General features: G+C 48.5%; 1 protein-coding gene across 1 annotated transcript; it reads left to right on the top strand.

Annotated features, from left to right (window-relative positions):
- The first annotated feature begins 10,187 nt into the window (after window positions 1-10,187).
- On the top strand, window positions 10,188-53,249 carry LOC142578349 (uncharacterized). The gene is made up of 8 exons (XM_075687746.1): window positions 10,188-11,233; window positions 13,863-14,108; window positions 14,541-14,824; window positions 19,595-19,704; window positions 22,446-22,784; window positions 48,471-48,743; window positions 49,725-49,910; window positions 50,596-53,249. Exons 1-8 carry the CDS (start codon window positions 10,188-10,190, stop codon window positions 52,450-52,452), a joined length of 4,341 nt encoding a protein of 1,446 aa, XP_075543861.1. The 3' UTR covers window positions 52,453-53,249.
- Window positions 53,250-68,723: the final 15,474 nt, after the last annotated feature.

Genomic DNA, 68,723 nt, shown 5'->3' with positions numbered 1-68,723 from the left:
GTTCTAAAGAAGCTGCGCCGTAGATACAAGACATCAGGGCAGAATACGCATTGTTGGTGTGCACCTAGCACTTCTTTGCTACGAGACCGTTCATTACATTCGATACTCTCAAGTGAGTGCGCCTGCTCAAAGACATATATTTGCCTCGGAAACAAGGTTGAAGAGGCATAATGGGAGAACAAGGTTTCTTAAATGTGTGTGTGTGTGGTATCTGGATTAGTCGTAGCTAGTATGTACACAATTTCTTTACGACAGTCTCACGGTAAGCACATGCTGTGTACAAGGCTCACGCGTTGAGATGACACAGAGATGACGTTGAGGAGACATCTCTGGTTCACTGAGCACGTACTTCGCGTTAATCTTGTGCGGATATGCGTGCAGCCAAGTCCCTGTACGAGTCGTGCCACTACCACCAGGAGTGCAGCTACAGGAGCGCCAACATGCGCTGCGTCGACTTCCTTTGCTATTGCCCGCAGCCCTTCGAGCTGCGAGGGAACGGCGAATGCCTCGAGTGTGAGTGAGCCGCAAAGCGTGCCGACATTGGTGTTGGAAGCCGGGAAAAGCAGGCTCTCCACTTCGATTTTCTCGCACTTTTGCTCAGGTTGTGAATGAAAGAATTAGGCGCACAAGCGGGCGATGGCAAAAATGCGTGTAACGCACATAAGTATGTCCACTTAAGTCCCAAGATGAAAATTTTTTGGTCGATTTCGTTCAAACTTCTTTATTTGGCCCTTAAGCATAGAAGAAAACGGGTCAAAAATTATATCGCATGCAGCATGAAGAAAGCTTGAAAAATTTGACTGTGCCGAAACGGGCTGTGTGGCATTCAGCAGGTGTGGAAGTCCACAAAACAGTTTCTGTTCTGGAGGCAAAACAAAACACCAAACTTGAGGCATTTCACTCGAGATTTACATCCACACCCTGGATTTCTGCATCTCCTATGTGATCGAAGCTTTCGGTGTTCAGGGAAGTGTCCTGTCATGTCATGCCTCACATCGTCGGAAGGCAATGGAATCATCTAGCTCCTCTGTCGGCCAGTCAGCCTTTCTTCTTTTTCGTTATCTTCTTCGCTTCCTTCCTCTCGTTTTCTCTTGGACACAGCGGTTGCCGGTTCAAATAAAGATGTTGCAATGTTCATTTTGAATTCAAGCAGGTCGAGTCTTTGCGTTTCGAGACACTCCCTCCTATATTCGATCCACCCATTACAACAGGCCATATCCAAAAAGTGTGCGAACATGCGGACAGCCCAATTTCTTGCGCACGAAGAAATGCGGCAGTAAAACACAAAGCGGCTGATTAAATCTACACCGTCCATGAACTTGTTGTACTTGGCAGCCACGTCTGGCTGATTCAGCTTCATCTTCTTCTTTTCGTCGTTCGACCACCTGTCACAAGAGCCTTCTGGCTAAATGCCGAAGGCAGTCGACAGCAGCAAGACCGACTTATTGTCTTTCGATTTGGCGATGCATATTTTATCGTCACTGCGCACTTTAAAGTGCGCCTCACCACGCTACAGCGATTGGTCATTGGGAAATGTCGCCGCAGCTCCACTTCTTCTGTTAGCCATGATTGGTCCTGTCAAGAAGACATTCTGTTCAATGAGATATCCTGCTATCTTCATACCTGTAAATTATAGTCTGTGAACAGAAAAGTCTGCTCCTTTCTTCCCAGTGTTCCTAGGAGTTTCTTCACTATACTTCCACCAAGGCCAAACTACCGCATATCATCTTCTGATACTGTGCCTTTACCTAATAGACAGTGAAGTCAAGCACCAAGCCATCTGGTGAAGTCACGATGAAGTTTTACAGCCCGACAAGGTTGGGTTTCGAGGGCACATACTGCCGCACAGGACAGTGCCCTGAAAACAGAATAATTTGCTCGTCTATGCACACTTCCCGAGAACGAGGCAGCCGCAAGCATGCACGTCTGAAAGATTCTATGATTGGCCTAACTAAAAGAGCCTGTTCTGCTCCTTTTTTTTTCTTGAGTTACGGCCAACTTGTCGACGAAGTGCAAGTAGTTCCGGAGTTAAAAGAACCTATTTCTTGACAATGCGTCTGCAATCAAGTCCACGCGCAGCATGCGAGACCAGCACATCCGTACTCTTGGGAACTTCAGTACGCCCATAGCAATATGGATCCGAACGAAAATCCTCAGTTCTCTTGAATTTGTTTCGACAGATTTACCTCTTTCTTGCACAGGATACAGATTGGTCTGATATGCACACTCCTCCCAGAAATCCTGCTGAATGTATTTCAGAAAATAGTTCAAAGGTGTGATCCGCTCGTTGACATGCCCCGTAACCAGTGGCGTAGCCAGAAATTTCGTTCAGGGGGTGCTCACGTTGGAGCTCGGCCTGCTCCTTACAGAATTTGTCGAGAGATCAAATAAATGAATAATAACTGCGTTTCCGTTACCAAAGATGCTGCATAGGAATCCTTGGACGCTACGCACTGTCAAAGCAAGTCAGTCAGCCAGTCAAGAACTTTATTGAGCTCCTGAGGAGTTTTGTGCCGTTGGAGATCCCGCGCGGGGAGGTCCTCGGGCCGAAACCGTAGGCGACTTAACCTCGGGCCGGAACCTCGGGCCGAAACCGTAGTTGTAGTGACTTAGTAGGCCTCGTGACGGATGCAAGTCCGTTTGTAGCATTCGAAACGCGGCAGCCTGCGCGCATAAAATATGTATTTCTTCATTAAAGATTATATTCGTATGTCCCAAAAATTTTGCCATGAACTGATATCAATGCTTCCACGTTTTTTATCTATTTAATAAGTAAAGAAAATATTACATGGACTTTAGAATATATCAGTTCGAAATCAGCAAAGCAGTGCATGCCGCTCATATGATAAATGTAAAAACCGTGAAATGAACGAGTTGAGGACAAATATGTTAATGAAACTTTGTTATTGAAGAGCCTTGTTTACATTTTTGTACATATGCAACGGCCAGGGAAAATCTCACTGACGCTGTCCTTCGTTTCAATGTATTGCGCAGGAGCAGCTGTCACCAGTTGTGCATTGTAATTGCACCGAAATTAGAATCGCAACAGGAGATCAAATATACAAAACAGGAGTTCTGCAAAATATACATTGGAAATGCGAAGATACAATGGAATACACAAATGCGAAGATAAAGCTTGATAAAGGGCAATAAAGTGTCACTGAAAAAAAAATTCAGTGGGTGTATCCACAAAACCTCGCAACAAGATATTTAAATATACTTATAAGTCTCCAATAAATCTACGTATCTGTATAGTGTATAGTAGAAGTCTCAGCTAACTTTAGCCAGAGTTTAAAAATATGCTGATGTAGCCTAAGCCGACGCGACCAAATGCATGTTGCTTGCTTTTGTATGTAGTGTGTCACGCTATTTTTTGCATTGCCTAATTGGATTTTTAGTCAAGATTAATTAACCAACTTCTGAAATAACGAAGCTATGAAAAAATTCCAGTTAAAAAGTTGCAGAGTTGTTTGCGAAACGTACGAATAAACAGTTTCTGTCTTTCTATCCATCAAGTATTAGTGAATTTCGGCTTACTGATGATGCCCGCAAAATACAAAAAACCACGTTACATGCCCGCTTGCACGTCGAGATTGCACTGCTCCCAAACGTTCCGCGCACAAACAGCCATAGGCGCGCTGCCGCTTAAAAGGCGACAGAGCAGCGACGTAGGCGTTGGCAGTGCCATTTACGCCAACGATGTGCTCCCCTCGCGACAGTTCGTTATAGCGATAAGCAAACGCAGAGGTTATCGCTTGTGCTTCCGGAAGCAACAAGTCTGTCACTTCGCACAGCTGTAAGGAAATTGAACATCCCTAAATCAAAAACTCAGTTTTCAGAAGGATCAAACTGGTAGAATAAGAGTAGCTTAAATGGCCAGATGCCGTCTTTCACTGAATTTAAATTTATTTTTCATGTGCTTTCCAAGCAAGTGTTCGAAGAGGTCACCTTCTGCAGCGATACAACACTGGGACCTTCTGAGAAGGCTTGCTGTCGCTGCCTTGAGCACCGTCGGTGAAATGTTGTGGCAGACTTCAATTTTCTTCTCCTGCAAGGCTTCTGGAGTCGTCATTGCCGTCGTGTATACGTGATCCTTAATATAGCCCCACGAGAAAAAGTAAAGAGGGTTGAGGCCGGGTGACTTTGCCGGCCACAGGACAGGCCCGTTTCTCCCTATCCATTGCCCTCGGAAGCTAACACTTGTGCTTGACTGCAGATGTGGGCTGGAGCCCCGTCGCGCTGATACCACATTGCGCCAAGCCGGGCTAGTGGCATGTTGCAGCAGAAGTCTTCAACCGGCCCTTTGAGGAACTCACTCACATACCTATTGCCGGTCAGAGTGTTGTTAAAAAACACTAGGCCAATGACTGTGCTGTCACGTGTTCCGCTCCAAACGTTAAAAGACCACTGATATTGGTGGCGGGATATTTAGCAAGTGGGGATATTACTCCCTCCAATAGTGTGCGTTGTGGATATTTACTTGGCAATTTCGGGAAAACTTCGCCTCGTCATTTCAGAGTACCTTGGTGAGAAAGTCAGAATCCTGCTCCTCCTGAACCAAAATCCAATTCGCAAAGTCGAGTCTCTTTTGGAGATCCCTTGACTCCAGGCATTGATGCAAGTGACGATGAGAGGGGTGCAGTCGAGCTGTTTGAAAAATGCTCCAGGTAGTTGAGTTGGACGGCCCCACGCTGCGCGTGCTGCCGTGTGGCTGAGCCGCCATGAAAGACAAAACGCTGGAGTGAACCTGATTACTTATGACTACCCGCCGCGGTTACTCAGTGGCTATGGTGTTAGGCTGCTGAGCACGAAGTCGCGGGATCGAATCCCGGCCACGGCGGCCGCATTTCGATGGGGGCGAAATGCGAAAACACCCGTGTACATAGATTACGGTGCACGTTAAAGAAACCAAGGTGGCCAAAATTTCCGGAGTCCTCCACTACGGCGTGCCTCATAAGCAGAAAATGGTTTTGGCACGTAAAACACCATAATTCAATTCAATTATTTATGACTGAAGCTCTCTGACTTTTTCTTGCGAAGCTTCTAGTTTGGTTCAGCAACCCGCAGGTGTTGAATATTGTCATCCGTCTCGGTCGCGTACCTGCGTTCCAGCTTTGAAATATTCTTGCAGCCTGCCGTCTCTGTCCGCTTGCATCTCCTAGGAGAAGGATCATGTCTGCTTTTTCCTCGTTGGAATAAGGCATCACGCAATTGCTCGCGCTCTAACAGCCGACGCACGATAGTTTGTTTATCGCTGTCTGGAACTTCCACTTACCACCACAACCACGTCCGTCAGTCGCTTTACGCAGCGCAAGCGATAACGGTTGCTAGCTTAAATCGAACAGCCAACGCTTCCGTCGCTGCCCTGTCAATTTTTAAGCGGCAGCGCACTTATGGCTGTTTGTGCGCAGAATGCTTGCGAGTAGTGCAATGACGATGCGCTAGCGGGCATGTCACGTTGTGTTTTTTTTTTTATTTCGCGTGCACCCGCAGCAAGCTGAAAAACACTAATACCTAATAGACGGAAAGACAGAAATTGTTTATTCGAACGTTTTGCAAACCGCTCTGCAACTTTCTAATTGGAATTTTTTTTCCTACCTTCGTTGCTTCAGAAATAGGTTAATTAAGCTTGACTAATTATGTAACTGAACAACATACAAAATTGCATGACACTGCATACAAAAGGGACCGACATGCATCTGGTCGCGTCGTCTGAAAGTGCATCGTCATATTTTTAAACTCTGACTAAAGTTCGCTCAAACACCCAGTATAGTGGGTCAAACAATTTAAATAAACATGTTGCACAATCATAAATTCACAGATCACAAAATCCCCTCGCTCTGATGCATCGCGTGCGACGGAAGGCGGCGCACTTCCTCCCGCTTTTCTCCTTTGCGCACCAAAGACTGACCCACTATCGTCGGCTATGGCAGTCCGCGGTTAGTGAGAACAAGAAAATTGAAGAGGCTCAATGTGTCCTCGTGAATAAAAGTCAAAGTAGAAAAAAGAAATAAGAACGTAGTTACCTTTGCTGGCTTTATATAGTGTCTCGACGTGGATGCTTTGGCGCAGGTGACAAAAATGTCGATAATCTTTTCTGTGACCTGACGGCACAAATGAACCATCACAACGCTTCGTCTCATCGGACCTCGCTTCGCTGCGTGCTTTGTCAACTTGTCTAAGTGTGTTGATTTGGCTTGTCTCGTTGTATGGTTCGATGTACGACTTCAGAAAAGTCACTGCACCTTTGGCATCAAATGTTTATGACAACATTAAACCATACAAAGATCCGGAATTGAAAATCATAAGTAGGACTTTGGAAATGTCAATGCGCCTTTCGCATCAAAAGTTTATGTGATCTTTATACCCGTAAAACTTCGGAATTGAAATCCATGCTCTCCCTAGATTCCGCGGCATCCGTGAGATGCCGCGACGAGCCCGCTCACCAACAAAACGCCCTTGAAGCTTTGTGCTCGGATGGGCCTCTTTGTGTTATGTGACTCCAGGTGCATTGGCGTTGCCACGAAATCCAAACCGAGTTCACCACACCTTCGCACCGAAATGTCTTTTTGAGCGTGAAAAATACATTCTAGACAAAATCCAGAGTGATTTCCGGCGCCGGGGGTTGTTTTCGTCGGCGGTGCTTGACAGCACGAGAAAATTTCGGGGGGGGGAGGGGATGAAGCCCTATAAGAACCCCCCCCCCCTGGCTACGCCCCTGCCCGTAACTTCTTCAACAGAGATGCCAGCAAACCTGATAAGACGAAACCTGCAAGCGTGTGTAATGCATGTTTGGTGCAAGCAACGAACCTTTTCTTCACCGGGCCGACGGCGGAGGACAAACAGTGTAATTGAGAAAATTTGCTCGGGCCGCAGCCCGAGCTCGAGGACCTCGGCAAAACCAACGTGACCCTGTTCTCATCTTCGTTCGGAGGCCGAGAAGTTCATGCTTTGGCCGCTTGCCCTTGGAGTTCTTATTCTCATTGATTTCTCAATGAACGATTTTCTCTAACTTCACTTGCTCGTCATCCTCCGTCTGCTCGTTGAAATGACGACCACGAAAAAATTAACTACATCCACAGTCACCGGAAATAGAACAAAATTAGTAAGTGCTTCCTAAATGTGTTACGCTGACAAAAATTGTTAAAACATGCGAACCCTCTGCTCCTCCACTTTATTGGACCCCTTGTTCTAGGCGTCGTGTAATTTGCGGCATCTTGGCGCTGAGTCGTACTCCCTAAAGGGCTGCAGAAAATAGCGGCTCTCTCTCGTCGTTGTTGTCATCACTCTCAGCTTCTGTGTCGCTGCAGTTGTCGGCATCACTGCGAATAAACTCGGGGTCCTCAGAATCTCAAACATTGGCATCGCTCTCTTGCAGGATGGCTTGTATTTCTTCGTCAGTCAGGTACTTCCCTGGAAGCGATAGTGTGACCTTTATAACCCACAGTCCCCGATCGGGGACACGGAAATTGAGCTGCAATTGACCACAACTTATAACACCGATTTCGCATTAGAACTGATCTCAACTTGATATCAGACCTTTGAGTAGTGTTGTCACACATACTGAGTAACAAGAAACCGTGAGATCTTCGAGATAAAAATTAACTACTCGCCATAAGGACGAAAAAGTTTACCTTTGACTGGAGCCGCCATTTTCAAACCGACCGTGCGTCGCTGATGCTGGACATGATGCTGGACATGAGCCATCTCGTTGAGCTCAAGAAAAATAAGACTCGCTACGCGGGAAATTGAAATTGAAAGTAAAAAATATTTGTTTCAGAATTAGCTGCGCTTGCTCGAACAAGTGGCCCCAAAGGCGGTCGCGGGGACTGAAGAGTACTGCTGGAAAGAAGCGTTACAGCCGTAGTCCTCGTCAGCTTGTGCGCTGTAGTCTTTATTTCGTGGATATGCAACCAGTCTGTGGAAACAAAGGGGCCTTCGCTGCGGAATGACAGCTAAACGGATATTACCCAGAACGTCAATCATCTGTCCGATTGCCGTTCGAGTACTTCACACCAGCTTTGATTGTCGTTGAAATCAGTGGAGGAGCTACGAAGAGCTCTGCAGTCATTTGATGACCCCACACTCGTAGATTCTGCTGTTCGTTTTTGTTTTGTATTCTAAATGAAACTGCCAAGTCCAGTATTTGTGTTTTTGTTTGTATTTCATTTGTTTGTTTTCTTCTTTTTTTTTCAGCCAGACCCTCATCAGGCAAAATCTTCGTTTCGGTTGCACCAGCTACCATTTTACTCGTCATCACGTTGGGAATCGCAGTTGCCTTCATCTCTAGGAGGTATTCCATCTTGATCTATTTTGTCTAGTTGAAACAAACGCGCGATGCAATATTTTAGTAATACAATCAAGGACCGTTATTATACGAAAAATACCGTAGAGTTTGAAACAAAAATTACTATAGAGAACCCTGGAGGCGCGTAGTTCTACAGGAACCGAGAGAGTCCAGGTTGAGCAATCATCCAAATTATGGGCACCATATACGCATGGATTTGTCTAAACCTCCTGATTCTGGCTTCAAACGGCATTGCGACTTAGCAAATTAACCATTTTCAAAAATTATTGCGTTACAAATGTGTAATAATTTGCGTGTGTATAGGCACTTCTTGCATCGCTGTGTTAATAAAACTGCGGCGTATTGGATATTTACAAAAATAAAGCTTAAACACTAATCTTACGATTGTATGTAACCAGAAACACGAGTATAACACATGTACATGCACTATTACGCATTCCCGTTGTAGTTGAACAGTTCCCATGCCACAGTTTCACTCTAGTAATTTTCGCAGTAAACTCTACACAGAGTTCCGTTATCGATGTACGTTGTACACGAGACGTGTACGAACTCTTCAAATTACGCATGGATTGTAACTCGCAGTGTAAGAAACTGTATTGTGATACAAATATGTTTACGTCCTTGAAAGCATACACGTACTCGGCAAAAAAATTAACTCCTTGCCTTTAATGGAAAGCTGCTCACATAAACACAAGTCAGCGGCATTCCGGTGCTAATAATCTGAGCAATGCAAGCAATGAAAGATCATTGGTGCCAACATTTCTGTTTGTAATTAAGCCTCGATGTTGGTTAAAAACTGAAACCCAACCTCTCAGTCGGACTCTTTTAGTTGAATAATCGTATTTGTGCATTTAGGAAAGAGGAAAAACCCAAACGGCACGTTTTCATACGTGAACTTCCAAGACGAATGCACTGACCTAGTACGAAGAACAGTTACCTTTAATGTCACGTGGGCAGCAGCCTGCTTGAGTGGACACACGTACATCAAGGGTATCAAATTCGTCCAGACCCGAAATTAAGTCCAGCTGCAGCGAGAGTGTCCACTCGACCACTTGTCCACGCCGCTGGGCTAACTTGCAGCACGCTTGGGTGACATTTGATTTTCGATCGACACGCTTACGGGCGCCGCCATGGTTGTAACCGTGGTCGTGACATTGCCGATCAGTATGTGGTTCCCTTCCTTCCTGTTGAGCTAGCCATTCTACGACGCCGGTACGGACTTGCGTGGGTCCTTGCTTTTGTTACCTCAACAGATTAACCGTAACGAAAAAAAATGTCGCGATTTGAGCATTAACCGAGCACCTAGAAGCGTTATTTGTAGCAATCTCGCTGCCGTACATATAATGTTTCCTTCAACAGTTTCAACGCGCTGCTATGCGCAAAGATTTGCGTGTATCATGAGGGCCCATTCTACGTGGCCATCTTACGATAGCGAGAAAACACAGCACCTGAAAAAGGCTATAATCGCAGCATACAGTAATTTCCGTATCTTCTATAATGGAATGACGTTTTCCTTCTCCTATTCTTTTGCCACCTTGTAAAGGCAATGAAACAGAAGAACTGCTCGTACCACCGTCTGCCTATTTAAGTCCAGTGCTAGGCCGAGGTTTCTCCCAGCGATCTCCAGTTACCCTCGTGTTGCGACAGTTGACTCATCGAGATCAGCTAACCTCGCCCACCAGGTCACCTATATTCTGCGTATGACGCTTCTTTTCTACGCAGGCTGTTTCTCGGTGGCAAACAGGATGAAGCGGAACGCGATGCCGAGATGCCGTGGAACCAGAACCTTGATCGCCATGGAATTCGGCCGAAGAGTGCGAATATGTCTCGGCTACGATCGTTCGTGCCGTCGCCTTCCGTAAGGGGGCGACGGCGGGCCATGTGGGAGAGCGGCGAGTGGAGCCGCTTGGAGGAGCCTCCCCTCCCCCGTATCATCCGCATACCACCTGACCGCTGGCAGCAGAGCTCTTCGAGCCCCCGTAAAGGGGGCTCTCCGGCGCCTTCGACGAGCGCCAACACCAGTGCGGCAACGCGGGCGTCTGGCAGTGACAAGACGTCATCCGGGGCTCCCTTCGAGAAGTCACCCCTGGTTCAGGGGCCGCCATTGCAGGAGCCGCCGCCGCTTTCCGCGGCATGGCTCGCGCAGAAGCTGCTCACTTCGAACTTGCACAACGCCCAGGCCGATGACGACGATGGCATCGTCGTACGCGTCCAGCGAGAAGACAAGAAAGCGTCGCCGATGGCAACGTCGCTGTCGCAGCCTCCGCAGAGACGTAACCACCGCTCAGACGGCACCATCGTAGGCGTCCTCCGGGAAGATCAGAAAGTGTCGCCGACGGCTACGTCGCAGTCGAAGCCCCCGCAGGGACGTGACGAGCGTTCACTCCTCCCAGCCTCCGACATCAGTTCCAAGACTCGCGCGACACTTCCAAAAGGCGAGGGTCCCGACGAAGGCGACGGCAGCAGTTCTTCACTGCCCATCGAGTGGGACACGACATTGGCGACCCGTCGTGAAAATTCTCTTCGGTGCAATTTGCCTGCGACGTCGGCCACTGACCGAGAGACCAGACACAGCGATGAACCCGGAGATGACGTCCCCTTCGATATTACCCCATCGTTGCTGCCTTTTGACCCGTCCAGGGACGTCGAGAAGGCCTCTTCGCCGCCGCGGTACTCCCTGCCGCCTGCGTCCGTACCCATGCCGAATAACGCCGACGCCGCCACCCTTGCCGAGCGGAGCTGTGTCAGGTTGGGCTCGCTGAAGGCAGAGACGCGGTGGCTTTCGCAAAGCGCGGCGCCCCCCTTCTCACGAGGGCGCTGGGCGTTGACCAGGCCACAGCTGCGGCAGAAGTCGGCACCTCCGTTAGGGGCATCGAACGCGTCTCCCGTGGCGCTGGGCGACCACGATATCACTGGGCAAAAGAGGTACGTCATGTATATGTGCGCGAATGTTCTTACACCAGCTACCGCCGACAGACGTGGTCGAAATTCGTAATAAAAAGGTATAGCGCGAGGAGACTCAAGTAAAAGAGCACAGGATGGCACGCACGGTGTAACTTGTCCTCTTAATGAGGGCGCATTCTACAGGACGGGCAGCAGTGCTCCGCAGATTGGAGATGCATATCTCCAACCACGTGCATAGCGCACTCATCCGGGCTCACCCGTGTTTTATTCTCCGCGCGCCCCCGGCTGAAGAGTAGCACTGTCGTTTCGGACAGTGCTTAAGGGTGTTGTCGCCGGTGATCTGCAAAGCGCTTGTCCTGGATAAGTTCCTGGTTCAAGAGCTTTGTCGCTGATGCTCGGCAAAACAGAGGTACATACATGAATTGCATGTCCAAACCGAAGAGTAAGTGACGAGGAGGTCACCGAAGGATGCCGCCGAGCGACATCCTTGATTTCGAAGCGGCAAGGTTGTGCCGCGATGACGAAGCCCGAGCGTTCGGATGCGCCGAGAGTTGCAAAGCGTAGGCACGTAGAAAACGAGGCGGCTCAAGAACGCGCCGAGTGTTAGTGTGTACAGCACGGTGAATGAAATATGGCGTACACATCGCATGATGACTGTGTGTGTACTGGGGCATGGCTCACGTGGCACTTCAGCGGACAATTTGCGCTACAATAGGTACTCTCTCAATGTGGAACTTAGAAATGAACCATAATCAATAGACAGGAGCTAAACACTGATCCGGACAAACAAAATCGAAATACCACGCAAAGGAGTGAATGCTGTGGACACATCATTATTTAGGAACACCATCTATGCTTTCCCGTCTCCCCTAATCTATAGTACCGGGGTACAGTGCGAAGGTTAAACGAGGACACAGACAAGACACGGATGGCCGCTGTTAGAGCCCCCCTTCTTAAATGAGATTGCTGTTTATTCGCTCTAGCCATTTCATTTCATTTACAAATACAACACTTCAGTTACAACCTCCAACGCACGAGCTAAGTGCTGCGCCGAGAACTATATGTACATAGTTGTGGCGGCGAAAAAAGCACGCTGGCTCCTTTGGTATAACATAAAAGAATAAACACGACGTACGTGAAAGCAAGTTCATTTAAACAGAATTTAAACAGTGTTTATATATATATATATATATATATATATATATATATATATATATATATATATATATATATATCTAGCTCTGTGTGTGTGTGTGTGTGTGTGTGTCTGAGTTGCCAGATTTCGGCAAGTGAGAAAGTGAATAACACATTGAAAATTATATTCACTGGACTGGTTTTACGTGTCAAAACCATGGTATGATTATTTGGCACGTCGTAGTGGGGGACTCTAATTTGGACCACCTGGGGATCTTTAACGTGCATCCGATGCACGGTACCGCAGGTGTTTTTGCATTTTAACCCCCATGGAAATGCGACTGCCCCGGCGGGGATTTGATGCCGTGCCCTGCGGCTTAGCAGTGCAACACAAAAGTCACTACGCCACCGCGGTGGCTATTGCGTATACAAAAGTGTTTAGAACTGAACGCAACCTGATAACAATCCCAGACTGGTAGCGCCTAACGCCTCCGTCACATTGCGATTGGCATAGTCATTTAAGGTCCTTCAATGTACTCAAGGGTTCCACCCTGGTAAACCATAATGGTGGACAATCCTGCATTTAAATTACGTCTATAAAACGTCTAATGTGCTCTCGAAAATACATGCGAGCTGGCGTTCTATCGGTATCGCAATAGAAGCCAGCCATACGGGGGCGCCATGTACAATAGAGATCAATGAGCATTATAAGGTCAAAGAGTGTTCCAGCTTCATTCTCTATTGCTAAATATCTGATGCGCCTGTGAATCTTAAGAAAATTATTTCTTTATTGTGCGCTTTATTACCTCTGAAAAATAAGCGTCTTCCCAGCATTGAAGAAAAACGAGATTTATTGGTTCTGCGTGAACGCCACTGCGTTCAAAAACCTTGTGTAATTTCAACAAGAACGTCTTCACACCTTGAGGAACCGGCACTCTTTTGACCCGTTTTAGTACGTTCTGACACTAGCCTCCATTATATTAGGCTCTGTACATTGGGAGAGGAAGTAAATTCTTTAATACGCCGTTATGCCGTTTTCTTATTTTGGCCGCAATTAAGTATTCAGAGAAAAATCACTCTCAAGAAGCGTACACTTCACACCACATTTTTAAATAACCTTCGTCTGTCCGTCTGCCCGTCCATCTGTCCCTCCGTCCGTCTATCAGTCCGTCCTTCTGTCTATCTGTCCGTCCGTCTGTCTGCATATCTGTCCGCCTATCTGTCCTTCCGTCCGTCTGTCTGTCTTTACTACGGAAACCTCAGGTGAAGGGGAGACTGAGCTGTAATCTTGCAGTCTAACCTACCAACTAGCCTAACTTCGTATGACTCTGCATTCTTCGTTCAGTCACGATACTGCATCTTGCCACGGGATTCTTTTTGTTAGAGATCGAATCAGTATTCTGAGTGAAATTGTACCTGGCTGAACGATATTGCAAACGTGATTGATTAATGTACGAAGTCACCTGCAGCTTCAGAGCCACCTTTCTAGCCGACGCTTTCGCTTCACCCGGTGCAGGAAGGTGCAGGGACAGATCCTCACACCCGATGTCAGCAACCGGCAAGGCCTGGGCACGCCCTCCACGGACATCAGCGAGGACACTCTCTTGGACACCGCGTCCGTTGCGCTCTCTTTCCTTTCGCCGGCATCTTCGCCCAGCAGCGATGTGACGCTGCCCAGGCCGGACATCGACAGCGCCATGATCAGGGCGGCGGACGCGGTAGAGACGGACGATGATGGCGTTGCCTCCAAAGATCTGGTCGGGCACCCTTACCGATTGGTTCTTTTTTGAAGGGAAGATTGTAGCAGAAGGCATTTTTCTTTGCTTTCTTATCGACGATATATATTATCTTAAGAAAAGAACATTATAAACAACTCTTTCTGTTCTAGGATTAGATAAGGCTGTTACTAATTTGTTGTCCTCGGATGCATGGACCGTCGGACATAGCTATGGGAAGGCTTGCGCTGCCATGCAGGATTTCTGTAGGGTCATTGCGATTTAAGCTCCTCGACATTTATAATTTTCTTCCCACTGGTTTTTTTCATGTCACATACATTTATTTACTCTCATCCCATATTTTGATTCTAACTTACCTTATCTTCAATTTGATTTAATTTTTTACATATCGTATTTTATTTCGAAAGACCCGGTTAGGGTCCAATTCCTCTTAGTGGGCATGTGCCACTAATTCCAAGGTTCTACATCTGCAAGGCGGGAGACGCTCGACTGGTGGAGGCGTTCGTGGCCTCGGCGCTGGAAGATTCATCCTTGAGCGACGGGGCGCCGCCCCCTCTGCCACTGAGTGGTGCGGAACGGGCGGCTCACGAGGAAGCGCGCGTCGCCATGATGGTCGAGGCACGGCGTGTTCGCGCCACCCCATCAAGACCTGGATCGTCAGCGCGCCGGTGGAAAGTTAACCCTTCGTCGCAGACTTCCCTGAAGCGCCTGTTCCCGTTTGCTGCTCGGAGAGGTCGTAATGGTTTGTAGCCAATTCAATCTCCTGCTCGAGTAACGGCGTCTATAGCAGCTCGAGCTTTGTGTGTTAGTCGTTGCGGCGTGACCACATGTATTAAAGCGAACAGCTTTCTTCGGGGCTTTCAGCCGTTTTCGTGGTCGGTGACAGGGCTTTCCCTCTTATTGCAACGGGTACGTGCTCTTGCGCGGCCGAGTTGCGAGTCGTGTTCTTGACCGAACTACAGTATAGCTCTTTGAGAGGTACTTACATACCTCCTCTCGCACGAGAGCTTTGGCGCGTGTTAGGTTCTATTGCCTTTTACTCTGCCGCCTGGTCTGGCGTCAAGGTTGAGGAATGCGTTCATCGCCGAAGTCCGCTACGCGTCTCTTGTCGAGATGCGCTTTTTCGTCTTTCTGGCTTACCACAGCTTCTCTTAGACTGACTATCGCAGTGCGAGGGTGTCGCATTGTTTAAAAGCGAATGGCCGAATGTGTGTAATCTTTTCGACGCGGTCGAAAAGATTTCCACAGCGTACTACCCACAAACAAACGGACTGACGAAGCGGCTCTATCGCACGTTGACAGAAATGCTGTCTATGTGCGTTTCTGACGACCACTGATTGGGACAGCACGTTACCCTCCGTTACCTCGGCCTATAATTCGCACACTCACGAGACCGCTGGCTTTTCACCCTTAGCTTCTGTTCGACCGCCACCCTTCTTTGCCCTTTGACACACTGCTTCCTTCCTCGACGAACATTCCCATTAAATATGCGCAAGACTCTTAGCCCGGGCTGACACGGCCTGCAAAATTTCCGGCTCCCGGCTCACTAAGTATCAGGCCGCGCGGAAGATTCAGTACGACAACCAACATCGGGATGTCCGATTTTCTCATGGCTCCGCTGTCCTTCTATGGAGACCATGTCGCCGCGTCGGCTTGTCTGAAAAGCTGCTGCCGCGCTACACAGGGCCCTACACGATATTGCGTCAGGTTGGCGATGTGAACTACGAGATCGCTCCGCTGGACTCGCGTGTCCCCACGGACGTTGTGCATGTGTCCCGGCTGGAGCCTTACTTTGTCGCGAGTTCACTTGCCTTATAGTTAGCGCCGAGACGGCGTCTTTGCGGGCGGGGGTTATGTTACGGCGCAGTAAAGAGTGGCACCCGTCAGAAAAACACGATTTGGCGTGTAGAGGTACAATCGGTCTCGACAGCCATCTTGTTTACGCATCGTTGATTTTCTTGTAGATATCGTAAACACATCTTTATATGCTACTTCTGCAACGCAACAATAGGAACTGATTAGCACACTCTATATAAGTTATCCAGTTATTGAAAAAATAATAATCCACGGCTTGTCTACACTGCCTCTACGCGTTCCTAGCAAGGTCCAGCGCTCGTTCACCCAAAGTGATCCTTGTTCTTAACCGTATTGTTTCGAGCACAACGCACGGAGTTTCAACTCGCATCTGCGCGTTTCTCTTTAATTTCTTTTCATTGCAAGAGCAATTATATGGACGTGTAAGTCAAATTTTTGCCGTTGTTGCAGTCGCCGTGAGGCTCTGCTTATGTTTTGGTATATGCGTGCGACATGCTTATACGAGGGCGAATCAGAAAATATTTGCCCCTATTTCTTTAACCAAATTACGGCTGTAAATGCGAAGTCATCATCATCATCAGCCTGGTTACGCCCACTGCAGGGCAAAGGCCTCTCCCATACTTCTCCAACTACCCCGGTCCTGTACTAATTGTGGCCATGTTGTCCCTGCAAACTTCTTTATCCCATCCGCCCACCTAACTTTCTGCCGCCCTCTGCTACGCTTCCCTTCCCTTGGAATCCATTCCGTAACCCTTAATGACCATCGGTTATCTTCCTTCCTCGAAATGCGAAGTAAACATATCCATTCCCAGCGCTGGACCTTCCTTGGACCGGCCCGGCCTTACATGCCGGTAGCTCCGCGGCACGGCGCTGCTGTCAGTTGTTGAAGCAGGCGGTTGTGCTTCGCACGTCCACGGCGTACGAGCAACGAAGCGTGATTCGTTTTCCATGGAGCAAAGAACAAACGCCCATAGAAATCCACAGGGAAATGCAGCCCACGCATGATTAAAGGAGTCTCGCTGTGAGAAGCATGAGGTGGTGGTGTTGAGAGTACGCATAAGGCCGTGAAGTCTTGCATGACAATGAGCGTTCGGGGAGGCCACGTGCGTCGCTGACAGACCACAAGGGTACCTCAAATTTACTTCTGCGATGGGAGAAATATATGAACCGGTCTGGGGACTATGTGGAAAAAAAGTAGTGTAAAGTACGTAGAATAATACGCATGTATGTAATTCCCGATATGTACCTTATAATGGCTAATAAAAAATAAGGGCAAATATTTTCTGATTCAACCTCGTACACACAGTTAATTACGAATCTACGTACTTTTTTATGTACATTACACTATTCTACAGCGAGTCTGTACACCTCTACTGTCCAAGGAAACTTTCATGTCGTTGTGGTAAGAAAAAAATTTCCCATACGTGGGCCGATCCCGAAGTTGGTGCAATACCGGCCCGACACGCGGCGGACGTGAAGCAGGCGTTAAGCACTCCCCATACGTGGGCAGATCCCGAAGATAGTGCAATATCGGCCCGACCCGCGGCGGAGGTGAAGCAGGGGGTTAAGCACTCCCCATACGTCGGCCGATACCGAAGATTGCGCAATGCCGGGCCGACCCGCAGCGCAGGTGACGCAGGCGTTAAGCACTCACAATACGTGGGCCGATCCCGATGATAGTGAAATGCCGGGCCGACCTGCCGCGGAGGTGCAGTTCGCCATTAAGGGCCAGCCCCACATACACAGCTTCGCTAGTCATCCTTCAGAGAGTGCAAGGGCACTGAGTTATTTTTTTTTTTTTTCGTATAGTCCCGACACCAGTTCAGATATCAGCCCCATCGCAGCGGTGAACTTGAAATGCCCCTGTGATAAAATTCAGCCGACTGACTGTGGAACCACCGTCGGGCTGCTATCTTGGCTTCATCGTTGCAAATAAATCGCTGTCCGGCCAGGAACTTCTTCAGCGGAACGAAAACACTTTCCGCATACGTGAGCTGCATTTCCCTGTAGATTTCGAAGGGCGTTCGTCCCTTGCTCCATAGAAAACGTATACACTTCGTTGCTTGTACGCCATGGACATGTGAAGCACAACCGCCATATTCAACAACTGACGGCAGTACCATGCCGTTAAGCTACTGACAGGTAAAGCCGGTCCGGTTCAAGTAGATACGTAGACTTCATATTTACATCCGTAATTTGGCTAATTGGCGCAATTACTTTCGAATTCGCCCTTGTAGATCCCGTATATCCAGGTTGCATAGCTACACTATTCAATCACGAAAGTTGCTTAGAGAAAATCTTGCATGGCTGACTAAATTATTCCTCATAATATTGAGAATGGCATGCTGCAAGCAAACATCACAAGACATATGATTCACAGTGTATGCCCTTTATCCTAAATCGTTTCAGACTGATACATATTAAAGGTGCAAAATAGTATCAGTGCCCAAACCTGAAAGTTATGTGCTTGGACTGGCTCGTCGTTTTACGTGCAGCGCAGTGGCGCTTTTGCGATGTCATTACAGGCCCTATACGGCGTGGTAAAGCTTTTAAGTGTGCCAGAAATGTTCGCGCATTCGCGTATGTCAACTCCGTATCAGTGGGACTTGTGGTTAGTTACAACAACGTCCGAGAAGTTCAAGTGCAACATGAACCTTGCTATTGAAGCCAGTGCTTCGCCCTTCGCGTGAAACTGCCCTTTTATCGCGATAGCAATTATATGGACACTCCAGGCGCATTTCTGCCGTCTGCGTCGCCGTCGCCGTGAGGTGCCGTATAAAGTGCATGGGCGTTAAAATCGTCGCTGCGCGTCGTATGCTGTATCTGCGAGTGAAAGATTGCGAGGGTGAGCCGGCGAGCGCGGCTGAATCTGGCGTGTGCGAGAGAGGAAGGCCGGCAGGCAGCGCTTCCTCTCCTGTAACGTGCGAAGCACGGGGTTGAGGCGAGGGATGGAGGGAGAGGGGGGGCGTTATTCTCCGGCGGCTGCTGCTTACGGCGCGTTTAACGGCACAGCCATGCGGGCGCCGTATCTCGAAAGCGATCTGCGACATGGACAAAGCGCGCGCCCGCTCGGGCCACATCATCTAAGCGATCTAAGCGAGTGCGCGTAGTGACGGTAGCTTCGTATCCGCTGTGATTTCGACGTTCAGTTCGCAAGCGAGAGATACACGAAGGTCAATTCGATCACTGCTGCTGCGGGGATTCCTCACTCCAGCATTCTGACAGCGAGTTTCCGCGCTCGTCGAGCGAGATGTGTTCACGTCTACCGTGCTTGTTAATTCAATTGAAATGCGTTGGCGGGCTAGTTGGTTTGAATCCATGATAGAATGTTTAAGCGCGACTGAGCAAGGACGCAGAAAGGAAGAGGCATCCAGAGACAGCGCTGTCTCTGTGTATCTGTTTCTTTATTCGTCCTCGTTCAGTCCCGCTTACATATGATGCTATTGTTAATTTAGTTGGTAAGTGAATGTTTACAAGTTCGTACAGCCGATATAACAATATCTTTACTTCGTATAGCTATCTGCTAATTTGCTGTCGCAATCGGTGTTTTGCCTTTCGGGTGAAACTACGACTTTTTTTTATTAACGCTGCCGATGGGACTGCTTTTTACGTTTGTGGTGCAGAGCACATACTGCCGTCATACACCGCTTCCCCGGAAGTAGAAAATGAGCAGTTCTGCGCGCTTCTTCTTATACAGGCTCTCGGAGTACGACACCGAACGGTCATACCAAGGAAGTGCAAGTGGACCAGAGCTCGTCGTCCTCCACGGACATCGACAACCTGGCCGAGATGCTCACCAGCCTCAAGGTGAACCAGCCTTGGGACACCCGTATTACACCTTTTGTTGCTGTCCAGCAGTATGGACATAGTGTATGACTGCCGCAGGTTCCCGTTACGCGGCAAGACGTGCACCCCTTCTGTAACTTCAGCAGACCACCAGCCGATTATCCGCCCTGCCCATTACGTGGCCTGCCCAAATCCGTTTTTTCCTCCTAATGTCAGAATATCAGCTACTGCCGTTTGCTCTATCATCGTTTTCTTCGTGTCTTGTAAGGTTACGCCTAACATTTTTCGTTCTATCGCTTCACTGCACGATCCTTAAATTTCTCTCAAGTTTCTTTTTAACCCTTTCTGCCCCATATGTTAGCCCGAGAACACTATAAAGATTGCACATTTTTGTTTCACAGACAGCCACAAGCTGCCAATCAAGATTTGGTAATGCCTGTGATATGCGCTCCAACGCATTTTTATTCTTCTGTCGAGGGAAGGGAAGCGCACTCTAGGATGGCAGAGAACTAAGTCGTGTGATGAGAGAGAGAGAGAGAGAAAGAATCAGTGTGAAGAAGCTCTTATAACTTCCCCTAAAGTGACTGGCTCCCTTAGTGCAGAACGTCGTTGGTGATCGCTGCTTCCCGTGCCTGGTTCACCAGGATGCACTGACCTTGCATGTCTTGGGCTGCGAGCGAAGCCTCCCACGGATCATCGCGGTCCTCTTAGACTTCTCCCTCGTTTTCCGTGGTGTCCGCTTGGTTGTTAGATACTGGGTGGCGCAGACACTAGCCCGCCATGTGGCGGAGTGTGCAACCTGTGAAATACAATGCTTTGCACTTAAGTTTTAGTCTGGAGGCGCCGAAGGGCGACCGTCTCTTCCCTGCTGAGTTTGGGATGAAGTGATGGATATTCGCTTCTTTCTAGTTGGTAATGTTATAGGGTATCTAAAATGTTTCCTGGGGCTGTCCTCAGGCCTCGTCACCTTACGAGTCCCCGCTTGCAGGAAGGCCTGGCTTGTTTGATATCGGGCTGCGGTATGCGCCCGTTCTCGCCAAGAGTTCAGGACCCGGGGTCCAGACGACGAAATGTCTCTGAACGTTGCTTCTGTTTTGAGATATTTTGCATGGTTTTAAACGCGATCGTGGACATGCGACATTTCTGGGAGCTGCGGCATGCTGAGTTGGAGACGCTTAGTATGATGGTGGTGTTGGTGTGCGTTGATATGGCTAGCGCGACAGCCACTTCGTCGGCTATAACGGGGTTTTGTATTAGAATAGTAGCAGAGGCTTTTCTTCTTGCTAGTTTGTGGAGCTTACTGCGTAGGCGGCGAGATTTCGGTACTTGGAGGTATCCGTATATCGTGTGTTTGGCTCTGCAGAGTATTTGTTGTGAAGCGCTCTTGTGCTTGCCTGTCTTCTTCATTCGTGTTGTGTGGGGTGCATGTTCTGCGGTAATAGGGCTATTGTGATGGAGTCTCTGATATGCGTCGAGATGCCGACCTTCCGGTCAGACGTTGCCATGAGGTCTACTCTGTAGCCAAGACCTCGTAGGATGGTTGTGTCACTCAAGATTCATTTCAGCCATTCAATTTCACTGGTTTTATACGCTTCAGCGAGCTCCTCCTAAGTGTTGTGGAGGTCAAATTTGAGGAGTAGTGTTGTGGACGCTGCGGCGGGAATCCTTAGAGTTGTTTTAATGTATTTGCGTAAGATAATCTTAAGCTTTTTTACTTGAGCACTCTTTGGGGCCAGCTAGGTAGTTCCGTAGACTATACGAGTGGTGAGGAGTGCTTGTAGAATTGTAGCGTGCCTTTTTTCTTGAGACCGTGCCGTTCATTGGCAATGCTTTTGATGAGATGCGTCACTTGGTTGAGCCATCTCTGCAGCTAGGGAGCTGCCGCAGTCCCTGATCCGTCCTTGTGTATGACGAGACCGAGGATACGTATGGAGTGCTCTTTCGTGAATTCATTTGCGTTTACTGTAATGTTTGGGTCAGGTATCTCGTAGGCGGGTGGTCCGCCTCGGGTACCCGCTTTGAGTAGGAGGAGTTCGGATTTCTCTGGGGCACAGTGTAGGCCGCATGTGCAGAGATATCGTTCGATGCGGTAAACTGCTGTTTTCAAAACGTCCTGCTGCTTGCCGATGCTTGAGGCTCTTGTCGATAGTGTGATGTCGTCGGCGTAAAAGGCAGGATTTAGTCCCTCCATTTTATTGAACTCTTTAGGCAGCTGCCTCATCGCTATGTCAAAGAGGAGACGCGGAATTACTGAGCCTTGGGGTGTGCCTTTGTCCGATAGTTGCAATATCGGATTTCTAGAGTTCGGAAAATTTGCAGGCATGAGATGGAATCAGCTGGCGCAAACGAGCAAACGGGAACTGCTGCGAGAGGCCGTCGTCCTGCAGTGGACATTATTAAGATTATGATGATGATGGTCTTTCAAGATACACAAAGAAGTATGCAGTTTTTTTGTGCCGAAGGTACAGCAGGCAGCTTCACTAGCAATAGAAAAGCAAGCAGCTGTGATGGGCAGTTGCTGTTGCCAGCGAGAGAGAGTGAGCGAGTAAGCACAAACCTTTTATAAGCAATACTACTAAACCTTTCTACGTGCCACCCCCTTGGGTGAAACAAAATGAAGTGAAATGAAATTTAAATGTGCTATACCAATCAGAAATGGTGTGAGCCAACGTTGACAAAGCGAAAAACGAGGTCAGCTGGCTTTTCTTTATTATTATCACGCAGTCTGACAGACATGCTGGCGTGTTGACGTGATGATGCAGGTCGCCCAGCCGTACAGCAGCCACCACCGGGCCGAGCGTACGCTACTACGCGAGTACTCTGTTGGCATGGTGAACAGGAGTGCACCGGCTGCGGCACCCTCGCGTCCTACACGAGCGGATTCTGCAAATCGACTGCGCTCCACACGACCGGCTTCGCACGCAGCAGCAGTGATCGACGCTCCAGCGCGTCTGGAAGACGCGTGTGAAGCCGAGCAAACAGGGCCTAATGTCGAAACGGGACCGACGCCTGCCGTACCTGCACGGTTTTCCGTGCCCGAGCCCGCTAAAGTGGTGGTTGCGGTGCCGGAGTTACCGCCGCTCACGGACTCCGGTAGAAAGGTGAGGCAATGTCCGACACTTATAGACCAGCAAGATGCTGGGGAAAGGGGGGGAGGTGGAGAGGAGGACCGAACATCAACTGCGGCAAGGAGAATGGGCGTGATAGTATTTGGCAGGCACGTTCAAGTCATGAACGGCAACTTCCTAAGGTGACCCCATCTGCAGGACCCGTTTGAAATTTTGGTTGTATATTGTAAAACTTGTGCCGTGCAGGCAACATTTTGAATTAAGCAATTTCAAAGGACATTTAGTGGTAGCCGAGATAGAATCGAAAGGAACGTTTCGACGCCATAGTGCGAGGCAGCGAGCTGTCCTTAATGGTAGCGGAGGCTCTGTCTCCCATTGCTTTGACCAGCACCCGCAAGCGATATGTTCCTCTCCCATATGGTAGCCGAAGGCCTACATCACGTTTACGCCGTGACTTTAGCCTCTTTCTTTTTTGTTCATTCCCTACTTGCGAAGCGGTAGGATGTGGTATTATGCGCTATGCGTTTCACAGCAGTCCGCGAGTGTGCGCTGCTGCTGGCTATTTGCGCGCTGCAGAGGCTGACACCTTTGACGGAGAAGCGCCACGCCTGTGACGTCATTTCCACTGGAGGAGCGAGTGGCTTCCGCGAGAACCAAGAAACACGCATGGGATATTGTTTTAAATATTGGCTCCTGTCTGTGAGTACATCAGTGTACTACGTTGCAGATGCCAGCCTCACTGTGCGACCTAACGCACCGCACTTTTTTGCTCACGCCGCATAAACCGGGTGAGGGGGCCAATTAAAAGCTGTAACGGGACGCGAAGGTCGGGCTAAAAAATCAACAGAAGTTAATGACCGCGCAAAAAGAGATGGAACGGAGAACTGTTATGCAAAGACAAGGTGCAACAAGACGGTAGTACGGAACAGAGACCAATGTATGCCACCGATATTTTATTTTAATTAAGAGGAAGAAAGTTGATTTCAGAGGAAGCTTTGACTCGGGGCCTCCTATCTAAATACATGGGGCAGGAGAACTAGTTTTCCTGTGCAAACACTGCACCAAACTTTATGAAGATCATTACATTTAAGCGATAAAGGTAGAATCTAGCGACTGGTGCAAGGGGATCTTAGATTTTGACCGCCGATCCTTGTATAAAAATTGTTGAAAATCGAAATTTTTTTTAGAAAACGGCACTACCGAGTTTATACATTGTAACTGAACAATGAAAAGTTATACAAGAATGTTGTAAATTGCATCTAATAGTGTACTAGACGAGTGCAAAATCGATCTATGATACATGGCTCCTAAATTGGCCACTAATATGCGATTAGGACTTTTGAAAAACCTTTGTAAACGCTGTAACAAATTCTCGTATGATATAAATAGTGTATAAAATTTGTTCGCTTTTGATGTTCTAACGGATATAGTTTACAGAACGGCGATATCTGTTCTTAGTGCAGACTTACGGATTTGTAAACTGCGTTGGTCTATTTTTTCACACACCGACGTTTGGCAATTTCCCCAACAACGTTCAACCCCTAAATCAAAATTTCGCTTCAATAGACACTAAAATCTAACTTCATCTCTCATATTCAACAGTTTTGATTAAAATGGGTCCAAGCGTTACAACGAAAAGGCATTTCTGCGTTTTTACGTTATTTGAATAGGTGGCGTCGGAGTTGGGCCCTAGCTAAAGCTTCCTCTTAACCAAGTCGCGTGATTTGTGGAACCGGTAACCGATCGTCTGGTAAAGTAAGCAATGGGAAGTAAGCGCAGTTGAAAATGAATGAAATAGAGTCGGAGGGGTGATAAGGTGAGGAAACGCGCAGGCATAGGCAGGCATCAGCAGTCGCAGTATGCGGGTAACTGACGATTGCTGAAGCGGATAAAGGCTCGTAATGTTTATTCAAAATGACGCAGCGACTGGCAGCCTAATCTGTATGGCTGCAGCTGAAAGCTTCTAAAGCCCAGTGGCATTGATTCCGGTGGGAGTTCTTGCGCGTCCAGCTGCTTCACTTCGACTCTCTTTTGAGGTCGACATATCTTGCAGACAGAAATTGTCTTTTTGCGCGAGAGTATAAGTGGCTCACCACTGGAATCATGAAGCTGAGCTTGAAGTCACGAAGGAGGCGAAAGCCGGAGGAGGGAGGCGCCTGGAGGTGAAGAGAATCGCGCACCGAGGAAAGTACGAAGGGGTACACTGAGCGCGCGGCGAAGAAACCCCACCTAGAGGAAACTCTAATGGGGCGATGAGCGAAGCGGGTAAGGAGAACAGAGGCGAAGCGTCGGGGAGGAAGACGGTAGGCGGATGGCGCAATGGTTTGCCCTCTCAATCTGACACGTGCCAGAAAGGAAAGCGAGGAACAAGCGCGCCATCTTCCCACGTGACGGGGGGGGGGGGGGAGGGCAATCCTACTGCGGCGGCAGCTGCGTATGGTGTGGCCGTGCGAGCCGTATCTTGAAAGCCATCTCCGACGCGGACAGTCTATAGGCGTCTAAGCGCACCGATGGCTGATAGCTTCGTGTGCGCATATGCATGCGCTTACGCGTAACTCGCGTTCGCAAAGTGAAGCATCACTAACTTTTTTTATTTAGCTGCATACGTGAAAATGGGGAATGACACATGTACCTTCTTTGCGGAAATACGTAAATTGAACGAAATGGGACTAACTGATGTTTTATTTTATGTGTTGCTTTAGTCAAAGCGCACACCTCGAAGAACGAGAAGAACGTAGAGTTAGCACACTTTATTGGCAAAATGCTGCGGCTAACACGTACAACATTCAGCGGCTGCATATCACGAATAGATGTCCTGCCAAAGACTATGCGGGCTGCTCGCACTGCTGCAAAGCAGCGACAGCCGAAGCGATGATCACAACATAAGAAACGCAAGAAACCGCAGGGACGGGGCGCGGAGATGGCCTGGAGAGGGAGAGCGGCAGTGAAGGGGCGACTATGGTTTCGAAACGGGTCGGTTGGTGTCACTGCCGAACCCAGCACTGCAACCTGTTCGCTGCGACACCGTTTAATGCTGAAATTAATACTTGGACCGTTCCACATTACCTTAGTTCTGCGCATGCGCTCACGCAACACATCGCAAATGCCTAGCAGTAGCTGCACCTTTATACGTTGGCTTGAGTATAATAAGAGTAGTAATATTAATAAGAATCATTAAATAAATATGAATTTTCGCCCAAAGGCGAAGCATCCATTGCTATAGCAAATTAACAGACAGCCATATGAAGTGAGGACGGTACTTTTATCGGCCGTATCAACTTGTACACATTTGCTTGCTAACTAAATTAATAAGCATGGTGTCAGCAAGCACAGCAAATATGAGCACGTAAAACTCGATGACTGCGGACGCTCCCTGTCAAAGCGTTGGCGTGTGGAAACGCGCAGCAGCAAGGAGCGAAGTGACATTTGTGCTGTATATCGCTTCAACGCAAAGCGAGCGCCGAGGACATGCAGTACGCCCAAAGCTACGAGCCGCCGACGAGCTGATACAGCCTTAATAAGGAGCAGTGGTAGGTACTACTCGCCAGCCCTGACCCAGGAGAGTAACTAGCCCTCATCCAACCGGTTCGGCGGGCAGCAAAAGCCAACGGAGTCCTGGACTGAGGGCCCCGACCTAGGGTGCCTCGATGCCAGCGCCGCCGTTCAGGGTGGTGCCATTCTTTGACCACTCCCACGCCGCCTCTTTCTCGCTGCGACGCCATATTGAATCACGGCGGCCGGTCAGAGTGGTCGCAGTTGATCGGTGCTAACCGCTGAGCTTGCGTTGTTCGAGGCACTCGCTGGTGGTTCAACTTGTTTAACAGTGTTCGACTGTATGACTGACAAGCTTGTCAAGTCCACTGAGCCATCATGACGGGCTGTTGTGTGCCAATGTGCTCCGGGTCAACACGTAAAGGCCTGCGTTGTTTTTGCTTCCCCCTGGACTCGCAGCGAAGAAAGAAATGGGAAGCTCAAGTAAAGCGGGATCGGTGGAACGCAACTGACAGCTCATATATCTGCGAGGTGAGTTGCAGAACAGTTAAGTCTTATTGGTCCGTATTTTGCAATTAAAGCAAACTCGTGTGCGCCGCTGTTGCATAGGCAGCGTATAGGTACGCGCATACGTACGGGCGCGAGCGTGTTTTTCGTTTTGAACTTAGCTATTCTACGCGAGTAGTGCCCTGATTATAGAGTCGGACGAGGGTGATTTTGATTCGCGGAATATTTAACACTAGCAAAAAATCGTAACGTCGCACACCTGTTTTATATTTTCACAGAAAACACTGGCGTCTCCTTTGCAAAGTTCGCGTCGCTATTGTTTAGACAGCAGAGTTACTTTTACGTTAAGCTAAAATAGACGAACCAAAAGTTGAGTGCTCGTTATTTGCTACTGAAGCCACACACTGCTTCATCTGGAGAGTGCGGCTGTTGTGCTGGTGCCACTCGAAGCCCTGCGGTTTTCTTTGAGATCTCAATAGATAATTGCGGCTTATTGGTATATAATTGCATCGGTGCTATTCGAAAACGACGTAGCCGATGTTATGACCGCGGGCATATTTGCACTACGCTGTTCGTAAGCAGACCTTATCGCTGCATGTTCGTTCCCGATCGTGGTTGCTATTCCGTGACGGAGCTAAATACCTAAGCAGGATGTACTCATGTAAACGTGCAGCTAACGCACATTATGGGTCAAATTTTTCCTGAGCTTTCTGGCTCGGCGTCCGTCGTAGCCTGCGCGTTGTTTGGAAACCTGCGAGGTTCGGTAATACAGCAACATTTTTTATGAACATTTTCTGTCAAGCACCTTAAATAACTGGTTATTTTTTACAAGTATTTTTGTATCAGCCCTAACAAACGTGAATAATCGCATTTGGTGTTTTATTTATTTTTTTAGCTCCACTTTGAAGAGGACCAGTTTGAGAAAAATCGGCAGGATGGACGCCGCCTGTTAAAGTCTACAGCTCTGCCCACCCTGTTCGACTTTAGACCTGAGTAATAATTGTAGTGGGAGCGCATTATTTCCGCGATTTGCAGTTATTTCAATAAGCATTGAGACATGTCTTTTTTATTTTTATTATTCAGCTCAACCTAAACGAAGGAAACTCCCTATGAGACGAACTGCCGAATGTGGACCTGCTGGCGAGGAAGGCACCAAGTCCTCCTCAACACTTGCTACAGACGCTGACTAAGAAGACTCCGCAGAACTGAGTCGAGATAGTACCTCTTCTTTCGAAGAAAATGCAGTCGAGCATGAGAGCAATGAAGATATTTCTTCGCTCTCTGTATATGAGCTACGAAAGGCCCTGCAAGATGCGAAAAAGAAAAACACTGATTTGCAAGAAAACTTGTCGACATCAAAAAAGAAGTTAAAGACTGCTGCCAGGAAAACAAAGCGGTTAGAAAAAGACCTCTCAACGCTGACCAAAAATCTGGATTTCTTGAACGAGGACCAGAAGGCTGCCTTGAAGAGAAAGAGCCGGAAAGGCAGTGCATGGAGTGCAGAAACCATAAAGAAAGCGCTGCAACTCAAATTTGCTTGTGGCTCTGCAGGCTACGACTTACTTTTAGAACAGGGCAATTCTCTTCCCTCACGAAGAACACTGCAGACGACTGCAGCACCTATCATTTAAGCCCGGCGTTTTGATTGATCTAGTAAATATGATGAAAGTGAAAGTGGCCGCAATGTCAAACATTGAAAAAGACTGCGTCATATTTCTCGATGAAATGGAGATGCGCAAGGGTGTCGAGCTAGACCGCAGTGGTGACGGCTTCCTTGGCAAGGTGACGCTCCCTGAAACCGACCGAGCAGCAAACCATGTACTCGTCTTTATGGTTGGGGGCCTAAACACCCGCTGAAAGCAGGTGATTGCTTATCACTACACAGGTGCTTTTGTCAATGGAGAGAAGCTGAGAGACTTTGTCGTCCATTTAATCAACCTTTGTGCAGACATTTCTTTGCGTGTGCTGTGCGTGACATGCGACATGGGGAGCTCCAACCGTGCTATGTGGCGGAGCTTAAACCTGTCAAGCTCCCGCTACTCTGACACTAGATGCACTGTTCCCCACCCTGGTGACAATTCTATGTCATTGTTTTTTATGCCGGATCCTTCACATGTACTAAAGAATATTAGAGGGCACCTCGTGCGAAAAGATCCCATGAACCTTAGTGAAGAAATAGTGGCAAAGTACAATTTACGCAGCAGTGACGTGTCGATTGAGTACATAGAAGCAGACCTAAAGATGGACTCAGAACAACTGAAGGTGGCACCTAACCTGAGTACCGTGCACATTTCCAACGGCCACTTCACAAAGATGAAGGTAAGGGTAGCTGTTCAGTTATTCCGGGAAGCACCTGCAGCTATAAGGTACTGTTTGAATCCCACCGATGGCAACGGTTGTTGTGGTCGCACCGATGGTACGACCTGTTGGGAACTCGGCGCTGACGCCCGTTGTTGCACCTGGGTCGCAAGCCCCAAGGGTAGCGTTGGCCTGGCGGCCTGGCGTACAACTGGAAGCATCCGAAGGTCCCGGCAAAGCATGAGTCGACTGGTAACAACAAAACAACTTGTTTATTTTAACATCGCAAAGAGTTGGCGGTCAGGTTGACCGAAGCAGAGAGACGGGAGAGCACTTTACTCAACAGAAGAAATCGGAGCCCTCCTTTTGGCGTCCGGGGGCAGCTGTTTTTATACTCTCGCAGTTGAGGGCAAGAAGGAACCCCTCAATAGACGAGCACGTGATTGTACAATGGGATAAGGTGACGCATACTGTCGTAGCGCTGCCGGTCGGGCACAAAGACTGGGAGGAGAAGGTGACTCCTACTGTCGTATCGCCTCCGGTCGGGCACAATGGCTGGGAGGAGAAGGTAACTCCTACTGTCGTATCGCCTCCGGTCGGGCACAATGGCTGGGAGGAGAAGGTGACCCCTGCTGTCGTATCGCCGCCGGTCGGGCACAATGGCACATACACTCACACACGCACATGAAGACACGTGGCATCGGAACATGCCTGGACGCGCTTGGCGGGGAGCGTAGCGGCGACGCCGAATGGGCCAAAATGTCTGCCGCTTTGTTGCAGTCGCGCCGGCTAAACCGCGCGTCGTAGGCGAAACGGAACAGACCGCCCCGCCGGGGGAAGGAGATCCCGATGGACAGGGGACTGCATCCGCTGTCCGGAGGGATGTCGCTCGATGATGCTCATAACCGAAGTCGGGCGTCCCTCGACGTTTCTTGAGCGCAGCGCACAGAGAAGGCCTCGTTCTCTCGTTCAGGTTCGCACAGGACACTGCAAAGTGACTTCGGGAGAGTTCACATTCTTGTTCTCGTTCCCGGCAAGCGTTAGAACTACGCTGAAACTCAACCGCTCAGTCAGCAAGCACGGCACAACCCTCACTAAGCCCTGCCAGGCTCTTTCCCCTTTTATACCACTGCCTAGTTCCTTACAGTAGTCTAGCATCACTCAGAACGCGTCCACAAATTGGAAAATTGCACTAGAAAGCATATCATCACTTTGAAACACTAAACAAAAGCAATATGTTAAAAAATCCTGCCTCAGGAAGAAAAACATCAGTAACAAACAATTTTGAGGCTGATTCCTACGTTAGGGGCTTTGACTTAAGCCATCGGCGTTACCGTTGAGACTCCCCTTTTTGTAACGCACCTCAAAGGAATATTGTTGCAAAGCGAGGCTCCAGCGCAGGAGGCGGCCATTTTTGGGAGAGATGGTCTGCAGCCATTGGAGAGGGCAGTGATCCGTCTCAATGATAAACCTCGAGCCGGCTAGATAGCATGACAATTTCTGAACGGCCCACACGAGACATGCACACTCTTTCTCGGTGGCGCTATACGCCTGCTCACGACTGGTCAGCTTACGACTAGCATACAGGACGGGGTGTTCTACTTCTCCATTTTCCCGTTGGCACAGTACAACGCCCATGCCTCGCTCACTAGCATCGCAATGAACAACGAACCCTTTTGTATAGTCTGGCGATCGTAGCACAGGCTGGCTTGTTAGGGCACTCTTTAGGGCGCTAAAAGCTCTTTCCTTTGTCTCGTCCCAGACGACTGTTTGAGGCTCTGTTTTTCTTAGAGCATCCGTCAGGGGAGCCGCGATATCAGAGTACCTAGGGATGTACCTCTGATAGTAGCCGGCGACACCTAAGAACGACCGAATATCGGTCTTCGTGCGCGGTTGCGGGAAGTCTCGCACAGCGGCCACCTTTATTTCAGAGGGGCGGCAACGACCCTGACCAATAACGTGACCGAGGTAGACAACCTCGGCCTGTGCTAACTGGCACTTAGGAGCCTTTACTGTCAAGCCCGCTTCGCGCAGGCGGGTTAGCACTGCCCGCAAGTGTGCCATATGCTCAGACCAGGATGCGGAGAATATCGCTACGTCGTCTAGATACGGTAAAGCGAATTCTTGCTGTCCCCGCAACACTTTATCCATGAGGCTTGAAAAACAGTATGGCGCGTTCTTCAAACCAAAACTCAATACTTTAGGACGGAATGTTCCCATTGGTGAAATGAACGCCGCATACCTACTAGCCTCTTCTGTAAGTGGAACCTGCCAATAACCCCTGACAAGATCTAGGGTGGAAATAAACTGAGCGCTACTAACTTTCTCAAGGCGCTCCTCGATGTTAGGGATCGGATAAATTTGATCCTTAGTGATGGAATTAAGCCTGCGGTAGTCGACGCAAGGACGAGGTTCCTTGCCCGGTACCTCAACTAAAATCAAAGGGGAGGTATAATCACTCTCACCTGCCTCAATAACACCGAGCTGTAGCATTTTCTTTACCTCAGCCTCCATAATATCGCTCTGGCGGGGTGACACCCGATACGCCTTGGATCGTACTGGCTCTGGGGAGGTAAGTTCTATATCATGAGTAAGTACAGAAGTCCTACCAGGCCTCTCAGAGAACAGACCTTGAAACTCTTGTAAGAGCTGGTGTAGTTGGGTTTTCTGCTCAGGCGACAGCGGTGCTTTACTGATAAGGTCACTAATGACTTGACCGGTGTCTTCCCTGTTCGTCACTGAGCCTAGTCCCGGAAGCTCGACCGGAAGCTCTTCAGGAACGTTTACCATCATGCACACCACTGCTTCCCGTTGTTTATAGGGTTTGAGCAGATTACAGTGGTAAACTTGCTGTGCTTTCCGCTTTCCTGGCAGACTCACCACGTAGTTAACGTCCGACAGTTTCTGAACAATTCGTGCTGGGCCCTCCCACTGCACGTCTAGTTTGTTGTTTAGCGATGTGCGCAATATCATGACCTCATCGCCCACCTCAAAACGACGGGCCCTGGCGGTCCGATCATAATAAACCTTGGCCCTCTGCTGGGCCTTTTCCATTGCTTCACCTGACAACTCCTGTGCCCTTCTTAAGCGTTCGAGGAGCTTAAGCACGTACTCCACCACGACTGGGTCGTCGCCCCTGCCTTCCCACGATTCTCGAAGCATGCGAAGCGGAGACCGAAGCGAGCGACCGTACACCAGCTCAGCTGGCGAAAACCTCGTAGCCGCATGCGGCGCGGTCCTTAATGCAAACATCACCCCAGGCAGACACAGCTCCCAGTCAGTTTGATGTTCAAAACACAAGGCTCTCAACACGCGCTTCATGACGGAGTGGAGCTTCTCAACGGAATTCGACTGTGGGTGGTACACTGAGCTGTGTAGCAGCTTTACCCCACACCTTTCGAGAAAAGTTGTCGTCAAAGCGCTAGTAAACACTGTGCCCTGATCTGATTGGATTTCCGCAGGAAAACCATCTCGCGCAAATATGGACAGTAGTGCATTGACTATCTCCACTGAGCTGAGTTCTTTAAGCGGCACTGCTTCAGGGAACTTTGTCGCTGGGCAGATCACAGTCAAAATGTGTCTGTACCCCGTGGCTGTTACCGGCAGAGGTCCCACTGTATCAATAACGAGCCGTCTAAAAGGCTCCGTAATGATAGGTACCAATCTCAACGGCGCCCTTGATTTGTCCCCTGGTTTGCCCACCCGCTGACAAGTGTCACATGTCCTCACGAAATGGTCTGCGTCCCGAAAACACCCTGGCCAATAGTACTCTTGCAAGAGACGGTCCTTAGTTTTCTTAACTCCTAGGTGTCCGGACCACGAACCCCCATGCGACAAGCGCAACAGATCCTGACGATAGCATTGAGGAACGATCAGCTGATCGAACTCCACTCCTCTGCGGTCTAGATACTTCCGGTACAGGACTCCACCTCTTTCCACAAAACGCGCATTTTTCCTGGCGATACCTTCCTTGACATTGCAGCGTATGTTTTCTAGGCTACCATCCTTCTTTTGCTCGGCTATCAAAGCCGACCGGCTGACTTTTAGCAACCTATTAAGTCCGTCTGACGTAGGCGCGATGAGCAAATCTGCAGATACCTCTTCTAACTTTCCAGCATCGGCAATTTCCTCTCCGGTATCTGGTGCCTTTAACGTTACAGACTCAATTTTATTCAGTTCAGGCGTGCTCTGAATATCAGCTTGCTGCGCCTCTGACCCTTTTTCATTGTTTGATAACGTCGGCCCCGCAACTACCGCCTTTGCAGCGAGCTCCCGAACCTTCGATCTGGTTAAGGCCTGAACACTAGCTTCACCAAACAAAAGCCCCTTCTCGCGCAGGAGGTGATCGGACCTGTTCGAAAATAGGTACGGGTACTGGGGGGGCAGCATAGATGACACTGCCGCCTCCGTCTCAAGCGCTCCGAAAGGTCCTTCAATAAGCACTTTTGCTACCGGCAGACACACGCTATGAGCTTCCACGGCTTGCTTGATCCATGCGCACTCTCCCGTGAACATATGGGGTTCTACGTAAGACGGGTGAACTACATCCATCGTAGCTGCGGAATCGCGAAGCACTCGGCACTCTTTCCCGTTCACGAGGAGGTCTCGCATGTAAGGCTCGAGAAGCTTCATGTTCTCGTCAGTGCTGCATATTGACAAAAACACAACTTTTGGTTTTGTTTCCGGACACTGCGCCGAAAAGTGACCCGGCTTCTGGCACGTATAACAAACGCGCGCTTGCCTCATCTCGAACCGCTTTCTGCGTTTGGCTGCCGCCGTCTCCTTACGTTCTGTCGGACTGCTTTCACTCGCATCCGCACTACGTGTGTTCCCCTTTAATCTCATGGGTGTGAACTTCGGCCTCTCAAACTTCGAGCCAAATTCACCCTTTTGACCGTCCTTAGCTCCGCGAGCCCGACGCGTCACAAACTCCTCGGCTAGCTCAGCGGCTTTAGCCACCGTACAAACGTCTGGCCTATCCAAGACCCAGTACCGCACGTTCTCAGGTAACCGACTATAAAACTGTTCTAGCCCGAAACACTGCAGAACTTTATCGTGGTCACCAAACGCTTTCTCTTCTTTGAGCCACTCCTGCATGTTTGACATAAGCCTGTACGCAAACTCTGTATATGACTCACTTTTGCCTTTCTCATTTTCCCGAAACTTCCGACGGAACGCCTCCGCTGACAGCCGGTACTTCTTTAGCAGACTCGATTTCACTTTGTCGAAATCCTCTGCCTCCTCTCTATCCAAGCGAGCGACTACGTCGGCCGCCTCGCCGGGTAACAAAGTGAGCAAGCGCTGTGGCCACGTTTCCCGAGAGAACCCCTGCTTCTCGCACGTTCGCTCAAAGTTAACCAGGAACAAACCAATGTCCTCTCCAAGCTTAAACGGCCGCATCAGGTCAGTCATTTTGAACAATACGCGTTCTCCTGCACCGTGTGCCTGACTTCCATTACGAGCGCGTTCCATCTCTACCTCAAGACGCTTCATTTCCAAAGCGTGTTGACGGTCGCGCTCTTGTTGCTCTCGCTCTTTCTGTTCTTTACGTTCACGCTCTTCTTTTTCTTTCTGTTCTTTAAGTTCGCGCTCTTCTTTTTCTTTTTGCTCTTTAAGTTCGCGCTCCTGTCTTTTTGCAGTCTCCCTCTCCTCAATGGTCTCAAGGCATTCCGACAGCTCGTCATCCTCAGCTTCTAACTCAAGAATAGCCTTTAGCAGTTCAGGTTTTCTGAGTTTGTCTGAGACATCCAGACCCAACTCTCTTGCAAGCTCCAGCAATTTCGGTTTGCGCAACGACTTCAAATCCATGGCTGCTCTGAATGCTGCTTTCTCTACTGCTTACTATTGTCTTGCCGCAAACTAACCCGGCAGCAACGACAACCACAATTACCAGCTCTGTTTCTGACACTAACAAAAGCCTGGCAAAGCTCAGAAGAAGAAAGTCCCGCACTCACCAAACCTCGCAGCCAAGAGTTCAGCGCAGTCGTTCCGCTGCAGGCAACCAGTCATCACACAGGGCTCGTTGCACTGCTCCCGGATCGTTGTTGAGCTGCTCAGCATACAGTCAACTGCATCTCTTCGCTGCTGGCCTCCGTTGTCGCGATCTCACCGCTGGCAGACAGTTGTTTGAATCCCACCGATGGCAACGGTTGTTGTGGTCGCACCGATGGTACGACCTGTTGGGAACTCGGCGCTGACGCCCGTTGTTGCACCTGGGTCGCAAGCCCCAAGGGTAGCGTTGGCCTGGCGGCCTGGCGTACAACTGGAAGCATCCGAAGGTCCCGGCAAAGCATGAGTCGACTGGTAACAACAAAACAACTTGTTTATTTTAACATCGCAAAGAGTTGGCGGTCAGGTTGACCGAAGTAGAGAGACGGGAGAGCACTTTACTCAACAGAAGAAATCGGAGCCCTCCTTTTGGCGTCCGGGGGCAGCTGTTTTTATACTCTCGCAGTTGAGGGCAAGAAGGAACCCCTCAATAGACGAGCACGTGATTGTACAATGGGATAAGGTGACGCATACTGTCGTAGCGCTGCCGGTCGGGCACAAAGACTGGGAGGAGAAGGTGACTCCTACTGTCGTATCGCCTCCGGTCGGGCACAATGGCTGGGAGGAGAAGGTAACTCCTACTGTCGTATCGCCTCCGGTCGGGCACAATGGCTGGGAGGAGAAGGTGACCCCTGCTGTCGTATCGCCGCCGGTCGGGCACAATGGCACATACACTCACACACGCACATGAAGACACGTGGCATCGGAACATGCCTGGACGCGCTTGGCGGGGAGCGTAGCGGCGACGCCGAATGGGCCAAAATGTCTGCCGCTTTGTTGCAGTCGCGCCGGCTAAACCGCGCGTCGTAGGCGAAACGTAACAGTACTTTGTAGAGGGTATGAAGCTGCCGCCCGAGGCTGAAACAACAGCCTGGTTTTGTGAATTTTCAAGTGGTACACAATCATGTCTGCACGGCACCCTGTTGTTGCTCTGAGCTTATCAAATGAAAGCAAATATGAAGAGGCTATTGCAACGCTGAAACTCGCTGTTGAAGTCATTGAGAGCTTAGGCATTGGCATCAAAAAGGTCTGGAAGCCATGCCAGGCAGGGGTGCTAATGTCCACTGCTGTAGTGCTTCAACTGCATGAATTTCTGCTAAACAAATGTGGCTATGCATTCTTCTTGACAGGACGATTGGCCCAAGATTGCCTGGAGAACTTGTTTTCGGTCATCAGGATGATTTCTCCCGTGCCCAGTGCATATGATGTCAAAAATGCGCTCAGAATTGTGTCAGTTAGCCAGTTCCTCAAAGTACCTAAGAACTCTGGTTATGAAGCTGACGACAGCAACTACTTAGTGGATTTCTTCTCTGCAGAGATTCAAGAAGTGCAGAAAGAATTTCAAGAACCCTCGTACGATGATGAATGCACAGAGGGCGAGCCATTGTCTCTTGTAGAAAATGACATCATTGCTCACTTGGCAGGGTATTTGGTGAAGTCTTTTATATCTACTAACAAACTATGCTCCACCTGTACTGAGACCCTGATTGCTGATGAGGCGTCCGATGAGCATGCTCTTCTACAGCTCAAGGAGTACAATCAAGGTTCTAGAAATTTGGCGTATGTAAGCCATACGGTGTTGCGCTTTGTTTCTTCCTGTGAATGTGTCTTTAAGAAATTTTCACAGGAAAATGATGTTTGTCATTTGGATCACCCAATCAATACATTGACGAGCCTTATTGAGCGATCAGTTTCTCTGCCACCTAGTGAATGCGCTGACCACCCAAGCGTTATGAGAAAACTGATGTGCCGTTTTGTTGTCATGCGACTGCGTATCTACCTCCGCTGGCTGAACGAGCCTGATGATTCAGACGACGGTTATGACAGCAAGACTGTGGCTGGCGTGAACTTGTCGTAGAGTATCTTGCTTTAAATCTTACACCACTCCGTAAATAGCTGCTTTTTTACCACTGACTTGCTGGCTTATTTTGTAGTTTGCATCTTTCTTCATGCTTTGTTTTCATGTTTGTTGCAAAGGTAACACCACAGTGCACGTAGCAACTTTTTGCCCCTATGTCTAGCTCGCTTATGTGGAGATTGGCATCTTTTTCCATGCTTTGTTTTTATGTTTTCCTTTTAAGGTTAAACCCCCTGTGCGTACCCCACTTATCTGTCCCTCTGTCTTGCTTACTTGTGTTGTAGTTTGCGTTTTTTCATGGTCGACTGCACTTGACATTAAATAAATAATTTGCACTGTTCTTTTTTTGTTTTGTTGCCTTTGCTGTCTGTAAGGGGTGAGGTTGACAAGCTAGGTTACATATTGTTCTGCAGCACTAGAAGCTCAACCTTTAGGGAGCAGTTATTTTCAACATCCTAGCCCATCACCACCCAATTTTGCAGGCAAAATAGGAATTGCATGCACAGGCATCGTCAAAACTACAGCTTTTTACTAAACCTTTTCTGGTTGATTGTTTTTCACAAAGCATAAATTTTCAGTCTGTTACTTTTATTTCGGATTTAAAATTGTTAGGAAAGAATTACTGCAGTTATTTAATGACCTCAAATTCACCCTTTTTTGTGTAGGTGTACAAGCATGATCTATATATGAGTACAGATGGGCATGAATAAAATAAATACAATGAAAAATATATGCAGAAATGCGCTTCACAAACGGAGGAATCGTAGCAGAACAACCGGTGTCCATGTCCAGAGCGCAAGCGAAGCCTGCATATGAGCGCACGCAAGAACGCTCGGTGGTTGTGCGCCTGTCAGAAAAATAAAACGAGTGGAAAACTTGCAGTAGTGGTTTATCCTACCGCCAATGAGGTGCAATCAGTTTTCATGGGCCTCGTGAAAGAAAACGCAGGCGCAATGGCAACGTTGGTATACGCGGCATCGTTTGTATGTACCAGCGCCAGCCTGTAAACAGATGTGATTGCACCCCTGTGGGCAATAAACAGGCGAGGAACTCGCAGTTACACTTTGAAAGATTAAAAAGCAGACAGGTTGTCTTTGCGAGCAAAACAAACGGAAACAGCTCGCTCGACCGAAGCGAAACCAACCGCCGCGCGCGAGCGGCTTATGACGCGCGGCTGTTATCATAGCGCAGGAACTGAAAAACCAAAAACCACGTAGAAAAAAAAAATTTCTTCCACTCGCATGGAGCGGTAGCACCTGCTGGGCAACGGATCTTTAATATGATAGCCTGTTTAAAATGATAGTCAACTGACGGCACACTAATTGTTCAAGCTCGACCACTCGGGGCCCTAAAATTGATTCGTACAATTACGTCTTCTACCCTCGGATGTTAAAACGGCTATTATGAGTAAAAAGATGCGCAGTGCAATATTGATAAAAAGATTGTTCAAATCAAAGCACTCGAAGTGCGCCGAGAGCATGAACGGCGCCGTTACGAACGCTAGCGCAGCCGATTCTGTGTGCTTCAATATGGCGGCGCCGTTAATTAAGGTTGTCTCCACCCTGAACGGCGACGCAGGCATCGGACTGCGACATCTTTCGGCAAATAAAGTTTACTGAATGAATGAATGAATGTACCGACTGTGGCCCCAACGCAGATCGCTCTCAAGATACGGCCGCACGACCGCGCGTAGCTGCCACATGCGCAGTTGAAGCCGGAGAGAACGCCGCCCTCCTTCCCTCCCCTCGGCGCCTCGCAAAGTTGGGTGCCACGCGCGGGAGAGACGACGGCGCGCTTCCTCATCGCATTCCTCCCTTCCGCGCGGGCGTGATTGAGCCGCGACAGTCGTGTCCCCTCGCATGCTTTCAATCGCGGACACAGCGTACGGCGCGCGGCGGCGGTGTGGTCGCCCTTGGACTTTATAACAGAACCTCACAGCGACGCCCACGACAACGCCGACGGAAGAAATGCGCGTGGGGTGTCCATATAATTGCGATCCTCATAAAATCCGAGGACGCCTGAGTACTTCCTATGAGTTGTGAATGCTAAAGCATAATGTCCAATCGAATGCCGTTGAGTGGTCCTTCCAAGTGCTGAACTCCCCGTGGGCAAGCAAGCGTGTTGAGACGCTTTGCCACCGCCTCCTATACAGTACAAGACCGCTGTACATCGATCCGTGACGTCATGCTACCTTGCCCGACTGTCACAGAATCTAATGGGGACTCTCCCGAGTAAGCCGCGGTGATTTTGACGGTACCGCTTTCGTCACGTCGGGCTTGGCAATAGATATTTTGGTCCAAATAGCATGACGTCATAAAGCGCAGCGCACAGTCCTGCTCTCTAGGAAGCGCTGGTTCAGCACAGTCCGTAGGACATTCGGCTTCTGAGCATGGTGTCGTAATTTCGAAACTCGCTAGCACCAACGTTTTTTTCTTTCAAATTATGTTGCGATAGCAAGTATATGGACAGTCCAGGTGCATTTCTGCCATTGGCGTCGCCGTAAGGTTCCGTACGAGTGAAAGCGTGCCAGGATGAGCCGGCGAACGCGGTTCAACCTCGCGTGCGCGAACGAGGAATGCGGCTGGGATGCATACCCTCTCCTGTGGCGCGCGAGGCCGCGGGGTGAGGCGAGGGAGGAGGGGCGTTCTCCTCCGGCGGCTGCTAAGGTGCCTCGATGTCCTCCTCGCCCGCCGCTTCGTACAGACTGGAGACAAGCGCGGCGTCTACTGCGGTGTTGCCGCGGGAATCACTGACGCCGTAGTTGACCCCTTTGGCAGACGCCGTAGGCACGCGTTGCCGGTGCTCGTGTGTCTTGGAAGCGATCTGCGATGTTCGCAGAGTGGACGTAGTGCCAGTAGCTTCGTATGCGCTGTGCTTTCGTTCACGTAGAAGCCAGAGATGCATGAAGTTCGATTCGCTTTGGGTTGCCGCGATTCCACACTCCATAATTTTGACAGTGAGTTTCCATGCTCATCGAGCGAGATGTGTTCGTGTTACCTTTGCGCGCGTGACACCGTGCTGGTTAATTCAGTTAAAACACAGTAGCGGGCTAGTTGGTTTGAATCCATGATAGAATGCGTAAGCGCGACTGAACAAGGACGTAGAAGGAATCAGACACATAAAGACAGCGCTGTCTCTGTGTGTCTGTTTCTACGTTCTCGTTGAGTCACGCTTACACATGCTATCATTGTTAATTCAGTTAGTAAGCGAATGTTTACGAGTTTATACGGCCGATAAAACAACTATCGTTACTTCGCACAGCTATCTATTAATTTGCTATCGCAACCGGTGCTCCGCCTTTCCTCCGGAACTGCCAATTTTTTTTATACAGTAATGTTAACGCGATAGCGTTAAGGAGCTCATGTCGCAGAAAAGCCGGTGTCGTCGGTGTCGGCGTCCGCGGCGTTGGCCGTGAGCGATAAATCACGGCAGGCACTTCATAAATAAAAAGCAACTTCCAAGATGGGCTGGGTGGGAATCGAACCAGGGTCTCCGGAGTGTGAGACGAGGACGTTACCACTGAGCCACGAGTTCTTTTTTTTTTCTTTATTTCCAGCTTGGCTACAAGCCTCAAAAGTGTTTGTGATCATAGATCACACTCGTTTTATATGTGTCAAAGTATCAAGCATTGACACCACAGCTTCATCACAGTCATTCATCTTGTACACGTCACGTACCTTCACAACCATTTCCACAAAATATTCATACACAGTTCGGCCTTTAACATCGCAGTGTCTATATGCCAACAGACTACGCCATACTGCGTGCAGTCCAAGTAAAAAGATGACATCCATCTGTTCAAAATCGCGTTCAGGCGGTAAAAAACGAATGCCATGTGGATTGAGGGGTAGGTCTATCTTTAACGTTCTCTGTAATATATCCCAAAAGAATATGGCATTATTACAATCGATGAAAACATGTTCAATTGTTTCAGCTTTGTTGCAGAGAAAGCATCTGCTTCCCCATGGCACATAAATCCCTCTTTCCTCTAGCCACGTTTTAACAGGCAAGGTTCCCGTGTGCAGCTTGAAAAAGAATGTTTTAACGTTCGCCGGTATACACATATTTTTTACCCTTTTAAGTACGTCTTGCCCAGGCCCTTGTTGAAAAATTAACCGATATAATGGAACAGGGAACACACTTTCAATGAGATCCTTCATAAGACGCTTTCTTTTTACATTGGAGAGGTACTCAAGGGAAAATCTCGCCCTAAGGAAACGATAGGACGTTACAACTTCACGCAAGAACCTTGAAATTGTGTAGTGAGGGCCAATGGCTGAAGAAACAAAGAAATCAGGCATAGAAACTGTTAACATGGTTTGAAAAAAACAACACAGAAACGGGTCTCTTTCGTCCCTTATCAATATGAAACGTGATACAACTTGCTGAAGAAACAAGTGGCACACCGACAGACCACCTTTCTTTACTCGACGAAACAAATTCGTCCTTGATGTTCGCTCCCACGTAGAACACCAGATAAACGTGGCAAATATTCGGTGAAATTTTTGAATATGCTTACGTGTACAATACAGTGCCTGCAGAAGATACATAATTTTCGCAACGAGAAAAACGTTGCAAATAGTGGCACGTGCAAAAATCGATAACTCACGTCCACCCCATGCTTCGGCCATTGCACGCATTTCATCCGTTTTTTCGAGCCAAAGCGACTCGTTCTCACGATACCCATCCAAAGGTACCCCCAGGTAAGTGCTAGGTGTCGTGAGCCACCGAATATTTTCAAAAACACCGGGCGTGGCATTCCAATGGCCATGCCAGAGACCAATACTCTTTTGCTTATTGATTTCACTGCCGCTTTTCTCGCAAAAACTTTCAGTAATTCTTAATAATGAGCTAACACTCACCCTATCTGCAGCAAATAGGGCAACGTCATCGGCATAAGCTAGAACACGTACTTCACAGGACTGTATCTTAAACCCCCTGATTTCTGTACTATTAACTATTTTTCTACAAAGCGGCTCCAAAAATAAAGCAAAAAGTAAAGGACTTAACGGACAACCCTGTCGAACGGAAGAGAGTACTTGTATGCGTTGTGATAGTTCACCATTAACAATTAAATTGGTACATGAGCTTTGATATGCCATTTTGATGCCTTTACACATGACGGAACCAAGCCCTACATAATTAATTAATAACAAGAGAACACTATGTGGTACCATATCAAAAGCCTTAGCTAGATCTATTTGCAGCATCGCTACCTTGAGGAGAGCGCTATCGCAATATTCTAAAATGCTTCTAGCTGTATGAATATTTGTAAATATTTTCCTACCTCTGATGCCGCATGTCTGATGCGGCCCAACTAACTTCTGTATAACTCCCTGCAGCCTTGCTGCAAGAACTTTCATGAAAACCTTGTAGTCAACATTAGTCAACGTAATTGGCCTGTATCCCGTTACTTTACGTAGCATATATTTTTCTTTGCCTTTTGGGATTAGTACTGTGTGCGCACGATTGAACGATGGTGGTAAAGTCCCCCGCTCGAGTGCCTCTGAAAATACTTCATGCAATGCTGTTGCCATGTCCGTCTTGAACGCCTTGTAAAATGCCGCGGTAATCCCATCCGGACCAGGAGATTTGCCCGAGCTCAGTTCCTCAATAGCCCTCTCAATCTCTTCCATACTAATATTCATTTCTAATAAATTCGTTTCCTCTTTGCCTAGCGTCGGCATTTCTGCCAGAAAGTCATCCTCGTAGCCCGGCGCCTTTGGCTCACGACAAGCAAACAAATCTCTATAGTAACTTTCAAATGCCGTCATGATAATATTCTGTTCTCTGAATATCCTACCATTATATTCTATTTCCAGTATTTCATTTCCTCGAGCGTACACCTTTTCATCTGACAAAGCTCGCTTTGTAGGTACTTCCCCCGCGAGATATTTTTCGGCTCGTGCTCGTATAATTGCACCTCTGTATTTATCCTCCTCTAAGCTTTCTAGTTTTCTTTTAATGACTTGCAGTTCTTGCGTCACCAAACCCGGATCAGCTGTTTCGATTCGCACCAAGTCTTCGAGCTCCTGCCGCAGCATCTGTTCATGTTTTTGAGCCTGATACTTCATATGCCCACCTCTTTCTATTGCGTTCAATTTTACCCTTTGTTTAAATAACTCCCATTTCTCTGCGGCACTGCGTAGTGTGTCATTAAAGAAATTATGTATTTCTTTTTTTGTTTCATCTATGAACACGTCATCCTTGATAAGCTTGGCATTCAATTTCCATCTTTCCCATTCAAGCTTCCTTTTTTGCTTTTGGCCGATCTCGAAGGTCACTAAACAATGATCACTGAAAGAAACAGCATCAACATCGTAGTTATGACACAAAGGCGTAATCTCCGAACACACATACACTCGATCTAGTCGTGCATGGCTGGTGCCTTGAAAGTGTGTGAAATGCTGGCGACTTCCACCTCTTGCGAACTGTGCCACATCATTTAAAGAGAATTTGCTCACGCATTCTTTAAGATACGCAGCACTTTCTTCATTTACACAAGCAGTGGTTGAACGGTCTTCCTGATTAAGGACACAATTGTAGTCACCCAACACAATCAAACACCTCTCACAATCAAAATACATACTCAATTCGCGAAAGAACAAAAATCTTTCATGCGGCTTTGTAGGTGCATAGACACAAATAATTCTAAATTTCGTTTCCCCGTAAGAAATATCGCACAAAACAAAGCGTCCTTGCAAGCAACTTGTAACCGTTTCAACGACAATGCCAATTGAATTTTTAACAAACAACATACACCCGGCTGATGTTCCCACCGCATGGCTCACGCATACATTGTACCTCAAAGAAAATTTTGCTACCAAGCCTTCGGTCGCCTCCTCTCTGCTAACCTTCGTCTCCTGGACCGCAAGCAAATCTAGGTCTCTTTCTTGCATTATGCGTTTAACTTGATATTGTTTGCGACTAGCCCCTAGACCCCGTACGTTGAGCGTACCGACGCGTAATGGTGCAGGTATACTAATCATGGTGATTGTAAGCGCGAACCACCAGTACAACGCTAACCGTGGCTCTACCCTGCAGTGGGAATACCAGGGTATTACTTATCGCGTCCCTGACCCCGAACCGGCGACGATGACGCCGACCGGACTTCAGGGACATATTTTTTACCCTTGGCGCCAGCAACGCGGTGCCACTGACGCTCCAGGCGTTTAACCTTGCGTTCGGTGCTGTCCTCCGTCAACTTCGGAATGCCTGTTCTGGGACGCTTCCCGCGTCCCGCGGTCGCCCCTGTAGCGTCTGCTTGATATTCGGCCGTAGTGATCTCGGTGCTGTCGCTCATGTCTTCCTCTTCACTTGCTTGACTTAAGGGCAGTGACTCATGCGTGCAGCCTATTTCGGCACGTTCCTCAGTTGCCTTCGTCAAGTCCCGACTGTCTGGTGTCGTCCTTCCAGTTTTCTCGGCGTCAGTCTCCCGGGCCTTGTCTTCGCATTCCTTGGTGTTGCTGTTCGGGGCAGACCTTTCGGCCTCCTCCGCGTCCATTATGTTCTCTTGTACTTCTTCTGTTGGGAGAACGGTTTTAGTTACTCTGGCGTAGCTCCTTGCACAGTCATTACTTTCGTGTCCGAACGCCCGGCACACACCACAACGTGGCGTCTGGCAGTCCCGTCGAATGTGTCCTTGCCTGCGGCACCTCAAACATAGCGGGGACCGGCCCGGGGCCACAAGAAGGACGGTGCCACTCCCCAACTTGAAAAGATGAGGCAGGTCATCAAGCTCAACACCTTCCTTAAGTCTCATTCGCACGACTCTCGTCGTGGATGTCGCATGTTCAAAACCGGCGACGGACCAGTTGTCGTTCGACACGTCAAGGACGTCACCAAAGCTGCTCAACGCTTGCCGAAAGCTCTCACTTTGGACAGCAAAGTCGACCCAGTGCACTTTCACGGTGACGTCTTGATGGACGGGGTCAATGACAGCGCAGAAGCCGCCCTTGACCTGAAGTCCACCCGTTTTCACCAGAGCATCCTTGTCCGCCTTGCTGCGCAACTTGACTAGCCAGACGTGATTCATCTGGTAGGCTCCAATACCCGTGATGTTCTTGATGATACCAGCGTCCTCCAATGGCTCGCGAAAATCTTCCAGCCGATATGGTCTTCTTGCCAGGTCCCCGTGCAAAAAAACGCACTGCTGCATGCTCTCGCCTGAAGGCAATGTTGGCAGCAACATCCTATAATCCGAGGGTGCAGAAGAAAACCTGTCACCGCGGCCAAAGGCGGCCGCCAAAGAACCTCGCACGGAGCGAGCCATCACGCGTCCTTCCTACTCGAAAGCCGAACGCGGGAGTTCGATGCTTCAAAGCGGTACAAAAGCGCCTCTAGTGAACGCGGTGTTGCCTTAGAAACGAGCTGTTTCTAAGGTGTGCGTCGCTTGCTCAGGCGCACATTTCGTTGTCGCGCCGAACGCTGCGTTGCTCGACGCTCACCGCGTCCGATGCGCGGCGCGTAGTCGCTGCGCCGTAGCCCATTGTCTTCCACCCCTTGGCGGGTCGACGGGAACGCTGTCGCGTTCCACTCTTGAAGGCGAAGCTTAAGCGTCCTCCAATTTTTGTTTTTTGCAGGGATTACCGAGTAAGGTTAGAGCGCAGGATAAACCTTGCGCTTAGAAAAGAACGCGCGGATAACAAAGGCTTCCCAGAGCGAGGATGACCTGGCGTCACGGCGATGCCCTCACCCCTCATGCAACACTTGGCGCGCTATCGCAACAGCAGCTGTTCCCGTACGCCCGCTCTCTTCCGTTGAAGCGCGCTCGCAACGTGCTGTCGCAGCCAATGGGGATTTCGGTACAGTTTTTCGCCTGTCCAGACGGCAGGCGCCGGCTGTTTCCCTCAATGGGCCATTTAATGATTTAGCATCAATAAGCTTTTATTATTCGAAACTGAATTACGCTGCACAGATCAGAGGTGCTATAACGTAAAACTATTCCAAACGTTTTCTATTCCAATTCTGCAATCAGCCCTCCGCGATTGGTCAAAAACTTTTTTGGACCACCCCCACTTCTTTCTGTCACACGGCGTCACGAAAACCGCTATAGCTCCCCCTCTGATATGACGTGTGCACACTGATTACGCATGACTTCACCGAACAAAAAAAAATACTTATTTCTGATTCGGCGCCTTTTCGCCATTAGCCCTCGGCTATTGCTCAAGAGTTTTCGGGCTGCACCCACTTCACCTGCCTGTCACACGGTGTCACAAAACCGCAAGAACTCGCCACTCAAAGTGACCTGTACGCGTTAAAGATGCATTAATATGCCAAACAAAACTGAATTTTCTTCTGAATAGCCGCAGGCTGCCCGTTCCGAAAGGAATAAAAGATGGCTGCCACCGATCGCTCAGCCACTGGCTACTCGCGCCAGCGGAGAGCATGGGTTTGTTTGCGTGTAATAAAACTTGTTGCGTGGCCGTGTAACGTTTTCGAGCACTTTCAGCGCGTTTAAGACTTCGTTGTGCCAACTTTTCTTTGCTGAGGATCCGTTTTAGTGTCATTCTTAAGCTTATGTTGCATGCCGCCGCGATTGTCGACGAGCCACCTCAAGCTAAGTAACGGAAAGCGGACCAATCGCTGGTGCCGGCACCACCCTCTTCATCCGGTTATCGATTTTCAGTGCAATGGCTCGGCCAATCGAGTCCCTCTCCACTTGAGCGTGCTCCTCGCCTCTTGTGAGCTAATTAGATAAGACAAGCCGCTCAGTGTAGGCAGTGTTATTCGTTTTTCAAGCAAACAAAAGTGACCTCCTGTGAACGAGGAGAGCGTCTGATTGGCCTGTTGAGACAACCCTGCCGGTGACAGCCCGATGCTTGCGTCGGCTGTTACGCAAATTTGACGTCAGGAGATTGGAATAAAAAAATATTTGAATAGTTTTACGTTACATGGCCTCAGGTGTGCAACGCCAATAAGGCTTTTCTAGCAGGGCCTGACGGGCACTAACAAACGTGTGAGTTGAAATCAAAGAGGAAAACATGAACAAAAGCATATAGAGAAAACATAAGTTCTACTTTATAATTTAAGAGTGGTGCAATAGAAACAATCTACAAACTGACAGCGAAGTGTAATTTATGGGTTGCGCGATTATTCGCAATTTTCTATATTTAATCGAATATTCTTCTATATTCACATCGCTCCTGCAGTCCGAATGGTCACTATTCAATATTCGGAGAATGGTCACTATTCAATATTCGAAAAACTACAGAGGCATAGCCAACTGTGCACGTTCAAGCACACAACTCAATTAAGAATGCTATAAATTTCATCTCATCCACAGTGGACATTGCGTACTAGAGCACTCCGCGTCTCCCGTAAAACCTGACCTTTCCGGCTTAACCATCGTCATCCGCAATAAAATTTTAAAGCGAGAGCCTTATATGCCCACAAGGCAGAAAATCCGGCCGGCGTCCGGCGTTAACAACGAATAGCGAGAAAACCAACGTGACCAAGTAATGACGTCACGTTCCCTGTGCTGGACCTGCTGTGGCACGCACTGCCCAATCCCACAGTGAACAGCCACGGCGTCGTACGGACGCCGTGGCTCCGTACGACGATAATGGACTTGACCCACCCACGAGCTTGACCTTGCACAATTCGACCAGATGACCAAGCAAGAAGTATCGCGCGGAAACGTCATACTGTTTTCACATTACCTGCACGTAAGGAGACTTTTAAGTGGCTCTGCAACTTTCGTTTTGACATTCCGCAGTCGGTATTTCCACGTGCTGTTGATAGTGGCAGTACCTGTGTCCTCTCATTGGTTTATATTCGAATGCGCTTCATTTCAACCTACTTGATACATTATAGTGCCCCAATCTGCCGCGCCCATTCAAACTAGAGAAAAAAACTTTTTCACTCTGTCAGCGCCACCGATGATATACATTCCGGGTTTGGTCGCGAAGGTATGCACGAAACCTAATTGGGGTGGGGGGGGGGGGGCACAAGGCGGCCTTCTTAAGCTTTGTGTGATAATGTATGACCCTGTAAGCCCTGAATAGACCTAACTCGCTAATAAATTAATTGTTTCAATGGCTTTTTTTGTGCTTTTAATAAAGCATGCTTTTCTAGTGTCCGGCCCAACAACATAAACTTTTTTAATGATGTTGATATGAAAATTGTTTGGTATTGATGGCGAGAAGGCTGTAAAATATAGCAAAAATATTCGAAAATAAATTCGATATTTGATACCTTTTGCTTTCGGGACTATTTGATTAATGTTCGATTCGGTCTCAGACACTCTGGAACTCCTTTGCTCACTTTCGCATCACCTCAGCAAAAGAGATGACTGATCAAGGGAAAGTAATTTTATCACATACAAACAGGCGCTAAAAGCAAAAGCGAGTACTGCGATGTGCGTATACTCATATGATGCTCACAGTGAATTGGCAGGTGTTTCGGAAAACTATATACCTTGTGAACAGTTGGCGAACGATATGAGTTCCAGCCCGTAGCATAATTTTTCGAGAGAGCCAATTCCCTTATATTTTGTCATTCCATGTGGTCGCCAGTGTGCCGGCAAGGAGGAGGACAATGCGGAGTGCGCCTCGTCCGAACACCAGCCGCCTCCGGCAGTGCCTTCGCTATCCGAGGAGGACGAGACCGCCGACGCGACGACGTCGTCCCAGCCGCCCTCGAAGCACCGCCGCAGGTCTTTGCTGGCGCAGCTGTACCGCACTCGCACCGCCAACAGTCGCCTGGTGCCCCCCGCGGCACCCACCTTCAGGCCAGCGCCTCAGAAGAGGTCCATCCGCTTCCGCAGGACCGCGTCGAGCCAACTACAGGTGCCCTGACTCGTTGCATTTGAAGAGGCACGGCTTGCAGTGAAACATTTTTCCCCTGCAATAGCAACCGTAGTGAGCAGTCAATAGGGACGCCGGAGGCACATTCGCGCCTTAGCCGTCGGCACCGCCGGGCTGTCCCGGGTATGCACGGCCCACCCCCACCGAACGTCCTCCGCCCGCGCGGCCGAGCGCATGTGCGGGCCGCGTGCGCAGTGAGATCGAGGCATCTGCTGCGAGTGCCACGCGAACATGCAAGAGCGAGCCGACAATGCTGGCGGCTAACTTATAGTGCAACGAATACTACGGCTGTCGACGATGCGCACCGTCTTCTCGCGCGCTCATGGTTGGAGAGGTCACGTAATGTGCCGAGTTTTTGGAAGCGCGGCACCGTTGATGGGCTGGAGGGAGCGGCATCACGGAACGCTCACTTTGAGAAAAGGACGCGCTCTCCCCCACTCCTCATCATGACAGCATTGTGACCACGAGTGATTGTGGTCGCTGTTCGCTGTCGCTGTCAGCGAATCGCCTTTCGGGTGAAACAACGATTTTTGTAAGATAGCTAAATTAGCTGCTCAAGTTGTTGTCTTCTATGCGAATATCGTACAGTTGCTCTGTGTGATCGCGAAACAAAGCCTGGGTACAGTAAACTTCCGTTGGAAAAAAGGGGCATTAAACAATTTTCCCGAATTATTTGCTCTGCGACGTGGAGACAGGTGCTCGCAGCGAACCATGTACGAGCCGAGGCCTTTGCCGTTTAATTTGGAAAAGCCCTAGACGCAAAGTTCGGATGCATAAATTTCGATTGCGGAGCGTTTTCGATGACTGTGTACGTAGACTGGCATGCGTTGTTTTGTCGGCTTGCTTTGAACCCGACTCCGCGCTCCCTCATGAGGACCGCTTTCCGATAACTGCGCGAAAGCAATTAAACTTGCAAGAGCCCGCAGTGCGCGTGTCTGCTTCAAAATGCCTGTATTTTCGCAGGTAATCGCCGAAGTGCTGCACAGCGTCGAGACGCAGGCCCCATCTGTGCCCCTGCGCTCCAAGGTGCCCTTCTCTGGCGAGGGAGAGGCACTCCGCACAGATTCGGCGAAGTGCAAGGACACGCCTGAGGTACCGCACGGCGAGGGGAGCAAAGAGACAATTGGCCAGTCCCAGTCGATAGAGACGGTAAGTGCAGCAGGCGCTCGTGTCGGAGTCAGTCACGGTTGATGACGACTTGGAAGTGTGTGCACGCGCCGCTCGAACCACCGACCACTGCGGGCGCTTAGAAAGTCGGAGCCGTCGGCGCCCATGCGGACGGCGTACGCATTTCTGTGTCGCGAGGGAACACGGTGCTGTGATCGCGACGCGTGTTGATTGCGTCTCCTTTGTTTGCTGCACCCGCCGTGGTTGCTTAGTGGCTATGGTGTCGGGCTGCTGAGCACGAGGTCACGGGATCGAAATGCGAAAACACCCGTCGTGTACTTGGATTTACGTGCACGTTAAAGAGCCCCAGGTGGTCCAAATTATTCCGGAGTCCCCCGCTACAGCGTGCCTCATAATCAGATCGTGGGTTTGGCACAAAAACTCCATAACTTAATTCATGTATTTCTTGCGCTGCACTGCGGAGCACGACAACGAGATAATTTCGGCGCATATGCCCTATTACCCCGAACGTCAGGTATAAGCGCTCTGGTCCTACATTGTTGCTAACAGTCATGTCCAATAATACATGGCTGGTTTAAACATTGCCGAATGACTGAAGGTTCGCCGTGATAGCGTTGCACAGAGATGTCAATGACATGGCGTGAATATTGTACTTTGATGTCGCCCTTCTTTACCAAACAAGCTTGTTGTGGCTATTTCATCGCAGGTTTCCTCTCCGCCGCACCATTTCTCCGATGGCTTCGCTGTGGCGTTGGAACGCGGGACGCAGCCACCAATTGCGTCGAGCCATGTCCATTACGAGCCTCCGCGGTCACGCAGCCCCTTTGCCGCGAAGAAGCACATCACAGAGTCACTGCCTGAGTTCCAGGCGGCCGTCACTAGGGACGCGGGTGGTGGCAGCTCTGGCGGAGAGTTTCGGCCGAACGAAAGAAATGTGTCTGCGTACAGCTCCGTCTCGCCGTACTCTACCAGCGTCGATAGCGGATCCCGCGACGCTAAGGCCTTCACGTCCAGCTTTATTCCGACGATACCGACAACCGGCGGCACAGCGGGGCGAAACGAGTTGGCGCCATCCATTCAGGACGAGCCTCCGTCATACTGCTGGTCTCGCTTCTGGTCGGGCGTGGCTGCATTCGTCGCGACGGCACAGGCCAGCCGCAACAGCGCGGCCATCGCAGACCTGCCCGAGAGACACGCCTCCGTATCGACGACGCCCGAAGACACCTGTACAGCAGCAGCCGGCAGTGAAGCCTCCGGTGTAGCCACGCTGAAGGCTTTCTCGGGCGACAGGCAGCGGAACGCGTCGAATAGCCGAGCTCCCTCCACAGCAGGAAGAAGCCGTCCACACGAGGGATCCAGCGACGGTGGTGGCACGAAAACGCAGGCATCAGTCATCGTGCCGCCAGCGGTACTGCCTAGAAAGACCAAGAACATTCAGCTAGGCAGCGGCATCGGCTCTACAGACCCGTCACCTGCCCTTGGCGTGCCACTACCTCGCCATGAACTCGACGATCGCCCTGGTTCCTTAAAGGAACGAATGTCGAAAATGAATGACACTATAGAATTCGTTGTTTCTGCGCAAGTTTCCGCGAACATCGAAAAGAAGTGCACAGCACTGCTCGTGTCCCCTTCGTTGAAACACTGGTCGAGTGTTACGGGCAGTAGCGAAGCCAATACAAAATTATCCGAGGCACCGACGGCGCCTTTTGCGCCAGACATTTATCCTACCATGCCGTCTGCCGTGTCCAGAACAGCAACGCTGTCTGCTTGCGAAACTCGAGCGAGCAACACTCGCCGCCGGCGTTCTCCGTGGCTTTCCTCTGGCAGCCTGCACCAAGCTACCGAGATGGTGAGCAGCAGAGTCGGGTGTTCTGCAGCGTCACCGACCGGTTCGGCCGACGGAGCAGCGAAAACGAAGAGCACGGCGAGAGGCACCAAAACAAGGAGTCGTGATCCGTCGTTCTCGCTCGAAGGAGGTCGTCACACCGACGATGGCGATCCTTCCAGCGCAGCTTCCGAGACGAACGGGACGTTCATCAGCGGCCTGTACCTTTCGGAGTTCATGAACAAGCTGGACATATTCCCTCCACCCCAGCTGCAAGAACAGCCGCCGTCTGCTGCTGCCACCGACGTGTTTTCGGACGTGGTGGTCCCGCCTGATCCTTCTAGCGAAGTCCGTGGTAGCGGCAGTCTGAGGGAAATGGAGGCGCCTTTCCTGACGTTATTGCCATCTAGTGTCTTCTCCACGGGATTGCATTGTGAGCGGTCGGAGCCTTCGACATCTTTCTCGATGGTCAAGTCTACCCGCGTAGCCTTGCTTCCAGGGGAGAAACGGTGCACGCAGAAAGGCCAAGTGGCTCCTGAACGGCGCACACCCGAGCCACGGCAGGATCCCACCGCAGAGAGCGGCTTTGGTTGCTGCACCCCGAAAGCCAGTCCGCTGCGGGGTCGACCGCCGACGGTGGTTTCCGATTTTTACTCGTGCTCATCGCGCCTGTCAGAGCGACGACCCCACTTCTTTATATCCAGCGTGAAAAAGCCCAAGAAATCGCATTTGAATTGAGACTCTATTAGTGCAACGTGATATCGTCAACTTTACTTCAATATATACACTTTAGTTTATTGCTAGAGAACTTGTTTTATGTTCATAGAGTGCTTGTTAGTGATTCGGCGTACTTGTTGAGCTCGATCCTGTGTCCTGTGTGGTTATCTCGGCATGTAAAAAATGCGCCGACACGCAGACTCAGACTCATATAGAGCGCAAGGAGAAACACGAATATGCGCCTGCGTGGGGGGCCGGATGTGTTAAATTGTACGAAGCAGAAGCATCTTATCGTGATTTCAGTATGTAACGACTTTATATGGTGTACGTGATAGAGAAATTTAGGTTTCTGTAATACCCGGGTTACCTATTCTTCAGGGCTTGTCCACGTCAGGTTTGCGGCAATACGTCCTTAGCGCAATAAAGAGTTCGAACAAGGCAGTCAGTGAGCGAGTGAAACGCGAGATGAATCGCTCCGGGTCTGATTTTTTAAAAGCTGCGTCGTCGTCTGTATACGTCTTCTGTATGGAAACAGCGTGCGTCGTCTGTAGGGAAACAAAGCACTGCATGAGCGGAGGTCTGTCTGCGGCCGCTGCTGTGAATGGCGCCCACGCGTCACCGACGCGCCGCCTCTCGCGACCTAGATTAGCGAGGTAGTCGGGCCACACATCGCTCCATTTGCAACGTGCCGCACGAGACAGATTCTCCGCGCTAACCAATACATCGCGAAATGAAAACACCTATACATCTGCGCTCAAATTTCGCATTAGTGATTATCGTAATCCTCGGTGAACTCTTGTTTTCAATTAATTCTTTTGTTGCCACTAATAAAGACAATAATTCAAACCTGCCAAAGCCTTTGAAAGCGTGAGCTGCAAAGCCTGGCAGCCTGCAACACCATACACGATATTTTATTTTGTAGAAATAGGCAATCATATATATATATATATATATATATATATATATGTGTGTGTGTGTGTGTGTGTGTGTGTGTGTGTGTGTGTGTGTGTGTGTGTGTGTGTGTGTGTGTGTGTGTGTGTGTACGCATGTGGCTCTACAACTATAAAAATGGAGCTGCGGTACTACCTACCTTAATCTTTCCGCCTGGACAGGCGTACTACAGTAAATATATTTTCTCTCCGCCGTGTAACGGCAACACGCATAGAAACTCAATTAGAGAATTCGCCCGATGCACGCTTTCGTTAATGACTTTCAAGTTACAATCGCAACGCACACTCGCTAAGGCTAATTGCGGTACCCAACAAGGTCGTTTGTTCCGGTTAGCTCCATCCTAATGCAACGGTATTCGACAACGTAAGCAAACACGTAAATTTTGCCTTGACTCAACTTAATTTCGCACTCTCAAAACCTGGTAACAGCAGTAAAAGGCAACACGAACTCCCGCATACAACGGCTGCTAGAGTTCTGGGGCCGTATTCTGCGGACCGCGGATCCGGATCATGAGACTGAAATAATCAGAAGAATAAGAATGGGCTGGGGTGCGTTTGGCAGGCATTCTCAGATCATGAACAAGAGGTTGCCATCATCCCTCAAGAGAAAAGTGCGTAACAGCTGTGTCTTACCAGTACTCACGTACGGGGCAGAAACCTGGAGGGTTACGAAAAGGGTTTTACTTAAATTGAGGACGACGCAACGAGCGATGGAAAGAAGAACGATAGGTGTAACGTTAAGGGATAAGAAAAGAGCAGATTGGGTGAGGGAACAAACGCGAGTTAATGACATCTTAGTTGAAATCAAGAAAAAGAAATGGGGGGCATGGGCAGGACATGTAATGAGGAGGGAAGATAACCGATGGTCATTAAGGGTTACGGACTGGATTCCAAGGAAAAGGAAGCGTAGCATGGGGCGGCAGAAAGTTAGGTGGGCGGATGAGATTAAGAAGTTTGCAGGGACAACATGGCCACAAATAGTAAGAAGTATGGGAGAGGCCTTTGCCCTGCAGTAGTCGTAACCAGGCTGATGATGATGATAATGATTCTGCAAGTGTCGGCCTAGTGGACGTGTCCATTTCGCTTGCTGCTGCAGTTATGATTGGCTGGGCTGGTGTACGCGTCAGGAGACAGGCTTCTCCAACCAATCAGCACTTCAGCAGCAGACGCAATTGCCATATCCACTAGGTGGACACCTACGGAATAGCCCCTTTGATGACACATTCACTTTCCTTCTCGCTTTCCTCGCAATTTCCATTGATCTATAGTTGAGTTTACGTCGAGGATCGCCAACATAGCCGAACACTTGCTGGACATTTATGATACAACGCCATGTGCGGAAAGCCTTCTTCTCACCTAGACACTTGAGAGTGGCGGCAGGGGGATGTACGTGTAAACATCTGAAAGTGAGGCGTGTATTCCTTCATCTACGCCTTTCTTCTCAGCCATTCGGGTAAACGCGGATAAGCGGCTCGAACGATCAAGTTACCATGATATCCGTGGTCAAGGGGACGTCGAAAGGCCCTTTCTGTCAACGTGATATTTTAGCTCAGAATAGAAACGTTCTTTGTTCTCCGCTAAGCAATAGAATATAGGTAAGCCGATAGCAATACACACCGTAACATTATTAATATTTTAAGCCACGGGGAATATTTCAATCAACGAAGTGTCTAACGCTACCTCGAACGTGAAGGATGGCAATCAAGGGGCCCGATTGTTGTTAGCCACAAATATATGAAGCGAAGTAAAGCATAAGGAAAGTTATTTGTAGTATATATATGGAAGTGGGGTAGAAATCATCAGCTGAAGGTAAATGAAAGTGGACGAAAAACCAACTTACCGTTGATGGAAGCCGGGCCCACTACCTCCGAATTACGCGTACGTCGTATTACGAATTGTGCTACGACGGTGTCTGTTCCCAAGTCCCCATTCATCGGTATTTATGCATGTGTACAAGATCTAACCCGAAGTGTTAGCCATCCACTGTTTTTTGTCAACTTTCAGTTCGCTCTACCTTGAGATTGCTATACACTTCAAATAAATACTAAAAATTACTTCATCTATGCTTTCCTTGGTTTATTACCTATTGGCTTTATAAAGCTACGACGTACGTGCGCGTCAATATTAATTAACGATACGTCGAACATGTCGCTTCTTTTCGGGTACCTCCAAGGTGGCCAGTCCACCTTATAAACAATTTTTTTAAGAACAATAGAACTACGGATGTTAGAACGAATAGCGAAATCTTCCGCTCAGGTCGGATAGTTGAAATAATCGAGAGAAAAAAACCGCGAGCCATTCCACTCTGAAGGTGGATGACCGGCAAAGCTGTTTAGCACACAACACAGAGGGGACACAGAATTTTTTTATATATATACTGCAGACCCGTTATGGGGGCCCGTGCAGGAGTGGGTACATAAATGGGTTAGTACAAGAAGGTACACAAAATTAGTTGTTATTCATTTTTATTTCAATATACTGTCAAGAGAGTGTGTACACTGTGTACATTTGGACAAAGGTGGGGACGCATTTATTCTCTTGATAGGTGGTCATTATCTGACTTGATCGTTGGGTCATTATTTTTTGGTCTTGATGGTGGTGACGATATATTTGTGGTCGCGTTTGATGACGCTTGATGACACAGGACCTGTCGGGTTTATAATATCTCTAACTTTCCCAATAAACTTTCAGTTGCAAGTAGCGCCGTGTCCTGGTCTGTTCTTGTGCCTTAGCTTGCGTCCCAGTAGTTCGCGCTCTGAATTTAGCGATGAAACAAACAAGCGGTCCAGCAACAAAGCACATTTGAATAAACATGCTAAAGAAACAACAGTCACTATAGATAAAAAGTCGCATTTTCGCCCGAAAGGCGAATCATCCATTTATCGATTGCGATAGCAAATTAGTAGACAGCTATTCGAAGTAAGGATAGTATATTTATCAGGCGTGTAAACTTGTAAACATTCGCTTACTACATTAACACGCATGTTGTGACGCGCGCACCAATAATCATGAACGCATCTCACTCGATGGCCGCGGCGACTCTCTGTCAATTGCTGGAGTGAGGAAGCGCAGCAGCAGCAGCGAGTGAATTGAACTTCGTGCTGCCTCTCGCTTCAACGCGAACTCAGCGGCGAAAACACAGCGCACACGAAGCAATAAGCACTCGCACTCTGTCCTCATCGCAAATGCCTTCAAGATTTGTGCCACGCGGCCGCGCATTCGCAGCAGCCGCAGGAGTAGAACCCCCTATCCCTCTCCTCTCCCCGATGCCTTGCGTGCGGCGGAAGACGGCGCGCTTCCTCGCCGATTTCCTTCGTTGCGCGCGCGAAACTGAGCCGTCATCGTCGGCTCACTTTCGTACGCTTTCACTCGCACATACACATACGACGCGCGGCGACGATGTTATCGCCCTTGCACATTATGCGGAACATGACGGCGACGCCGGCGATGGCAGAAATGCGCCTGATATGTCCATATAATTGTTATCGCAATCAAAACGCGACAGAAATCAATCTATAACCCACGCAGAATGCTGCGACACAACGTTAACAGGCAGAATCAGAATCAGTTTATTCATTTAATAAGGACTTACAAAAGAATGTATATCCAGAAAGGGGTCCCGTAGTTGGATACTGAACTGGGACTTCCTGTACATGGTGACTAGAAATATTTAACCGTAGTAGCAACCACAATACATGGAAATGCAAAATCTTGCGAAATGTCACACAGGTTATGTGCATACAACTTATGGCTGTGAACAAAATATTGAAAATTAGAAGATTACAATTGTACAATTTTTATTAACAGAGAAACTAAACATGGGAGGAAGAAAAGCATGAAAAATAATAATGAAGACGCGAAAAATTAGGTAATTAGTCAAAGGTAGCTAATATGAAACGTTTTAATTGAGTTAGAAATTTATTAGCTTTCTGTAATATTAAGGGAAAAAGTAGTGCGTTCCACATGGATAAGGGGGGAAAATGTACTGACTGTTTGCCGTAGTTCGTCCGAACGTTAGATAAAATAAAGCGCCTCCTTTCTGTAAATCTTGTGTTGTTTGTATTCAGACGAGGTGTGTCGGCTATATCGGTTACTGGAACATTATCGTTTTAAACCCTGGAAATAAAAACGGCAAGGGTACATTTAACAGGATTGGTTACGCTCAAAATTTTATTTGTTTGCAGTAACTGATTTGCCCTACTGTCACATGAGGAAAACGTTACACAAATTGCTCGATTTTGAATGGCTTCAAATGGCATTACGTGATTGCTATAAGTGTTGCCCCATGATAAATATGGTAGTTAATGTAGGAGTGAACGAAAGCATAGTAAAGCGGCATGACAGTAGAAAGGGAGAAACATGAACGGGCTGCGATTAGAACGCGAATTCTGTTAGCCATTTTCTTTTTTGTGTTAGCTACGTGAAGGTGAAGTTTAAGGTGACAACCAAATTCTAAAAGACTGTTAGTGAGCAGTTGCTGGGATAGAGTGACAATTGATGGAAATAGAGTGAATGTGTTCGGGCGGTCGCTGATCCGAAGTGACAATGACAAATCTGGTCTCGTCAAGATTAATTTACAGCTTGTTATGTTCACACCACGTCGCGAATTTCGCAGGGTCATTGTTTCTAAAAGTTATTTGTTAACGATGCGGCACACTTGTTAGAATTAAGTATAGTAGTGTCATGAGCACACAGAATGAATTTAGTTGAGAGAAGCAAGTATAGGTAAATCATTAATAAAAGTGAAGAATAGAAGTAAGCCTAATTAGACTCTTGCGGTGCACTTAAATGTGTTGTTACATTCGAGTAGGTGCCAGAAACGCTAACGACTTGTTCTTTATTTTGTATGTAACTCCGGATAAGTAATAGCGGCGGACCGATTATTCCAATAGCTTCTAGTTTAGTGAGAAGAATAGTGTGATTAAGAGTCGAATGCCTTAATAAGGTCGAAGAACAAAGAGGCGGCAAATTCACCTTCGTCACTACATTTTTAAAGTAAGTCAGTCAATGCTGTTAGGTTTAGGCCGGTTTATCAGCCGGAACGGAAGCTAAACTGATAGGGAGAAAGGATATTCAATTTATTTAAATATTTCATTAGTCGTTTTACCATCAGTTTTTTGTAACTGCTAAAGACGGAAGAACACAAATTGATCTATAGTTCTGGAAAAGCACGGGATCCCTTGTTAAAGACGAAGGTTAGCTTTGCGAACCTCTTCGGGTTTTCTTAACCGTAGATGCTGCGGCGTAGGTGTTCTCTTACCGACTGGGCCAACCAATCACAGTGGAGGACGCGCACGACGTCACCGTCTCTGGGTTCCTAGCACCACCACCAGATGACGCTCGCTTCCGCACATCCGCGGCAGCGGCGGCGCGCGGCCGTACGGGGTAAAGAGAAAAAAAGAACCAGAAAAGGACTAGGGCGCCCCGCGATCCATTGCTCGTGCGTGTTTCGTCTACAAGACATTGGATTAGCCTCTCTACGATGCCTGAATAAATCCTTCCGCGTCACTTTGTGGAGGACACTTTATAAACACAAACTCGTGTTTTGACTCTTTATGCACTCACATAAAGCATCGCTGTATGTAGATTTCAACTCCTTGGATCTGCTGATTTCCCCCTTTTTTTTCTTTTTTTTTTCTTCTTCTGAAAATAGGAATGACCCGACCACGCTTGAATTAGCGTGGGAGAACGCAACCTTTAAAAATGAAGATAATGGCAACAGAAAGAACGTCAGAAATATGTTGTGCTATCATTTTGATGTAATAGCGGTTAATGTTTCCGATGCCAGCGCTCGTTCACTTAAGGCACTTAATTATCAATATTACTTCACCAGGTGAGGTTGGAAAAAGAAATGATGAATAAGGAAGGCGGTTTAAATGCATGTCGCAGCATGGTCCACAGCCGGTAGCATTAATGAACGCGCATCAGAAGCGTCAGCTATGCCAAGTGGATTACTGAGTACCGTGTTATTATGTACGATTGTCGATATAAGCTCTTGCATCCTTCTGTTTAAAAGCGTCTGAACTACTTCCCATTTTTTTCTCATTCAATTATTATCACACTGTGAATTTTTTTTTCATTATAATTCCTTTTCGCGTTTCCCAGCTTCGTATTAGGTGAGCTGGAAAGCTTTTTGTATCGAACAGGTAGTTTAGTATTAAAGGGTTCTTTTTTTGTGTTTATTGTTACGATTTCCACGAGAGCGCATAGCTTTCAGGAGTTTATCCGTCAGCCAAGGATTCTGCGGTGATCCCATCTTTCTTTTACATTTTTGTTTGTGAGAGTGAGAGCTGAAAGACGATAAGAGCCTTGTTAGAAACTGCGTGAAAGTTTTTTAAAGATCGTTTGATTATACGACTTTAAACAAGTCTGGTTTAGCTAAATCAATAGAGAATAATCTTTTGTCAAAGTGTTTCTTAAGTGTAAACAATTTTAGAAACTTCGTACGATATGGTAGTGATCGGTTAATGTCAGTGTTACAATGCCTGTTTCCGGTGGTTCTGTTAGGTTGGATAATGCGTGATCAGTTAGGGTACCTTCTGCGCTTTGAGTATAGAGTGTGCACCCTAGTGTTAAATGCGCTCGAATAGTTAGCAGTATTAGATAATGTAGTATCAATAAAATAGACAAAATATTTCGCGTCATTGTTGGCATTGCGACACATCATTTCGACCTCTTCGGCCGTGGTCTAATGGTCGATATGCGAATGACGACTTCATGCTACGCCGCGATGACGCTGTTTTTCAGGAACCTCCAACAGCGCACCCAAATGACGAATCCGTGCCCAATGATGGGTCCGATTTCGGTCGGTCTGAACAATGGGACGAAACTGAATTGCTTGACCTAATCAATTACTTAAAGGAAAGATCTGCGAAACCGCCTGTAGAGTTTTCGCAAGAGGGTTGTCATAGTTTTGTTTACGGGCCAAAGTCCTTTACAAAGGAAACTTTTATGTGACCGGGTCCCCCTATCTGCTCGTCGTTCCTGCAGTTCGTCGTACAGAAGTACTCCAAGCCTGTCTCAACGAGGTGACTTCTGGTGACAGTTGTGCTACACGCGAACAGTGCAGCAAAGGTACTACTGGCCGAGATTTACCATCGCCGTGAAACATCACGTTCGCACTTGTCTCGGCTGCCAGAGGCGCAAGTCGCCTCTGACAAAACCAATTGGCCTCCTACAACCCGTCCAGATTCCCCGAAGACCATTTGACCAAATCGGAATGGATATTTTTGGCCCGCTTCCTTCTTCTACCGCAGGGAGTCGCGTTGTTATCATCGCAACCGACAATCTCACACGTTACACTGAAACAAAGGCAATCTAGAGAGGCACAGCAGCCGAGGTAGCGCGCTTTTTCATTGAGCATGCTGTGTTGCGACACGCCGCACCAACCGTCGTAATAACAAACCGAGTAACCGCATTCACGGCTGCACTTTTGATTACAGCTGCACTTTTAGTGGACCAGGGAAGTAGAGGCGCCAGCCTGCTGCCGGCGGTTGGCGGGGACTACGTTATGTACCGGTGTGCTTATGGAACGGACCACTTTATGCACTTTTAGATCATGCTTTGCTAAGTGGAACGGCTCACCGGAAGTCAACCGCCTACCATCCACAAACCAAAGGATTGACAGAGCGCCTAAACAAAAACATTTGAAGACATGCTATCAATGTACGTGGATGTTGAACATAAAAATTGGGATGACATCCTACCTTACGTCACCTTTGCGTGTAACACGGCGAAACAAGCGACGACGTCCATGACTCCGTTCACCCTTGTTCACGGACTTGATATACGAACGATGTTGGATGCAATGCTTCCACACGACTTTGACGACACTGACACAGACGCCGATGTGTTTACGCAACGCGCTGAAGAGGCTCGGCAGCTCGCGCGCTTGCCGATCTGCCAGCAGCAGGACTACGACGCAGGCCGCTACGATCTTCACCGTAGAACAGTAACCTATGAAGTCGGCGACAGAGTCTATACATATATACGCTGACGAAGGCTGGTCAACCAGCCGAAAACGTTTAGTAAATAAGTCTTCCAAAAAGTTCGTCGTCTCTTTCCTGCATATGGTACGTCGGGTCCTGCATGCTGAACTTCGAATAAACGCCCTATATATATATATATATATATATATATATATATATATATATATATATATATATATATTGTACTGTAAAATAGGGAGCAGTGGGGCTGTGGCTAGGAGAGAGACAACGACGACGAGAAGGAACAACCTTGTTTCGGTGCTCGGTCGGCTACACTACCTCTCGGAAGAAGAAGAAGAAGGCGCTGGTCCCTGGTCCCTGGTTCCTGCTTGCCTCGACAGAGCGACCGTTTCGTTGACCTGCGGTGGTGTTTTGGCTGAGTACCGGGTGGTTTAAGGTGTCTCATTAACCGTATTTTAGTTCCTGGTTGATTGGCATTCCTTGCATCAACCGTCTTGAGCTGATGTCGACCAGTTCTCCTGGCCAGGCGCGATCCGCCTGGTCAGCATCCCTACCACCTAATGAATTGCCCATAGATTTATTTTTTCGCAGTGGCGTCAGTACCATTCCTGTGGCGCTTGTGCCTACCAATGGAGGTTCCATCAGGATCACGAATCCGCAGGCTGTCCAGAAGGCACTTAAGGCCACGACTAACCACTTCCAGACCATCACTGATGTGCGAGCGTTCGGACGGGGAGGTATAGTGTGTCGTTCACCCGACCAGACCTGTGTAGAAGACCTCTTGAAATGCACTTCATTCGCTTCCACCCCGGTGAGTGCTTTTATTCCGCCTCACCTTGCGTGCACCAAGGGTCTTGTACGGGGCGTAGACTCCCGACTAAGTCCTACTGAAACCCTGGACAAGCTATCCGCAGCAGGCGTCATTGCCATCTACCGTTGCAATCGACTGGCCAATAACGAGAGGGTTCCGACAGAATCTGTTATTGCAACGTTTGTGGGCACATCATGTCCATCTGAAATAAAGGTGTGGCCTCTTGTGTTCCGTGTAGAGCCGCTTGCGTCACGTCCAATCCAGTGTAAGAATTGTTGGAGATTCGGGCACAGCGCAGGAGGATGTAAGTCTAGCTTGCGTTGCCGCACCTGTGGGGATGGTCATTCTTCAAGTGAATGCTCTACTCAATCTCAAAAGTGCTGCCTCTGTGCGGGAGAACACCCAGCAGACTATTCGAACTGCTCAGCTCGCGCTCAAGAAATACAAATTCTTGAAATAATCGACCGCCGTCGTTGCTCCCGAAGAGATGCAATTTCAGTTATCAAAGACAGGGCCTTCGGATACTCTAGTGTTGCAGCGCGCAACACTCCAAGCATGGATCTTAACCTCTCAGAAGCAATTGACTCTGCTGTGGAAAAAGCAATGGCTAAAGCTATGGATAAATTGATATCCAGTCTCTCTGATTGCTTAGCGCAAATAATTTCCAGTCACATGATGCAAATAATGCAGCCCACTTGGACACCAATGCAGTGCCCAGTATCTAACGCCAGACCTCGAACGCCTAGCAACGAGGTAGAGACGCCTTCCACAGTTGCAGAATATTCCACAGACGCTACTTCGCTAGTCCACACACGCGAGGATGAGCCCTCTTATTCAGACACTGCTATTGTCACAGACATGGAACTTGACACTCGAGCTCCCAAACGTATGGGGTCCCCAATTTCACAAACTATGAAACCAAAATCAAAAAAGAGTCAACCAACTCCTGTGCTTACAGAAAGTATTCTAAAGGCGGCAGTTGCCGCTGCTGTGCGGTCAACACCATTGGACAGTTGAAAGTGCTGCAGTGGAACTGTCGTTCTATATTTTCAGCTTCAACAGATTTATCTTGCCTATCTATTCAATTCAATCCAGATATCTTACTTCTTCAAGAAACGTGGCTTTCACCAGAGAAAAATTTTCATTTAAAAGGTTTTCGTTCCTTCCGATTAGATAGAGACTCGCGAGGTGGAGGATTAATGATACTTGTTTCCAGTAAAATTTGTCACAAGGCAAAAATTTCTTTTCAAATCATGGACTGCGACTGTGAAATTTTGGCCATAGATTTATGTCTCCCAGGATACCATCCATTTTCAATTATAAATGCTTATTTCCCCAGCGGTGTGCAAAGTACGCGTCAACTTGATAGGGCTGTGGCTGCATGTAGAAAGGAAATTTTGTTTGTAGGGGATTTTAATTCGCATCACGTGTCGTGGGGGCAAAAAACAGATTTGTGTGGTAAGCGACTTTGGGAGTGGACTATTGATAGTCACCTTTCCTGTCAGAACACAGGGCAAGTAACGTTTGTTAGAGGACCCTTCCGTTCAGTGTTAGATTTGACATTTTGTAGCGCTGGCATCAAGGTTTTGTCGTGGGTAGCGGTTGAATCAGCAACCAACAGTGATCATCTCCCTGTGTCATTTGAAATCAATTGTCAAATAACATCTTTAGAATACAAGGCATGTACATTTATGGACCATACAAAATTTACGACTTTCTTGCGTTCTGCCGTTTCGAAACTTGCCAATGCCAATGATAAGGAAATCGCTTCAACCATTTGCTCAATACTAGAGGATTCGCGGAAGCAAGCTGAATTTGTCATCCCTTCGGCTAAAGGCACCGCTTGTCGTTGGTGGAATAATGAGTGTACGCGGGACTATAGAAAAAGAAAGGCCGCTTGGAAAACGCTTCTGCATAATCAGTGCCCGACCAATTGGAAAAATTATCAGTTTCATGCTGGTGTATTTAAGCGTACTGTTAATCGAGCCAAAGAGGAATACGATATTAGACATTACGATTATCTATCTAATTCAAAAAATAAGCGTGCTTTATTTTCATTCCTTCGTGCTAGGAAGGTGCTACCAACACCCTTAACATTAGATTCAATTGTTTTGAGCCGGCAGGAACTGAGCGCCTCCCTAGAAGAGATTGCCGAAGGCTTAGAAAATCGGTTTACGGCCAGGCTTCCGGCTATTCATTCTACATTAGGTCATTGGGATGGCTTTACTCCAATTTCCTTAGCTGAACTAAATGAGACTGCACTATGTTTACCGAATTGAGCCCCTGGCCCTGATGGCGTCACAAATGCAATGTTAAACATATTGTTACAGGAATCGCCTAACGTTCTTTTAGACCTGGATTCAATTAAATATGCATGGATTCCGTTGCACTGGAAGCTTGCCAAAGTACTATTGATGCTTAAGAAACAAGAAGGAAGGTATGTATTGGAGAACATTAGGCCCATTGCGCTTACATCAAACGTAGTAAAATTCATTGAGAGGCTTCTTCACCGTCGCATCATGAAATTTATTAATTATAATTCCATTCTTAGTCCCTGTCAGATTGGTTTCAAGGCTGGCTGCTCCATCTGGCATGCCCACGTCGACTTAGAAAGCCGAATACAACTCGCTCGATGTCATAAGCAATACGCTGCCTTAGTGACGCTCGATATCGCTAAAGCATACGACACTGTGGAGCACACTATATTGATCGATCGGTTAACTTCCTGTGGTGTTCCTGGGTATATAGTAGCGTGGATTCGGTCATTCTTAGGTGAAAGAGAATTCTATTGCTACGAAAGGGGCGTTTCTTCTAGACACAAACAAACGAGAGGCGTACCGCAAGGCTCAGTTCTTTCCCCGGTACTTTTTAATATTCTCATGAGCACACTACCTTGTCATCAAGAAATAACCACTTATGTTTATGCAGACGATATTGCGTTTTTTGCATCTGCAAACGACATCCACACGCTATACCAACGACTGCAAACTTACCTTTATGATCTGGAGAGGTGGTTAGATGCTAGCCACTTCACACTCAATGCCAGCAAATGTGCTGTTCTCGTATTTCCGATACGTGACATAGTGCACATTTCATTGTCTTACCACCTTCAAGACATACCACAGGTGGAATCTGTTAAATACCTCGGAATTATTTATAACGCCTCTCTCAACTGGCGCTCACATATAGATCATTTGACTGGGAAAGGTACCCGTGCAATTGGCATATTGCGTAGGCTGAGCAGTCGTCGAATAGGATTGAGAAGAGATACACTCCTAATGATATATCGTATGTACGTTCGCCCTGTATTAGAATTTGGTTGCGTGCTCTTCTCTGGAGCTCCAGCCTACGTGTCCCGTCCTCTAATCCTCTTAGAAAGAGAAGCGTTACGTCTGTGTTTAGGTCTTCCTAAATTTGTTGCAAATTCTATTCTTTATCTAGAATCCCGTGTCCCGCCACTTTCGTGCAGGTTCCGGCTTTTGACGGTGCAGACGTTCTTAAGGATTTACGAATCACCACTGCGTCATCCCCAGATAATCTTTATTTCACAACCTGCGTTGTTTTTCGGTGTCATCTGGCCGCGACTACATAATCCGCAAATTATATTCGTGCAAAAATTACTTGACTGTTTGGGCGTGCGCATATGCGATGTTCTTCCTATTACCGACAGAGCTGTTGCCACGGATATTCAATTTGATGACATCTTTCCTAATAATGCAAAATTACTTCCACACCGTATTCTAGACGGTATATTACAAGATCACCTGAAAAACCTTCAAACAAACGTTGTAATTGCTACAGATGCTTCACAATGTGAAGAAAAGTCAGGTGTAGGAATATTTTCCCCGATTCTCAATTGGACATTTTCTCTTCGGCTGCCAGATTTCATACCGATTTTTTTAGCCGAATTCATGGCCGTGGTGCTGGCATTACGCAAATTAGGACCATCAATTACGTCAGCCGTGATAGTCACTGATTCTTTATCATTGCGCTCATCCCTTACTGCTTCTAGTGATTCTCGCGTAATGAGGACATTTCAATCATTGGTACCTGGTTACTTGAGAAGCGTGCGTTTGATTTGGGTGCCTGGCCATAAAGGACTAATCATTAATGAAATTGCAGACTCTCTAGCCAAGGCATCAATAAGTGGCCCGATTCTTCCTTGCTGCCCTTTGACTGCTTATGGTACTGCAGCTAGATTTCGCAGGAGTATCATTATACAGTCAGTATCAGGCTCCGCAATTACTAACTCTGTGGATTACGGACATCTCCTGCACCCTTGGAACAGAGATTTTTGCCGAACACGGAAAATTGAAGTGTCCATCACAAAGCTGCGCTGCCGTATACCTGCATTGAACTTCTACCTCCACAGGTCTGGTCTGGTCCCCTCACCATTATGCTCATTCTGTGGCGAAGCGGAGACAATCGACCATTTCTTGTTGTCTTGCAGACGTCTTTCTATTATAAGAAAACGACTACTCGAAATCCCGCTTCGCTCTATTGGTCTAACTTTATCAGTGCCTGTGATCCTATATTTTGGAGCCTCCATTGTTGGGTTCAGCAACAGAAATGTTTGCTTGGCGATCCAAAATTACCTAATTGAAACCAAGCGATTTCCATGTTAGATTGATCGTTCTCCCTCCCAACCATAGCTTTCTTTTATTTCTTATCTTTTATTAACTATTATTGTTAATATTATTATTATCTTATACCCGGTTTTCATCTGATTATTTCCTTTTTCTCCAAACACAAAACGTTTACTTTTAAACTCACACGCCCAAATTGTTAACTCCCTTGTTATCATTATTATTTAGGCACCTAATTAAACCGCCCGATTCTTGGCCAATCCCCCACTGTGGGTATGTGCCACTGCAACTCAGGACAACAACAACAACAACAACTACCTCTCGCTGCTCCAACGTTCTAGTCGCGAACGCTTACTGTTCAAAGTGCTTCGCGACATTTGGTGGAAGGTGCTGGACTTATTGCCATCCTGGAACTCCGAAGCCGCACGATCCCTGTCACATCTCCCATGCCTGAGGAGACTAGCCCTACCGCGCCACCCATGGCACCGCCTCCAGTCGTCTGTCCTGGTGCGCCACGCCAACGGGATCCTCCCATATTCAATGGAACTGACGATCATGACGTAGAGGACTGGCTGTCGTCATACAACCGAGTGAGTGCCCACGACAAATGGTCTGAAGCTGACAAGCTTGGCTACGTCCCATTCTACCTTTCCGGGGTCGCTGTTGTAATCGCACCGCTGGTACGAGTTGTTGGGAACTCGGCGCTGACGCCCGTTGTTGCACCTGGGTCGCAAGCCCCAAGGGTAGCGTTGGCCTGGCGGCCTGGGGTACAACTGGAAGCATCCGAAGGTCCCGGCAAAGCATGAGTCGACTGGTAACAACAAAACAACTTGTTTATTCTAACATCGCAAAGAGTTGGCGGTCAGGTTGACCGAAGTAGAGAGACGGGAGTGCACGTTACTCAACAGAAGAAATCGGAGCCCTTTTTGGCGTCCGGGGGCAGCTGCTTTTATACTCTCGCAGTTGAGGGCAAGAAGGAACCCCTCTATAGACGAGCACGTGACGGTGCCGCTCGGGCACAATGGGATAAGGTGGCGCAGCGTCGTGTCGGCGCCACTCGGACCCCCTTGCTTCACAGTTGTTGGGAGCTCCTCTCCCCGGCTGCCGCGCTTCGACAAGCGTGGGCACAATGGGAAGAGAAGGAGGAGCAGCCGTCGTGTCGGCGCCGCTCGGACCCCCTTGCTTCACAGTTGTTGGGAGCTCCTCTCCCCGGCTGCCGCGCTTCGACAAGCGTGGGCACAATGGGAAGAGAAGGAGGAGCAGCCGTCGTGTCGGCGCCGCTCGGACCCCCTTGCTTCACAGTTGTTGGGAGCTCCTCTCCCCGGCTGCCGCGCTTCGACAAGCGTGGGCACAATGGGAAGAGAAGGAGGAGCAGCCGTCGTGTCGGCGCCGCTCGGACCCCCTTGCTTCACAGTTGTTGGGAGCTCCTCTCCCCGGCTGCCGCGCTTCGACAAGCGTGGGCACCAATATGCACATACACTCACACACGCACATGAAGACACGTGGCATCGGAACATGCCTGGACGCGCTTGGCGGGGAGGCGTAGCGGCGGCGCCGAACAGGCCAAAATGTCTGCCACTTTGTTGCAGCCGCGCCGGCTAAACCGCGCGTCGTAGGCGAAACGTAACATCGCCCATCTTTGGTTCCGCAACCATGAGGCTGACTTTTCCACCTGGTCAGCATTCCGAACGGCACTTCAAGAAGTATTCGGTCGCCCTGCTGTGCGCAAACTTCGGGCTGAACAACAGCTTCGCTGTCGTGCCCAACAAAAGGGCGAAACTTTTACGAGCTACATTGAAGATGTAGTTGACATGTGCCGGCGTATAGACCCAGATATGACCGAAGATAACAAGGTCAAGAACATTTTGAAAGGCATAGAAGACGACGCCTTCCAGATGCTCTTGGCAAGGAATCCTCAGACGGTCAACGACATCATAACGCTTTGCCAGAGCTATGAGGAGCTGCGCAAACAGCGGCTTTCTACGCGCCGAGCTCT

The sequence above is a fragment of the Dermacentor variabilis genome, chromosome 4, assembly GCF_050947875.1.
Source record: "Dermacentor variabilis isolate Ectoservices chromosome 4, ASM5094787v1, whole genome shotgun sequence".
Classification (NCBI taxonomy): Eukaryota; Metazoa; Arthropoda; class Arachnida; order Ixodida; family Ixodidae; genus Dermacentor; species Dermacentor variabilis.
Note: the sequence above shows the minus strand (reverse complement) of the source record. Positions and strands in the feature narration are given on the sequence as shown.

What these genes read in the sequence shown, in the direction of transcription:
- LOC142578349 (XM_075687746.1), top strand. Translation starts at nt 10,188, where the DNA reads ATGTGGGAGAGCGGCGAGTGGAGCCGCTTGGAGGAGCCTCCCCTCCCC. An exon ending in GCCTCCAAAGATCTGGTCGG is followed by an intron (nt 14,109 to 14,540) that starts GCACCCTTACCG and finishes ACTAATTCCAAG; the next exon opens with GTTCTACATCTGCAAGGCGG. An exon ending in TGCTCGGAGAGGTCGTAATG is followed by an intron (nt 14,825 to 19,594) that starts GTTTGTAGCCAA and finishes CTTCTTATACAG; the next exon opens with GCTCTCGGAGTACGACACCG.